Below are 72,089 nucleotides of genomic sequence, written 5' to 3'. Positions count from 1 at the left end.
TTTTCATACACACCATCACAAGGTAATGCTTTAAAATAAAGAACATTATTAAAGAAAGCATTAATCGAACCAACTTCATTATCAAATGAAAAAGTGAAACCTCGTTTATACAATGCATGAAAGGAAATAATATTTCTTGCCATTTCTGGTGAATAACAACATTTATTCAAATCTAAATTAAACCCACTACTCAGCGATAAAGTTTAAACTCCAATCTTGGTGACAGGTAAAGCTTTCCTATTCCACATGATTAAGTTTATTCTTCCTTGCTCCACATTCTCACTTCTTCTTAGTCCCTGCAAATCAGAACAAATATGAATACCACAACTGGTATCAAGGACCCAAGACTTAGAATGGGGTGAGTTATTAGATAAGATAGTGTAAATACCAGCACAGTTGGGTTTAACTTTCCCATCCTTCACATCTTGCTGGTACTTTGGGCAGTTCCGCTTCCAATGTGACCTTTCATGGCAATAGAAGCATTCAACCTCTTTTGGGTCAAAAGAAGGAGTGGCGAAACCTTTCTTAGTTCCACTTGAAGAGGATCCATCAAGATTCCTAGCCTTGGTACCCTTCGAAGAGCTCTTCCTCTTCTTCCCTCGACTTTTCCCGATTGCCAAAACCGGCGCGGAGTTTGGAGTAGGAGTGTTAACAACCGACTTCCCCTTAATACAAGTTTTTGCGGTCTTGAGAAGTCCCTGAAGTTTACTGAGTGTGACCTCTTCCTTATTCATGTGATATGTCATGCGAAATTGATCATAGCACGATGGTAAGGAGTGCAAAATGATATCTATTGCAAGCTCCTCAGGGAAGTTCACATTAAGCTTCAGCAACCGATCCACATACCTTTGCATTTTCTGCATGTGGCTCGTGACAGACTCTTCGTCCTTCATCAAGGTTGTTATCATAGAGCAGATTATTTCATACCTCTCTTGTTGTGCACTTTGATGGTATCTTTCCATCAGATCTTGGTGCATTTCAAAAGGGTAAAAGTCCTCATAGGACTTTTGGAGTTCCGTTGTCATGGTGGCCATCATGATGCATGCTACATTGGTAGCATCCCTTTCATTTTCCTGGAAGTCAGCGATCTCCTGAGGAGTTGCAGTGGTCTCATCAATCTCCTTAAGCTCCTTATCAAGGACATTTTCTTTATCCTCGTAGCGGGTAATCATCCTGATGTTTCTGATCCATTCATTGAAGTTGGATCCATCAAAAGTGACTTTCCCACAAAAGTTCATAAGGGTAAAGGAGCTATTAGGATTAGAGCCAGAAGCAGCGTTGTTTGAAGACATCTGAATGAAGAGGACAAGATTAGTTTAGATATTAAGAGAGTCCTTAATATAACCCCCAAATGTAATATTAAGGCTAGGATTCAATCACAATATATCACAACTTAGAAGAGGTATGCCGTAATCCAAGCTATAACATATTTGAAAGGTAGGTGAATGACGATTCACCAATTTCCACCATGAAAAACGAAATATTGATATTAGGTTTTTAATTGGTTATTAGAAATTCCTAGATTCTTTGAAATTCATTGAACTTTTTAATGGCATGTTTCAATCTCGAGTGTGCCCTCCAGGTTTTGTGATTGTGATACCGAGGATCACAAAACGAGGTGTGAAGTAACCATGCAAATCACTTGGTACCCTTAAAGTTTATCACTCAATCGATGTGCCGGTAAACCACACACGCTCCACCGATACTATCATAAACCTTAAGTAACCCTTTACCTACCTTGTTAAGTCCAAGTTAGTTAGTGTGCTGGTTAACCACACACGCTCCACCAACGACTTAAACAAAGTGTAAAGTGTAATTTCATGGATTAGCACCTTATTCACATTTTTCCTAAAGTAACTAAGATTGGGAATTTAATAAAACATTTAGTTACTTTATAATATTCATCATAATTTTAATGAGAAGTTATAACTCCTTGTCTTACCCGTTCAGCTAACGACCCTTTACCAATAAAGGAAGCGGTGGCTAAGAGTGGACACCCATTAAGTCGCAATTTTACAGGCAACAACCTTATATCCCCCTTATAGACCGGCTTCGTGAATGAGGCTTACTAGCGGTAAGACGACTTGATCTTATATATATATATATATATATATATATATATATATATATATATATATATATATATATATATATATATATATATATATATTATTAACTTATAATATTATAAAGTATAAGGGTTAACTTTTAACTTTTAAAATTCTAAGGGTTGGAACTAAAGTTTTAATTAAGACTTTACTTGTTCCAACACTTGAGGGCAAGTTTTGTAAACTTTCAAAACTTTTCATTTCTTGTAACTTATGAGTTAATACAGTATTAAAAATGAAGACTCTTTATTTTTTTATTACTCATGTGTTCTTTTAATGGCTTTTAACAAAGTGACTTTTGGTTTTCCACAACTTGAGGACAAGCTATGGACTCTATTAAAACACATTATGATCATGAATTAATCTACCACATAGGTTACAAACAATTCCCATGATCATCTAAACATCATAAGAACAAGAACATGAATATGAACATTTTCAAGAATCAAAAAATTACACTTAGAACTTGTAATATTTGATAATTGTCATTGTAAATGGATTAGCATAAACATTACACCATCTAAAACATGTTTTCAAGTACTAAAACAATTTAGGGTAATGTTTCTAGCCCATTTCCAGCAACCAAAATCGAAATTCTGAAAACTGCAGCCTCTACTCGTCGAGTGCAAGAACAAAATCGACGAGTAGCTTGCATTTTATCACGGACTCGTCGAGTCCCCCCATGGACTCGGCGAGTTCATGCGAGCAGAAAGCAGAAAATCGATTTTTTCAAACAGTTTGCACAAATAATAAACAAACAAGCCTAGGCTCTGATACCACTGATGGGTTTTGAGCATTCTAACACTTCCTAAGTGTACATGCAACCCTAATAACCTTGGATCTTTGTTTGTCTAATTATCATGCAAAGTTGAATTCCAAGGTTATATTCCTATCTAGCATACATGAGGAACAATATTTAACTTTAATGGAAGATAGAATAACTTACCTTGTTGTTGCTTGTGATCCTTGAAACCTTGTGAGCCTAGGACCCCAAATGTCACGCCTCTATTCCTTCACACAACACCAAATACAAAGGAGTAAACTTTGAGAGAGTCTTACACTTGCAAAAATCAGCCTAGCCCTCACTTGTACATGTGTAGCCGATTTTGGTGGAGAATATGATCCTTATATAGTGTTGACACATCTAGGGTTACACCATGTAAACCCTAATGTGTCATGACTCTTCATTTCCATGACCTACGGGTTTGTAACTCCCATGGAGCATCCATGGAGCATCCTATGGGTGGAACCCAGCTTGATAATCCATGGAGACTTTTAACCCACTATACAAGTATGGATAATTTACATAATCAACCCATATATTTAATTAGTTATCTTTTGACAACTTAATTAATTCTAAATTAATTCTTGATCAAAGTAATTAAATAATATTATTAATATATTAGAACTTATAATATATTAATAATCCACAAGTGTTATTTCTCTCATTTTGTCTATTCAATTGGATGGTGCCATGCAACCCAAATGGACCATGTCGGGTCGGGTCAAGTACATACTAGAAATAGTTATGGACTTAGACACCTTATCCAACAGGGATTGTGTAAGGTTAAGCATTTGCAGCATTCAAGGCGCATCAGGCTAAAGGGTGAGATTAGTTTTACAGATTAGATAGTTATTTCTGAAACTTGTAAAATGTAAATTGACATTTGATGATTAAATAAAAGTTGTTGTTTATTTATAAGTAAATTGTTGCTATCTTGTGTCAATTATTTACTATTGTTTCAATTTTGCATGCTTTGACTTCCAGAATAATTACTTTATTTAAACTCTCCACAGTCAGTCAAATGGTGGAAGTAGATGTGAATCAAGGCTGTCATGAATTGGGCTTGTAGATGTCTAAGATGTTAGACGTAGCAAAAAGTTGCTACAACATTCATGAGTTCTCATAATTTTTGAGTATTGGATTCAACCTACACCCACTTGTATCACTTCATGGAATTTGTCTCGAGTGATCGTGAGACATTAATATCATATAAGTCTTCAAACCTAGAGATATGACTTGTTGATTATGAGTTGGTTGTGCATTATTTGTATGAAAACGCATCAGTAACTCGATGTTATAAAGCATGATTTTGTGTATAATTCAACAAGTAGTTAATACAAGCATATGGGTGGATGATTATCTATTCCTTCTAGTCCTTGGAGGATTAGAAGCGATATCTAGGCCCCTCTATGATTTTGTTTTGACATATGTACCGGGCCCGGTTAGAACCAAATTGATGTGTTCAGTTTAGTTCTATGTTAAACATATTGGAAATCGGGAAACAAACTACTGGACAATAAGTGCGACATTGTTTCATCTATTTGTCTGGTTATATCTAGAACACATGATTATATGATCACTTATCTTAAGTGGCGCATCATTAGCTTAGTTCCGAGAGACTGTGAAAGAGCTACGATTGTTGGTTGGATCCTGAAGTCATACCTGTAACTATAGTTATTAGACTTATCCAAGTAGGAGACTATTGGATAATTTGTCTAAGTCCATAATTATATTTAGTATGTACTTGACCCGGTTTGGCATGGTTCATTTGGGTTGCATGGCATCTCAACAATTGGATAGACAAAATGAGAAAAAGGACACTTAGGATTTGTTAATATATTACAAGTTATAATATATTAATATGAAATCTTATTATTTAACTAGTATTGATCAAGAATTAATTTGGAATTAATTTTGTGATAAAAAAGAGACTAATTAAAAATGTGAGGATTGATTATGTAAATCTTTCATTCTTGTATGGTGGGAATATAGTTCATGATTCACTAGATTAGGCTAGGACCCATTGGATACTCCATGGAGGTTAAAACCCATGGATCATGGGGAAATGAAAAGCCACGCACAATTTAGGTTTACATGGTGTAACCCTACATGTGACACACTATATAAAGAACCTTGCATGGAGTAAAATCCGCACTAAGACTATAACGGTGAGGGCTAGCCGATTTTGTGAACAAGTGTTCCTCTCTCAAGTTATTCCAAGAGTTGTGGTGTTGTTTGAAACATTTGAGGCATCACATTTGGGGAGCCAGACTCACTAGGTCTTAAGGAATGCAAGGTACAAGAAAGGTATGTCATTCTACTAGTTTTTTATACTACAAGTACCCCATGCCATGCTACTTAGGATGGATACCTTGGAAAACAAATTTGCATGAATATTAGAGAAAACATAGATCCAAGGTTGCTAGGGTTGCATGTACACCATAGGAGTGTTAGTATGCTCAAAACCCATCAAACTTTGCAAATCAAAACTAATATATCAAAAATATTGTTTAAAAAAATAATGGTCTATAATTCAACATCAAGAAGTAACAACAAGTATTTATGTAGTAAATAAATCTTAGCTTGTACCCCCCCCCCCCTAAAAACATGAAAAAGCTTGAAAATGTAGGGGTATTGTTTTGTGGGTTGGTTTGAAGAGGTGTTGAGAAGTGTTCAAGCCTAACCTCATGAATGGAGTTGATGAGCTTCCTTGAGAATAATGATATCCTAAGGGTTTTAGCACATTTAAAGTGTGTAAATGGAATGAACTAAACATAAGAATATATAGGATGCTAAGAAGTCTTGAAGTCACATACCAAAATATAAGAAAATGGTTGGAGGAAAATCCTTGTAGAGTTAGGCTTGATTTTTGAGAGAAATTAGAGTTATTTGGAAGTTGAAATGAAAATAAGGGAATTCCTAAATGGTGATTTCGATTCTAATAGAGAGTGGAAAAGAATGATGGGATATTTACATTGATAATTGTTGGTTTATTTGCTTGGAGTACTGTTGGGTATAAACTTGTCTTGGAAAAGATTAAACTATCAAATCCTTAAGTCAAACCTTATCTTCTCCTTCCCTTAACCGAAATCTCTTTAGGAAGGAGTCAAAGGAAGTGTTTTCGGCCATGTATGACCGAAATCACTTTTTTCTTCAGTGATTTCGGTCATAGTCTTCATTTGAAGTGTTTTCAGTTTGAGTTTCACCCATTAAGGGGGTGATTTCGGTTATATCTCCCTCACACATGGTGTTTTCGAACTTAGTGGGGGTTGTAGAGTGATGTTTTCGACCCTGTGTGGTCCTAAGCAAACCAAAATCTAAAGGGGGTGGGGTACTTAGGCCAAAAGTTATAAAACAATGTTTTAGTTCCATGATTTTATGTTCTAGTTAGTTTACTTGCTAAACTCTTATGTGTTTACTACCAACATTGGTTTTTAAAGTATGCACAACACTTATATATATATATATATATATATATATATATATATATATATATATATATATATATATATATATATATATAATCATATCATGAGTTTTCTTGGTTTTCCAATGATTCTTATTGCATCAAAGTTACATATACATACGTTGTGGGTACACTTATACACAGGACCCCTTAGACTTTGTTTTACCCAAAATTTTCTATTTTTCTCAATTTCAATTATTCCAGTAGTAGTGACCCCTTACCAAGTGACAATGAAGAATAATGAAACTATGGAATTATATGTGATATTTTAGTATCATTAGTTTTGATTATCAGTGTAATAGTTATTCTTTAATTATAAATAAACGTTATTATTTTTGGAGCCATAAAAAGTAATATGAAAATAAAAAACACTCTAGTGGGAAGTTGGGCCATTAACAAATAGTCTAAATTACACACACTAGAGTGCATAGAAATATAAAACCAATACTAGATGAAGAAAGAAATATTATACTAAGAACTATGTGGAATACATTCCAACAAGACCTTTAACAACAACAAACATTGAGAGAACCTCATCAAAATCAATATATATATATATATATATATATATATATATATATATATATATATATATATATATATATATATATATGCAATCAAAATAAAAAGATTACAATATTGAAAAAGAATATATTTTCTTTAATTTTCATCTCTTTTTTCTAAAACATAAAACAAAATTAATAAAAAATACGAAATAGAAAATTAAAGTCATAGAAAAATTCACACTAAAACTTTGTTTCCGATAAAGATTTTGTAATGATTTTAGGTGTAATATTCTATTAGAATATACAGAAGATTGTAACAATATATAGTTTATATTCTCGTAGAATGGTACAAATACATATATATATATATATATATATATATATATATATATATATATTCATAAACGTATGCGTAATATTTTGATAGATTATTTCATGTAATATTAAAAAAGTTAATTCTAATTATATATTAAAATTTACAGACTGAATAGTTCACTATGAGGAGCACATATGAGAGGTTCTTGTGACTCTTAAAAGGGAGAGACTTTTTGAATATTCTCTAAATCTAAGGAAATGGTTCTAAGGAATTATACAAGGATATAAGGGTGTTTAAGGGTGCAAGAGTATACTCCCTTGGAGTTTACGGCCCAAAGGCCACTCCTTGGGAGTTTACGGCCGTAAACCCTAGGGTTTGTGATAGTAAACTCTTATACACCCCATTCCTTGATTTCTAGGCCTTCGGTTAAATTTCTAACAATTTCTAGTAAAGGTTATAAGATTTTTTTAGGGGTTTAAACCCTCATTTGACATGATTTAGGGGATTTTTTGGTCTAAGCATGTGCTTGGGCCGTAAACTCTATTTTATCCCTCAAATGTATGTGTTTAAATGTCCTAAGTCCGGAATGGCAAGTCCCTAAGCCATATCTTAAGTCTAAGGGTGGTTTGGAAGTGTTTTGGGCTTGTTTTACATGGTTAGAGGGTGTTTACGGCCTAAGCATGTGCTTGGGCCGTAAACCCTCTTTTATGCCCTAAAAATTGTTGTTTTGAGGTTCAAACACTTCTAGGTTAAATCTACAACTAGTTTCTAAGCTCAAATGGGAGAAATTTGGGACTTTTGGCATCTTTTTAGGGGTTCACGGCCTAAGGAGGTTCTTAGGCTGTAAACTCCTTTTTGATGGACATTTTTTGTGATTTTTGAGCTATTGCAACAAGAATTGATGTTTAGAACACGTTAGGGTAGAAGATCTTACATTTTGGAGGTGGCAACTTGCGGTTTTGAGGCGAAAACGAGCAAGAGAGAGTAGAGAGAGAGGATGTAGAGTGGTGAAAAGCTTCTATGAAGTGTTCAACTGCCTATATATATGTCTGGGGTGTTGCACCCAGTATACGACTTCCCGATGCTAAAGCTTATCGAGGTTTAAACTATTTACCCGGGTTAAATGGTCGTAATATTAAAATAACATTTTCCAATTGAATGCAAGAGTAAATTACGAGTTTTTATTTATTTTGTAGCGACAATAACAACAAAATAAACATAAATAAATAAACATTCATTTATTTGACGATCCCAAATTAACGGAACTTTTATAAAATGACATATTCTGTTAGCAGAAACGGGTTAATATAACAGAATAAACTTTGGGTTGTCCGAACAACATCTGGATATGTGATCATAGAAGTCTATGTTGATGATTTGAACATCATTGGAACGAATAAATAAATCCTTGAAGTGATTTAACTTTTAAAGAAAGAATTTGAAATGAAAGATCTTGGAAAAACCAAATATTGTCTTGGTTTACAGGTTGAGCATATGCCTAACGGAATACTTGTGCATCAATCAAATTACATAGAAAGAGTCTTGAAACATTTCAATATGAACAATGCAAATCCTTTAAGCACTCCAATGGTTGTTAGATCATTAAATATCGTCAAGGATCCATTTCATCCATGCGAAGAAAATGAAGAAGTCCTTGGTTTAGAAGCACCATATCTAAATGCAATTGGAGCTCTTATGTATCTTACCAATTGTTCTAGACCTTACATTTATTTCGCTGTAAACTTGCTACCAAGATTTAGTTCAGCCTCAACAAAAAGACATTGGAATGGAATCAAACAAATTTTACGATACCTTCGAGGAACTAGTGATTTAGGGTTATTTTACCCTAACAATTCTAAACAATGTTTGAATGGTTATGTTGATGCAGGTTATTTGTCTGATCCTCATAAAACCAGATCTCAAACTGGATACGTATTCATGAATGGATGTACTGCAATTTCCTGACGTTCTCAAAAGAAAACACTTATTGCCACATCCTCAAATCATGTTGAAGTAATTGCACTAAATGAAGCTAGTATAGAATGTACATGGTTAAGATCATTGACACAACTAGTTTTAACTTCATGTGTACTTCAAAAGGATATATGTACAACTTTAATTTATGAAGATAACTCAGCATGTGTCACTCAAATGAAAGAGGGATATATCAAGAGCGATAAGACAAAACATATACCTCCAAAGTTTTTTTAATACACTCAAGAGCTTATAAAGAATCATCAAGTTGCAATCAAATATGTTCAATCCAGTAACAATGCAGCATACCTTTTTACGAAGGCACTTCCTATTGCAATCTTCAGGAAACATGCCCATGGCATCGGAATGCGACATGTGCATATAATATAATGTGATGGGTTTCTAAATAAAAGGGAGTCAACTATACACTGCACTCTTCTTCCCTTCGCTAAAGTTTTTTCCCACTAGGTTTTCTTTAGCAAGGTTTTTAATGAGGTAGTATATCACAGTTGAATGCTAAAATGATGTCATCCAAGGGGGAGTGTTGTAAATAATTGGTGGTCTTATAAATAATTGGTGGATGACATAATAATTGGTGCACGGTAAATTTGTCAACATTTCTAACTAGTTACAATTATATGTTAGTAAATTTATAGTATAAATACCCCTCCATTGTAAAGAATGAGATACACCAAAAACTTATAAGAGATATAAATTACATATTCTCTCTAAATATTCTTTCTTCTAAATTAAAATTATTATCAAAGGTTACTAGTTTGGTTTGGTTTAAAGTTACACTAATTACGCTTAATTCATATATATATATATATATATATATATATATATATATATATATATATATATATATATATATATATAACATGATAAATAGATAGAATTTTGTCTTGTTGTTGATAATTATCTCTAAATCTCTATGGACAAAGCTATAACTTTCAAATTTGGGATAATCTTCTATGATTTATTTCAACTTGGAAATGACCCAAAGAAAAAATTTCTCCAATCAAATTCTTCTTCTCATATAACTTGATAAGTTTTGGTGGGAAAATAGCAGCCATTTTGTGTCTTGATATTTGATAACAGTTAAATAAATAATAAATAATAATTTTAAACATACTAATATACATGCTTTTATAAGTTATAAGTTACATTTTTATCAAGAAGGATAATAAATAGTCTATTCCTCTTGATGTCTTTCCAAACAAACTCAACCCTAACATTTGTCAAATCTTCAACACAAAATGTGAATTCATCTTCTACAAAACTGTTCAATATTATATTAGTATGTAATAACTTACGTATTATTATTTAAATACTTTTATTGATTATACTTTCAAATATGTTATTTTACTTGTACAAAAAAAAACTACTACAAAAATTAAAGTTACCCTTGTAAATGGTTATTCTTTTATAAATTCGTCAAAATCTTAACATACCGTAATAACAAAAAAGGAAAAGAAAAACATCTATAATCTATAATGTATAATAAAGAAAAAGAACAACTTTTATCATGTATACATCTAACACATTTAATGAAAAAAAAGTATAGGAATAGTAATCATATTTACTAATAATTACTCCAACATATAATCATAAGACTTATAATGGTATTTCCATATGTATTAATAATCTAAGGTATCACTATATAAATCATTCTGGTACAACAATATAAGTTCCGATGATTATTGTCTTTCACCCAATATATATAGTTATTGTTGGATTATTGTCTAAGTTCATAACTATTTTGGTATGTACTTGATCCGATGGTGCATGGTCCTTTTGGGTTGCCTTCACCAAAGCAACTTGATAGGATGAATTATGGAGAGACAGAAATAATTATGATTTATTAATATATTATGAGAATACTATATTAAAGGAGAAATAAAATTGGTAAATTAATATTAGTCAATAATTAATTAAGAAGTATTCTTGTGGCTAAAAGACATTAATTAAACTTTAGGGAGTAGAACTGTCAATTGAATGATAGTTGAATATTGGGCTAATGAATCCATATTATAGGGATGGACGATTTCTATGGGAAAACCCATTAGAAATCGTCCAAGGCATCTAAGAAGGGAGTCCTTGGGTTGCTTTGGGCCTAAGCAGTCAAATTAGGGTTTCCTTGTTAGATAACCCTAATAGCCTCACTATTTAAGGATCCCTAGAGCACCAAAAACGTGGCCAAGAGCTTCCTTAGGGTTTCCACACGTTTTTGGGTGCCTCCTCTCTTATCATTCTTCATCCTCTTGCTCTTGGTGTTTGTAAGCCATTAGAGGAGTGACACTTGTGACTCTAAGCTTTCTAAAGTCATTACAAGGAGGATTTGAGATGTTATTACTGTATAACAAACAAAAGGTATGTATTCTAATCTTCTTGGTGAATTTCAAAAATAGTATGACTCATTAGGGTTTTATTATGTGTTCATAATGTTGTGTAACTAATAGTGAAAACATAGATCCAATTCTAAGGTTGCATGCACACATAGGATTGTTTGTCTAAACCCAAACAGTGGTATCAGAGCCAATGGTTTTTGTTTTCAATTAGATTTTATTCAAATGTATGAACTTGACATATTAGGGTTTATGTCACACCCCAAAACCAGGGACGGCGGAAACGTTCTGGGGCGGAGGACGTCATGTATAATATCAACAACAATGTAAAGTAGTAAACAAGCAACAACATCATCCATTGCATTAATAATATAATTATTATACAAATGTGTTCTATCGAATTTTGATAAACACTAAAGCATAAATCAAAATGAAAGATAAGTCTTGAACAAGCTCCATCTTCCTTTCTCCTTGCATCGGTACCTAACTATTTTTATTGTAGTCTTCTACCAAGACCTAACTGTTTTGATTGTAGTCTTCTACCAAGACCTAACGGTTTTGATTGTAGTCTTCTACCAAGACCTAACTGTGTTACTATTATTATCATTATAAGAATTTGTATCCTTTGGTACTAAGATACTTACATATAATTCACCTCATTGGTTATGTGAATGAGTCACAAAATAAAGGTAATAATACAACTAACCTGAATATTACCCTTTGGTACTAGGGTAACTATCATTGTAAACTTTAAGACATCCGTAGATGTACTCTTACCTCTGTTGCTAACAGTTGGGTATAGGACTAGTTAATCCCTTAATCGTATACCTGTAATGGTACCAACCGTTGACATCCGTGGATGTACTTTTACCTCTATAGCTAACAGAGATTTTAGGAATGGTCAATCCCACAACTGTATCCTTGGGTACTAGGATAATAAATCCAATCTATCTCGTCGATTATGTGATTGAAATCACAAAGTAAACGTAAGAATGAGGGTTTTGATAACAGAGTCGATACATATAAAATGTAATACAACTCCTCCTGATATATCTATGTAACATCGCTCTTATAAGTATAATCATGTAAAAGTAAACATGTATATGTACTTATGTAAATGTACTCATGTAAGTGTAATCATGTAAAAGTAAACATGTATATGTACTTATGTAAATGTACTCATGTAAGTGTAATCATGTAAAAGTAAACATGTATATGTACTTATGTAAATGTGCTCATGTAAGTGTAATCATGTAAAAGTAATCATGTATATGTACTTATGTAAAAGTGCTAGCTGTAATGTGTGTTCTCTCTATCTAGCAAGTATAGTAATGTACTGTAATGTTCTTGAAGGTATTGACTCATGAATGAACTGACTCATTTGTATGATATCTCGTTCTAGTAATTGTTCTAGCATCTTCCTGCACTACTCATATGGTAGCTTTCTAGTAATCTAAATGGTACGTATGGACATGGATGTATACCCTTGCTACCCAAGGGCATAGGATGAACTGGAAAGACCTTTTATTACTATATATGTACACATGATATATATAACTAATATTTAAACGACTTTCGGACGAATACCCAATATCCCACCAGACCACATCTCAAGGCGCGAAAAGGAAATAGGGTGGATAGCCTTCCTAAGACTTTTAAACATTTCTTATATAACTATACATATAGAGGCATGCAATTTATAATATAAAAGCATAAATAAGTTTGGTAAGACATTTGAAACATAAATATTATTTTAAGAAAAGATCGACTTGATGTCAATCTGTAAAACAATTTGAAGGCATAAGTTTAATAAAATAGTTTAAGTATAAGGAAACATTTGTTTGAAACACAGTTGTAAATAAGTTTGAAAGGTAATGTACGGAGTAAGCTGTATAGTGTAAAAAGGAGTTTAAAACACATAAAATGTTTATAAAAAGTCATTTGAAGGAAACTGTTTGGTAAAACGGCTAATGAGTAGCCAAATCATTTGAATGTTGTATATTAATCACATGTGATTGATGTAATAAGTAATATAATCCTACTTACTAATCACATGTGATTGACATAATAAGTAGCATGATTCTACTTGTATCCCCCCCCCCCCGACCATAAAACATTTAAAAAGAGTTTAAAACATTAGTTAAGGGGTATGAACTCACCTGTAGTTGGTGATTGGAATGAACTGAACGGTATAGGATGGCTAGGTGTCAAGCGAGGACTTGTGAACGCACTACGATCCTAATGAACATATAATCACACATATACACACTCAATTAGACATAAATGACTAATTGATAATGTTTAAGACATCCTAGAGATAATAAACACTTTATACAAGTGTTTCAAGCCTTAAGGATTGCATCTAAGCTATTGTGGGACTGGGTATTTATGTTTAGGGTTTCCAAAGGACCCTATGTGAGAGTTTACTCTCTATAAACCATCACACATGGAGTTTACGGTTGTAAACTCTTGAGTTTACGGCCGTAAACTCCCAAACATGTGTGTTTGGTGTGTTTTGAAGTCCCAAAGGCTTTCTAGAATTGTTCTAACTTAGTGGTTAAGTCCTTGGAAGGGTTTAGGGTCTAGCAGTACTCCAATTAGGAGTTTACGGCCTCAAGGCCATTCCCCTTAGAGTTTACAGCCGTAAACTCTAAGTAATGTGGGTTTTTGTTGCTTTCAAGCCTCTTGCACTTGTGGGATATGTTCTAGACTTTTATTCCTAGCATATGAAGGCATTAGGCACACCTTAGTGCCCTTTTTAGGAGTTTACGGCCCAAGAACCATTTCTTGGCCATAAACTCACTTGGTTAAGTGATTTTGATGTGGTTTGGTTCTTCATTTTTGTGGGAAACAATTCCATGAAGGGGTCTAGGGCTTTATGTGTCTTGAAGACACCCTTTTGTCCATTTCAATGGAGTTTACGGCCTAAGCTTCTCTTGGGCTGTAAACTCACTTTTAGTTGTGTCATTTGATGTGTTTAAGACCTTGTTCTACTTGGGGAAATAGTCTAGATACAAGCCTTTAAGTCCTAGTGTCCTCAAAACACCATTTGGTGTTAGAATATGGAGTTTACGGCCTAAGAGAGTTCTGGGCCGTAAACTCCCAATCTTGGGTGGATTTTGGCTTGCTTTCTTGTCCCTAACATGCATACATAAACATCTAAGGCCTTATCATAACACAAGTGTCGGTTTTGGCTTCGTTTCGGGAGTTTACCGCTCAAGAACACCTTGGGGTGTAAACTCCTAGATTTCATCTTTTAGCCTTCTAAATCATGTTATAGGCACATATAAAGCTTTCTAACATTACTATAAAGAGTTACTCATGTTTTGGTATAAAAACCCGAAGATCCGTCATAGAGAAAATTGGCTTTTCTCTAGTTGGAAATGTGAATAATGAATAAATTTGGTTCAGAAAACTATTTATAGTCCTGAAATATTTTGGCCGAAAATATTTCTATTCTTGGAATGGATTCTAATGATCTAGGGTAATGGAATTTAAAATTTTGCACAAAATCCTAGTGTAACCACTCTCTAAATACCCCTTTTGGTGTAAAACCCTGAAACTGCCAAACTAATATTCTAAGTCTGAATTTTTACTGTAACTGCTCTACTTCTATTGGATTGAAATGGTTTGATTAGAATGGAAAATTTCAGGTTGTCACATCATCCCCCTGTTAAAGGGAATTTTATCCGGAAATTAGAATTTAGGCAAGGAAGTATGCACCAATGATCGAGTCGTGAGGAGAAAACTTCCTAATCGGTTGGTTCTAGCGCACTTAAGTGAAATCGGGCTCTCGGTTGGCATTCCAACGAACCTTCACTAACTGGCGACGACGTTGCTTCATCCACTTGACCTCTCGGTCGAGGGTCATTACGGTTCTAATACGAAGGCGAGGATCTCGACGAGTGGACTTGCAAGAGTCCTAACGGAAAGGTATGGTTTCTCGATTGAGAAGCGAAGAGTAGAAAGTATGTTACTGAGTTCGCGGAGTAGGTCTAGTTTGTGCGAGGCATAAGACCGATTCTGATAAGAATCCCGGAGGTCCTATCTAACTTGGATTTAGTTTTCCACGCTTTACGAAGCATACTATGCCATTCCCAGAGCGAGTTATTCTAAAGAACTTGATCACTCACTTGGAATCTCAAAAGTTCCTTTTCTTGCGTAGCTTCCCAGTCAAAGGCCACCCCTTGCTGGGTCAAAGTCGTACGAGTTTCTGTTGCTTGCGAGGAGTTCTAAATGAACTAAGGCGGTAGGTCAGTAAGACCTATAATTTGGTAAATGATTGTCGGCGTCTTTGGTTTCGATAAATGCTCAACGGTTTTGACAAATCGAAAGAGTACTCAAAATTTCCCACACTACTAATAGTGGGTCTTAGAAATTTGACTCTTCAATTTCAAAACTCGTGCTTTGAGAACATCGCTAAAAGTTCCTCTGAAGGAAATGTTTTCCCATGGGTACCTTCTTACTACAAGGGTAGATAAGTAAGTCATTTCATGGAGAAATGACGAACTGATCCAGGTAAGAAAGACGTACCCAACTCGTTTAGCTCATAAAAGCTATGGGCGTATTGGTCCTATCCGAAGGGTATCACTACAGACTCGAAGTGTCCGCATCGACTTCAGGAGATAGTCTTCCGGACATCTTTCCCTTACACTCGAATTGGTGATGCTCGGATACCGGATCCATTCCTGGAAGTAGTTTCTTTCTTTGCGTTTGCTCAACCATTTTGTCTACGCGCAGCAGAGATAACGATTTCCAATGAAAAATCTCGACGGAGTCCTCGATAACCGAGGTACATGTAATGAGATCAGTCGATCTCTTGAAGAATATGACCGAGGTTCTCTAGGGTGAGAAACCTAGTCTTCTAATTCTATTTATGTGTAGTTCGCTAAGTTTTCCAAATTGTTCTTGTATCTCCGTGGGCGTTTAAACTATCAGGTGATCTGTTTACGAGAGTCGTACCGGGTTCTATGCTTGTTCTCATGAAGATGTCACTCGTACTTAGGCAGTTCTCCGTCCTGAAGTTCATATTAGAATTCATACCTAGTTTCACAATCACACTTTCGTGTATACGAGTCATATATAATTAAGGTTGAAAATGTAGTCAAATAACTGGTTCTTCTTTAAGTTCGCATCCTATCGGGGAAAAAGAATTTAAAGTGGAATCATCAATTCTAAACCTGTAGAACCTTGATTATATATCACTCTTATGCATACATTCTTCAGTGATAGATCAACCGCATGAATCCCTGGATTAAACTTGGCGAACTGTACGAGTGGTACTTCGGGGATTTCTTCGGAAAGAAATTAACTAATATGTACTCCTGGCATGAGTACTTCGATATTCGGATGTGACGTTTTCGTTGAAAAAGTGATCTAGAAGAAAGAGGTGTACGTATGAAGCTGTTTTCGTGAGGATCAAATTGAATCGAGTCGTATGATAATATCAGAATCATACAGAAACTTAAAGACATTAGATTTGAACATAAAACGTTTACAGACAAAAACAACCGTGCAACCATGAACAGAGTTACAGTACTTTAGATTTACTACCAGACTATTGCTGCGAATAAGTTATACTACAAAAGACAAGTATACGCAGCACGAGAATCCCTATTCAGATAGGGTCTCGCAAAAGGTAAGACTCTAGTTGCACTAGTTTTAAACATGTTTTTGATCATATGAAAACTGACGATTTGGAGAGAACCTATACTATATTAGGGTTCTTAGCCATCTTTTTCTACTCTATGATCAAACTCCATCATGTTTGTTGTTGTCCTTCTCGGCTGGACAGTCCCTCTTGAAGTGTCCCATGACGCCACATAGATGGCATATCTGAGAGGTTTGGACATTGGTGGTTGATGTGATGTGCTGAATCTGAATCCTACAGCAGCTGGTAGTATGTCCATTCCTGTTGCACCTAAAACAGTGTAACGGACGACAACTACCCAGATGATGAAAGCTACACTCATAGCATTTTCGTAGGTTTCCGGCATATTGCTTGGCTGGTGTAGGGACAATCGGGACACCAGAAGGAATGGTGGTAGGAGGTGCAAATGTAGTAGCTGTGAAGGTCGTTACCGGTGGTTGTTTCTTATTCGTCCCTCGAAGCGATTTGTCCTTCTTTTTGGCCCAAAACTTCCGTTTGTTACTCTTGGTCCTGACACTTGGGGTATCATGGTGGTTTGTTTCTCGTTGAGGTACTGGATTGTCACTTGGATTGGCATTGTTGTTAACAGCTCCACTAACATTCGCATCGTTAGCGTGAAGGTGGGTCAGAATAGCTGACACGACAGCCGAGACTGCAGCTTGAAAGGTAGCTACATCAATCTGGAGGGTTGGTGCTTGGTTGATGGGTTGCTCATCCTTCTTTGGTGACATGATTCTGTTTCACGGAAAGAAAATGAATTTGTGAGCAATTCTGGTTGACCCTGATGTACTTAAATTGTTCATGTAAAGAGTAGAAGTAGGTTCTCGAAAGTTTGACCAACATCCCTATGATGCAGTCCTAGTCACGGGTGGAAGTAAGTTCGTAGAATGGTCTCAAGACGTTTGACGTTCGAGCTGAGGTATCGGGGTTGGTGAATAACAAGATCCAACCACTGAAAGAGACTTGGATATGTCTCCGGAGATAAATCACTATATCCTAAATGATTTGACTAAAGCATGATTCAGATAGACTCTTATGAATGAATGACAAGAGTACTTGAATGAAGAATGACACAGAAGTTAGCCGGCTGTCAATATCTGTGATATTCACGATGTAAAGATTCTGGAAAATGACCTTGTAAAGGTCTTACATCATATCCACTAAAGATAGTTCCTGATAGCATAAAGACCTAACTAAAGTACTTACGGTACAAGATAATTTCATAGAAAATGCCACATCGGGCATAGACAGACTAATATGATTCCTCATTATAAGGAAATAAAGTAAAGCGTCTACTACTGGCGACGGTCATCCCTCTGGTGAACTCTCAGTTCAGCTAATTGACGTTCCATGTCAAATGGGTGTCTTTCGAACACCATCTGGCGTACTCGGAGTTCTAAGACTTCGGCTCGTGATTCAGCCAGTGCTTACAGTAGGGTTTCATGGCTTCTCTCTGATCTCTCGTGTGCATCTCCTAGATGAATGGTGTAGAGGGTATGCATTCTAGCATAGGCGACTATTTCTGAAATCTGATGTAGGGCTATCCAGCCTTGAATCTCATTTCGGGTCTCTCTACGGACCAAGATTGGCAAGACTATATTTGTTAAGCCCTCATTGCTCAAGTCGTAAAAGCTTCGGTCGCCATCAAATAGCATAGGCTGATCTTGTCATTGGCTCCATATTTCCAAGCATTCCACTCACTCAGGGTCGGGCCATGAAAAGTCGGACGAGGGTTAGGAATTGGAAAGGGAGCTGTTCGGGGTAGGTTTTCAACCTCTGCTTCGGGGTTAGCATCATACAAAAAGTCTTCATCATGGTGATCATTCAAGGGGAAAAGGATGATCATTCTCTGGTTTTTCTCCAAACCAACTAGCTATGACTTCATTCGGAAGGTTCTGGTTGCCGAGGGGATGGAGTCTAGTTATGTTTTCTATGTGAGAATTTAAGGTAATAGAATAATTATTAGACGAACTATCTAGATAATTATTTAGAAAATATTCATTAGTTACATCGCTATTTGTGAAGTGCATACCAACTATGTGTAATCTAAATAGAATAGACCTTCGAATAAGTGACCTTATTTCCAAATTCACACAGAATAGGGGTAAGGCAAAATTATCACTGATTCTAAGTCTATAACATCCTAATTACATGTAGCCTTAGTGTATCCACTTAGCAACTATCAACATAGTAATGAAGATCCCATTTTAGTTCTCAAGTATAAAGTACTTATAGTAACAACAAATACTCATATAGTATTTTAATTTTAATGTTATGTTCTATTGTTCTCATTGTGGTAGGGTTGGTAAGATTTTTGCATTGTTGCAACCACACACTTAAACTTAGACACATGCTAGTCAACCCTCGGATAATATAGGTGATCAGGCTATATCTTGCCAGTTTTGACCATATGTCTCTAAGCCCACTTGTGTTGCCCAACAATCGTAATTCTTTTTGTACTGTCCTAGTGACCCTGATTTTAGTATGAATGCAGCACGTATACTTACTTAAATATTTTAGTATTTAAAGTATAAACTCTTGGTCAGAGTATTTTTAATCCCTTATGTATTTATAGTTAGTATATCTTTTATGGGTTGATATACTTAATTCACTATAAACAATGCTCTGATACCAATCTGTCACACCCCAAAACCAGGAACGGCGGAAACGTTCTGGGGAGGAGGACGTCATGTATAATATCAACAACAATGTAAAGTAGTAAACAAGCAACAACATCATCCATTGCATTAATAATATAATTATTATACAAATGTGTTCTATCAAATTTTGATAAACACTAAAGCATAAATCAAAATGAAAGATAAGTCTTGAACAAGATCCCTCTTCGTTTCTCCTTGCATCGGTACCTGTCTATAATGACCTGAGGATACGAGTAATTTGAAAGCGAGTATCAGCTTTGAAGCTGGTGAGATCATAAGTATTAATGTGTCTTAATTTGTAAAACTTATAATTTTTAAGATTTGACATTGTTTTGAAAGAAAGCTCGTATAAGTATAAAAATGTTTGTAGAACAACTGTAAATGTTTGAAAAACCCTAGAAATCCCTATGATTCCTATTAGTAACAAAAGGAGTCTTCTACCAAGACTTGACTGTTCTCAATGTAATCTTCTACCAAGACCTAACTATTCTGAATGAAGTCTTCTACCAAGACCTAACTGTTTTGATTGTAGTCTTCTACCAAGAGCTAACTTTTTTGATTGTATTCTTCTACCAAGACCTAACTATTTTTATTGTAGTCTTCTAACAAGACCTAACTGTTTTGATTGTAGTCTTCTACCAAGACCTAACTGTTTTGATTGTAGTCTTCTACCAAGACCTAACTGTGTTACTATTATTATCATTATAAGAATTTGTATCCTTTGGTACTAAGATACTTACATATAATTCACCTCATTGGTTATGTGAATGAGTCACAAAATAAAGGTAATAATACAACCAACCTGAATATTACCCTTTGGTACTAGGGTAACTATCATTGTTAACTTTAAGACATCCGTAGACGTACTCTTACCTCTGTTGCTAACAGCTGGGTATAGGAATAGTTAATCCCTTAATCGTATACATGTAATGGTACCAACCGTTGACATCCGTGGATGTACTTTTACCTCTGTAGCTAACAGAGATTTTAGGAATGGTCAATCCCACAACTGTATCCTTGGGTACTAGGATAATAAATCCAATCTATCTCATCGATTATGTGATTGAAATCACAAAGTAAAGGTAAGAATGAGGGTTTTGATAACAGAGTCGATACATATAAAATGTAATACGACTCCTCCTGATATATCTATGTAACAGTGCTCTTATAAGTATAATCATGTAAAAGTAAACATGTATATGTACTTATGTAGATGTACTCATGTAAGTGTAATCATGTAAAAGTAAACATGTATATGTACTTATGTAAATGTACTCATGTAAGTGTAATCATGTAAAAGTAAACATGTATATGTACTTATGTAAATGTGCTCATGTAAGTGTAATCATGTATATGTAATTATGTAAAAGTGCTAGCTGTAATGTGTGTTCTCTCTATCTAGCAAGTATAGTAATGTACTGTAATGTTCTAGAAGGTTTTGACTCATGAATGAACTGACTCATTTGTATGATATCTGGTTCTAGTAATTGTTCTAGCATCTTCCTGAACTACCCATATGGTAGCTTTCTAGTAATCTAAATGGTACGTATGGACATGGATGTATACCCTTGCTACCCAAGGGCATAGGATGAACTGGAAGGACCTTTTATGACTATATATGTACACATGATATATATAACTAATATTTAAACGACTTTCGGACGAATACCCAATATCCCACCAAACCACATCTCAAGGCGCGAAAAGGAAATAGGGTGGATAGCCTTCCTAAGTCTTTTAAACATTTCTTATATAACTATACATATAGAGGCATGCAATTTATAATATAAAAGCATAAATAAGTTTGGTAAGACATTTGAAACATAAATATTATTTTAAGAAAAGATCGACTTGATGTCAATCTGTAAAACAATTTGAAGGCTTAAGTTTAATAAAACAGTTTAAGTATAAGGAAACATTTGTTTGAAACACAGTTGTAAATAAGTTTGAAAGGTAATGTACGGAGTAAGCTGTACAGTGTAAAAAGGAGTTTTAACATATAAAATGTTTATAAAAAGTCATTTGAAGGAAACTGTTTGGTAAAACGGCTAATGAGTAGCCAAATCATTTGAATGATATATATTAATCACATGTGATTGATGTAATAAGTAATATAATCCTACTTACTAATCACATGTGATTGACATAATAAGTAGCATGATTCTTCTTGTATCCCCCCCCCCCCCATAAAACATTTAAAAAGAGTTTAAAACATTAGTTAAGGGGTATGAACTCACCTGTAGTTGGTGATTGGAATGAACTGAACGGTATAGGATGGCTAGGTGTCAAGCGAGGACTTGTGAACACACTACGATCCTAATGAACATATAATCACACATATACACACTCAATTAGACATAAATGACTAATTGAAAATCTTTAAGACATGCGAGACATAATAAACACTTTATATAAGTGTTTCAAGCCTTAAGGATTGCATCTAAGCTACTGTGGGACAGGGTATTTGTGTTTAGGGTTTCCAAAGGACCCTATGTGAGATTTTACTCTCTATAAACCATCACACATGGATTTTACGGTTGTAAACTCTTGAGTTTACGGCCGTAAACTCCCAAACATGTGTGTTTGGTGTGTTTTGAAGTCCCAAAGGCTTTCTAGAATTGTTCTAACTTAGTGTTTAAGTCCTTGGAAGGGTTTAGGGTCTAGAAGTACTCCAATTAGGAGTTTACGGACTCAAGGCCATTCCCCTTAGAGTTTACGGCCGTAAACTCTAAGTAATGTGGGTTTTTGTTGCTTTCAAGCCTCTTGCACTTGTGGGATATGTTCTAGACTTTTATTCCTAGCATATGAAGGCATTAGGCACACCTTAGTACCCTTTTTAGGAGTTTACGGCCCAAGAACCATGTCTTGGCCGTAAACTCACTTGGTTAAGTGATTTTGATGTGGTTTGGTTCTTCATTTTTGTGGGAAACAATTCCATGAAGGGGTCTAGGGCTTTAGGTGTCTTGAAGACAACCTTTTGTCCATTTCAATGGAGTTTACAGCCTAAGCTTCTCTTGGGCCGTAAACTCACTTTTAGTTGTGTCATTTGATGTGTTTAAGACCTTTTTCTGCTTGGGGAAATAGTCTAGATACAAGCCTTTAAGTCCTAGTGTCCTCAAAACACCATTTGGTGTTAGAATATGGAGTTTACGGCCTATGAGAGTTCTGGGCCGTAAACTCCCAATCTTGGGTGTATTTTGGCTTGCTTTCTTGTCCCTAACATGCATACATAAACATCTAAGGTCTTATTATAACACAAGTGTCGGTTTTGGCTTCGTTTCGGGAGTTTACCGCTCAAGAACACCTTGGGGTGTAAACTCCTAGATTTCATCTTTTAGCCTTCTAAATCATGTTATAGGCACATATAAAGCTTTCTAACATTACTATAAAGAGTTACTCATGTTTTGGTATAAAAACCCGAAGATCCGTCATAGAGAAAATGGCTTTTCTCTAGTTGGAAATGTGAATAATGAATAAATTTGGTTCAGAAAACTATTTATAGTCCTGAAATATTTTGGCAGAAAATATTTCTATTCTTGGAATGGATTCTAATGATCTAGGGTAATGGAATTTAAAGTTTTGCACAAAATCCTAGTGTAACCACTCTCCGAATACCCCTTTTTGGTGTAAAACCCTGAAACTGCCAAACTTATATTCTAAGTCTGAATTTTTACTGTAACTACTCTACTTCTATTAGATTGAAATGGTTTGATTAGAATTGAAAATTTCAGGTTGTCACAATTTATGGCTAATAAACCCTGAAGGCTAGCTAATTTTTGCAATTAGGGTTGCAAAACCCTAGTTGGCGATTTTTCCTAGGGTTTCCCAAACCCTTTCCTTAGCCTCCAAGATTTTGAAATCTAGGGTTATCCAACCCTTGGATTTCGAAATTACCTCCTTCCCCTAGGTTAGATCCTAAATTTTATGGATTTAGATTATCCCATATCTTGTATTTATCCTTTAATAGTTAAATATGGTAATTAAAGATTTTGGGATATCTCATCCTTTATTTTCGAAATCTATGTAGAAGTTTATGGAATTAGGATATCTTAAATGTATAAATGGTAATTATCCTCATGATTTAAATAATCCCTTATGATTTAATAATTAAAATTAATAGTCTAATTCAAGATAATTATTAAATCAAGAGTTTTAATATTTAAAATTTTAATTTAAATGTCTTAAATTCGAAAATTTTAAGTGAGATTAAAACCTAATTGTTTTGAAAAGTTTCAAAACTTGCCCTCAAGTTTTGGAATTTAAATTGTTGATTAAAAGTTAATTTTGAAAGTCTAAATTCCAAAACCCTAATTTTGAAGAGTTTAAATTAAACCCTTATGGTTTTATTAAATTAATTAAGTGTATAATTAAAAGAGAGTTAACAAATCCATAATGATTTTGGTTAATTAAAAGTATAATATAAACCAACTAGTATTTTAAAAGTGTAAAATACACCCTTATACTATGTATAACATTAAAAGTTTAATATTATATATGTATAACTAAAATGCTAGTCTTACCGTTAGTAGGCCTCATTCACGAAGTCGATCTATAAGGGGGGTATAAGGTTATGGCCTATAAAATGGTCGTTTAATGGGTATCCACTCTTACCCACCGCTTCCTTGATTGGTGGAGGGTCGTTAGCCGAACGGGTAGGATAGGGAAAACCCTTTCCATTAAAAGTATAATGAAGTATGAAGTAACTAGAACTTTTAAAAAATTCGCAATATTAGTTACTTTAGGCAAAAGTGAATTGATGCAATTCCATGAAATTACACTTTGTGCCCTAGTGAAGACGTTAGTGGAGCATGTGTGGTTAACCGACACACTAAATGGTTCTAACCAAAGGTAGCAAAGGGTGACTCAATGTTTGTCATAGTTTGGTGGAGCGTGTGTGGTTAACCGGCACATCGAATAGGTGACTGTAACATGTGGGGGCACCATGTAAGTTTGCATGGTTATTCACACCCGCTTTGTGATCCTCAGTATCCCAGTCACAAACTAGAGGGGCATATCGAGATTTAAACATGCCATTGAAAAGTTCAATGAATCTCAAAGGATCTAGGAGTTTTCATATATTGAAAACTTAAATTTCTTTTTTGTTTTTCATGGTGGAAATTGGTAAATCGTCATTTACCTACCTTCAAATATTCTGCCACTAGATTACGGCATCCCTTTTCTAGGTTGTAGCGTATTGTGTTGGGTCCTACCCTTAATATCTCATTTGGGTGATTTATTAAGCACTCAATCAATCAACTAACTTAAATTTAGTTTCTCCCGTTTTGTATATGTCAAAGTACGACAACTATGGTATTCCCAAATCCCGTGGAACAAGCTTTCCACATGAAGATGATATTCCACGAATCGATCGAGGAACAAGAAATCATGCTTCACTTCCTCCACCTCATCCAATTATTCTCCCTAACCCACAAGTTCGAAGGCTTGAAAAGTTCAAGCTCACTCAAGCCCTTTTGGCAAGAAAACATGGGTAACATGAGTGTATACACATCTTAGAGATGAAGTCACACATTGAAAGGTTAAGTGTAACAGCCGGAATTTCAGGTATTGCTTTAAACTATTTTGGGGCATATTTAGGAGGGGACTCGGCGAGTTGGTGCCTGACTCGCCGAGTAGGACCACGGTCTTGGGCACAGATTCGCGACTGGACTCGACGAGTCCATTAGGGACTCGGCGAGTCGACGCTGTTCAGCTGAAACCCTAGCCGTTTTGATTCTGGATCGTATATAATGTCTTTAGGGCCGTCATGTCTCGTCTTTTGGCCGATTGAAGATAACCTAAACGTCTGTGGGCATCTGGAGCAACGGTGAAGGCTAGTGGAAGCTTGAAGAGGTTGTTAGGCAAGAAGAGGCAAGGTTGTGGTCAAAGGAGGATCAAGGGGATTGAGCTCTGAAGGTTGGGGACACAGGGAACACGTTTTCCAGGTAATCCTCGGATCATTTCTGTAGTTTTGGTGTTCTACACGAATCTAGGGTTTAGGAAACCCATTTAATGATTTGATAGATTATAGTGTTGTTACAAGTGTTTAAATCCCAGTAATAGTATGTATAAAGGTCCAGGAAGTCCCATATCTATATATTACGGAACCATGCGAATTACAGGAAACAGTTGATTGACTGCATGGCGTGGACTCGCCGAGTCCAATGATCAGACTCGGCGAGTAGCTTGAAGATTCACTAGGACTCGCCGAGTTGTCCTTCCGACTCGGCGAGTAGCTTGAAGACTTACTGGGACTCGTCGAGTCGTTCTTTAGACTCGGCGAGTGGAGTCAGGGTGGCCCCGCGATTCTTTCACAAGAACCTCGTCGAGTCAAGGGGGGGGGGGTACTCGACGGGTAGAAAGGGGAATAACAGGGAAGTGGGGGAGGACGTTTAGACTCGCCGAGTCGCTTTTGCACTCGACGAGTCCGGTCAAGTTGACGGTTGACCTGTATGTAATTTCGTAGGGTCAGTTGTCTTTTGATAAGATCATTAATAAAGGTATGTGGTATTATAGGGAGCCTGCAGATTAGCGGATCGTGTGCAAGTAGCTCCAAGGGTTCATAGCTTGCATACTACGAGGTGAGTTTCCTCACTATACTTCACCTGGAAGGGTTTGACTGTGTGATCGGAAGGTCGTATGTGATATATGTGATTTATGCTATAACTAGAAAGGTAGATGCTGTACATGTTACGTATGTTTATACGAGCCGGAAGGTGATAGGTTATGTGACAGAAGGAACAGGTATGATGTATGGTATATGTGCTATGTGTGTTATGTTATATGTGTTATGTGTTGTAAATGTTATGGGCCGGAAGGCAATATAATACGGGCCGGAAGGCGATATGTTAAGGGCCGGAAGGCGATTATGTTACGGGCCGGAAGGCAATGTTATGTGGACCGGAAGGTCAGGGCCTGGAAAGGCGTATGTGTGTAAGTTGTATGCTGGGGAACTCACTAAGCATTTATGCTTACAAGTTGTATTTATGTGTTTCAGGTACTAGTGATGACCGTGGGAAGGCGCCGGCGTGACGCGTACACACTGCCATTGTTGGAGATCTTGGGGATTCGTATTTGTATTTTTGAAATGAACTTGGAATAAATACTTTTGTTGAATAATATTGTTCTATTTTAAATGAAAAATTTATTTGAAAATTTGAGCTGTTACAATTGGTATCAAAGCCTTGGTTTGAGGGATTCGGGTGTACTTTCGGGTGCAACTGAACTCAGACCGAGGATTTGAGGAAAAATCTTTTAAAAATAATAAAGACATAAAATTTTATAAATGGTAAAGCGGTAAAACAAGAACGGAGCAGTGTGTACGATCAGCCAGCGCCCGAACGGTAAAGATCCCCAGAATACCTTACAATGTTATGCTATGCACTGAATTATGAATTGTTATGCATGCTAGAAGACTAGGTATACATGATAGGACTAGAACGGCCTGTTTTGTGATGCCTTAGTCTAGGGAGATTGCTTATAAGGGATATTTGGTAGCGTGCGAGTAGATAGTGCATACTAGAGGTAGAGTACTCATTATTCGGGGTTTGGGGAGGAAGATTTGGGACGAATACCGATACGGTGTGGTCGGTAGTATTGGGCCCGTACTACCGAAGACACCGGGTCGGTGGAAGACCCAAGTAAGAATCCCTGGATACCGGAGACTGAGTAGGGTTGCGTTATCGAGTACAAATGTACTTGATGGAGTCTCTGATAATTTTATGTTGTATTTCAGAGACATCATGGTTACGACACGCCACGGAGCGAGTTCGAGCAGTATGAGTGACGAGGAGATTCGTCAAATGATTCAGGAAGAGGTAGCTGCGGCGGTTCGGGCTGAGATCCCGGAGATGTTTGGGTCCATTAAGACCACCCTGATGGAGGAGTTTGAGGAGCGGTACGCCGCACTGACTGAAGCTGCAGTCGCTGCCGCTACCGCAGTAGTAACCGCTGCTAGACCGCAAGGGGGCGATTCGTTGCTATTTCGGGAATTCAGCAACACGAAACCTCCTGAGTTCGATGGGACGCAGGATCCGATTGCTGCGATGAGGTGGATCGCCGATATAGAGGGGTGCTTCTACACTTGTTCATGCCCGGAGCACCTGAAGGTACGGTTCGCTTTGAACCAGCTCCGACTGGGAGCGAAGGATTGGTGGAAGTTCGTGACGGCGAACTTCACTCAGGCGGAGATTTCAGCGGTGACATGGGAGAGGTTTACTGAGATGTTCAGGGACGAGTACGTTCCCCCAGTGGAGAGGGAACGATTGATCCAGGAGTTCTTGACCCTTAAGCAGGGTACTGATTCCGTTGCGGTGGTTACGCGGAAGTTTCATGAGAGGGCGATGTTCTGCCCTGAGCTGGTATCTACGGAGCAGTCACGGATGAGCCGGTATTTGGGCGTTTTGAAGAGGGAGATCCGGGAGTTTGTGTCAAACTCCACCTATCGTACTTTCACCGAGCTTCAGGCGAACGCCAGGAAGCGCGAGATCGAGTTGGAGACTCAGGCGAGGGAGGAGGCCGAGTCTCGGCAGATGGATCGGCGGCCGGCTCAGTTCCAACCGGCAGCCAAGCGGACTAAGTCCGCTGATTCGAGGATGGGAGGTCCGAAGGGCCGTACTTGCGCGAAGTGCGGCAAGAGTCACGAGGGGGTGTGCCGAGCTGGTGGTTGCTACAAGTGTGGCAAGGAGGGACACATTGCCAGGGATTGCCCTAAGGGGTTTATGGTTTGCTTTCACTGCAACCAGACAGACCATCGGAAGGCCGAGTGTCCGCAGCTTCGTCAGGGAGCTACACCTACTACCAGGACTACTGAGACCCGACCGGTGAAGATCGAGGCCCTGAGGGCTCGCGGGAGAGCTTTTCAGCTGACTGCGGAGGAGGTCCGCGCTGCGCCTGATGTTGTGGCAGGTATGTTATCATTCACGTATTTACTTAAAGGTCGAAATGTTATGCTTATGTTAATGTATGTGTAGGTACTTTTCTTGTGAACTCTATGCCTGCTCTAGTGTTATTTGATTCGGGTGCGAGTAGATCTTTTGTATCGTTAGCTTTTAGTCAGCATATCGACATTAGTCGTGAGCCGTTAAGTCGGCCTTTGAGTGTTTCTATTGCGGCCGAGAGGGTGGTTTGTGCTACGGAGGTTCTTCGGGGATGTGTGCTAGAGATCTTCGGGGTCGCGTTTCCGATTGACCTAATTCCTATTGCGATGGGGGATGTCTGTGTCATCGTAGGCGTGGACTGGTTGAGCCGATTTAGCACCGTCATTGACTGCGAGCGTCAGCTGGTGACTATACGAGACCCTAGTGGGGGAGTTCTTACGGTATACGGCGAGGGTACCCGTTCGGGATCAGCTTTTTGTTCGGCCGCTAGGGCGAGGCAATGCCTACAGCATGGATGTAGCGGTTTTGTGGCGTATGTGATGGATACGCGGGAGACTTCCGAGAGACCGAAGATAGTGGAGGAGGTTCCAGTGGTGAGCGAGTTTCCAGATGTTTTTCCTGAGGATTTGCCGGGAGTACCTCCTGCGAGACAAGTAGAGTTTGGTATCGATCTAGTTCCAGGGGCTGCGCCTATTGCGAAGGTGCCTTATCGTCTTGCACCTCCAGAGATGCAAGAGTTGTCCTCGCAACTCCAGGAGTTTTTGGGAAAGGGATTTATTCGGCCGAGTAGCTCGCCGTGGGGAGCACCGATTCTGTTCGTCAAGAAGAAGGATGGTTCACACCGGATGTGTATCGATTACCGGGAGCTGAACAAGGTGACGGTCAAGAACCGCTATCCGTTACCGAGGATCGATGATCTATTCGATCAGTTGCAAGGGGCATCTTGGTTTTCCAAGATCGATTTGAGATCAGGGTACCATCAGGTAAGAGTGCGGGATGAGGACGTCCAGAAGACAGCATTTAGGACGCGGTATGGGCATTACGAGTTCGTGGTGATGCCTTTTGGGCTCACCAATGCCCCAGCAGTGTTCATGGACCTCATGAACAGGGTATGCAGGCCGATGCTGGATCGGTCTGTGATTGTATTTATCGACGACATCCTGGTGTATTCGCGGTCTAGAGAGCAGCATGAGGGACATTTGAGGGAGGTCCTTGAGGTACTGAGGTCGGAGAAGCTATATGCAAAATTCTCCAAATGTGACTTCTGGTTGCGGGAGGTCCAATTTCTGGGACATGTTGTTAATCAGGCAGGGATATTGGTTGATCCGGCCAAGGTGGAAGCAGTGATGAGTTGGGAGGCACCGAAGTCACCTTCTGAGATCAGGAGTTTCCTTGGGTTGGCGGGGTACTATCGGAGGTTTATTAGGGACTTCTCCAAAATCGCGGTACCGCTCACCAGATTGACCCGGAAGGGTGTTACATTTTCATGGGGACCCGAGCAGCAGACTTCCTTCGAGACACTTCGTCAGAGACTGTGCGAAGCCCCGGTATTGGCCCTCCCGGAAGGGATGGAGGACTTTGTCGTATATTGCGACGCATCGATTTCGGGACTGGGTGCAGTGTTGATGCAAAGGGGCCATGTGATAGCTTATGCGTCGAGGCAGCTGAAGCCTCACGAGGCGAGGTATCCCACGCATGACTTAGAGTTGGGGGCAGTAGTGTTCGCTCTCAAAATTTGGCGTCAGTACCTGTACGGGGTTCGTTGTACTATATACACGGACCATAAGAGTTTGAAGTATTTGATGGATCAACCCAACCTAAATATGCGTCAGAGGAGATGGTTAGACGTGGTTAAGGATTATGACTGTGAGATCCTATACCACCCAGGCAAGGCTAATGTGGTAGCCGATGCATTGAGTCGTAGGGCGGAGAGCACTTCATTGCGGGACGTATGTTTGAGATTGACGGTGATGACTCCGGTATTAGATGCTATTCGTGGGGCACAGGCCGAGGTTGTGGAATCTGAGATGCAGAAGAAGGAGCGGGTCGTCGGGTTAATTTCAGAGTTCGTTAAGGATGGACGGGGACTTCTGACGTTTCAGGGTCGGATTTGGGTACCATTCGTGGGCGGTACGCGTGTTACTTTGATGGAGGAGGCTCACAGATCGAAATTCTCGATCCATCCCGGTGCTACGAAGATGTATTTGGATTTGAGAAAGGAGTATTGGTGGCCTTGCATGAAGAGAGACGTCGCTTGGTTCGTTGAAAGGTGTTTGACCTGCCGTAGGGTTAAGGCCGAGCACCAGAGACCGCATGGTAAGTTGCAGCCCTTGGAGATTCCTGAGTGGAAGTGGGAACAGATCACGATGGATTTCATCACCAAATTGCCGAGAACTGCCAGAGGAGTCGATGCAATTTGGGTGATTGTGGATAGGTTGACAAAGAGTGCACACTTCCTTGCCATTAGCGAAAGCTCATCAGCAGAGAAGTTAGCAGAGTTATACGTGAGAGAGATAGTATCTCGGCATGGAGTGTCGATCTCGATTGTTTCGGACCGCGATGTACGTTTCACTTCCAGGTTCTGGAAGAAATTCCATGAGGAGTTGGGTACTAAAATGCATTTTAGTACCGCATACCATCCCCAGACCGACGGTTAGAGCGAGCGGACGATTCAGACATTGGAGGACATGCTTAGAGCGTGTGTGTTAGACTTCGGGGGTAGCTGGGATGCGCATTTGCCTTTGGCTGAGTTTTCCTACAACAACAGCCATCATTCGAGCATTGGTATGCCACCTTTTGAGTTGTTGTATGGTAGGAGGTGTCGGACTCCCATTTGCTGGGGAGAAGTGGGACAGAGAGTGATGGGCAGTACGGAGATCGTACTTCAGACGACCGAACAGATTCAGCAGGTGAGGCAGAGGTTATTGACCGCCCAGAGCCGACAGAAGAGTTACGCGGACAGACGCCGGTCCGAGCTCGAATTCCATGTTGGCGACTTCGTTCTCCTAAAGGTTTCTCCTTGGAAAGGAGTGATTCGGTTCAGAAAGAGGGGCAAATTGGGGCCCCGGTTCATAGGTCCATTTCGTGTAATTGCAAGGGTAGGTCGGGTAGCTTATCGGTTGGAGTTGCCAGCGGAGCTGGGTCAGATTCACAATACCTTTCACGTATCACAGTTGAGGAAGTGTATAGCCGATGAATCGGCAGTGGTTCCGTTAGAGGATATTCAGGTGGATGCGAGCCTGAATTACGCCGAGAGACCAGTAGCTATCAGGGATCGGAAGATCAAGGTTTTGCGGAACAAGGAGATACCTTTGGTGTTGGTTCAGTGGCAACATCGGAAGGGATCGGAGATGACTTGGGAGCCGGAGAGTGAAATCCGGGAGCAACATCCGGAGTTATTCGCAGAGTGAGACTTCGAGGGTGAAGTCTAGTTCTAGTGGGGGAGAGTTGTAACAGCCGGAATTTCAGGTATTGCTTTAAACTATTTTGGGGCATATTTAGGAGGGGACTCGGCGAGTTGGTGCCTGACTCGCCGAGTAGGACCACGGTCTTGGGCACAGATTCGCGACTGGACTCGACGAGTCCATTAGGGACTCGGCGAGTCGACGCTGTTCAGCTGAAACCCTAGCCGTTTTGATTCTGGATCGTATATAATGTCTTTAGGGCCGTCATGTCTCGTCTTTTGGCCGATTGAAGATAACCTAAACGTCTGTGGGCATCTGGAGCAAGGGTGAAGGCTAGTGGAAGCTTGAAGAGGTTGTTAGGCAAGAAGAGGCAAGGTTGTGGTCAAAAGAGGATCAAGGGGATTGAGCTCTGAAGGTTGGGGACACAGGGAACACGTTTTCCAGGTAATCCTCGGATCATTTCTATAGTTTTGGTGTTGTACACGAATCTAGGGTTTAGGAAACCCATTTAATGATTTGATAGATTATAGTGTTGTTACAAGTGTTTAAATCCCAGTAATAGTATGTGTAAAGGTCCAGGAAGTCCCATATCTATATATTACGGAACCATGCGAATTACAGGAAACAGTTGATTGACTGCATGGCGTGGACTCGCCGAGTCCAATGATCAGACTCGGCGAGTAGCTTGAAGATTCACTAGGACTCGCCGAGTTGTCCTTCCGACTCGGCGAGTAGCTTGAAGACTTACTGGGACTCGTCGAGTCGTTCTTTAGACTCGGCGAGTGGAGTCAGGGTGGCCCCGCGATTCTTTCACAAGAACCTCATCGAGTCAAGGGGGGGGGGGTACTCGACGGGTAGAAAGGGGAATAACAGGGAAGTGGGGGAGGACGTTTAGACTCGCCGAGTCGCTTTTGCACTCGACGAGTCCGGTCAAGTTGACCGTTGACCTGTATGTAATTTCGTAGGGTCAGTTGTCTTTTGATAAGATCATTAATAAAGGTATGTGGTATTATAGGGAGCCTGCAGATTAGCGGATCGTGTGCAAGTAGCTCCAAGGGTTCATAGCTTGCATACTACGAGGTGAGTTTCCTCACTATACTTCACCCGGAAGGGTTTGACTGTGTGACCGGAAGGTCGTATGTGATATATGTGATTTATGCTATAACTAGAAAGGTAGATGTTGTACATGTTACGTATGTTTATACGGGCCGGAAGGCGATAGGTTATGTGACAGAAGGAACAGGTATGATGTATGGTATATGTGCTATATGTGTTATGTTATATGTGTTATGTGTTGTAAATGTTATGGGCCGGAAGGCAATATAATACGGGCCGGAAGGCGATATGTTAAGGGCCGGAAGGCGATTATGTTACGGGCCGGAAGGCAATGTTATGTGGACCGGAAGGTCAGGGCCTGGAAAGGCGTATGTGTGTAAGTCGTATGCTGGGGAACTCACTAAGCATTTATGCTTACAAGTTGTATTTATGTGTTTCAGGTACTAGTGATGACCGTGGGAAGGCGCCGGCGTGACGCGTACACACTGCCATTGTTGGAGATCTTGGGGATTCGTATTTGTATTTTTGAAATGAACTTGGAATTAATACTTTTGTTGAATAATATTGTTCTATTTTAAATGAAAATTTTATTTGAAAATTTGAGCTGTTACATTAAGGATGTTGGGTGTCGAGATTTTAGGTAAGTTGGCTGTTGACTGGGTTCTTCAGTCGCTTCCTGAATCATATAGTGAGTTCGTTAGAGAGTATCATATGATGGATCATGATGTGACCCTCATTGATTTGACCTATTTGCTTATAGCTGCTGAATCAGAAATGAATTGGCGAGCTGGTCGAGCAAATTTTTTTGGTAAATCAAACTCCCAAACTTCAATGGATATTGAAAATGGTGACATTGGAGATCCAGAAAAGGTAGGTTCTGAGATTGCCATTCCAAAGGAATCTATTTGCTTTTATTGCCAAGAGAAGGGGCATTAGAGACGAAGCTGCCCTATTTACCTAAGAGATCTAAGAGATGGGAGAGTCAAAACGTATGGCTCTAATTTAGGTAAAATCCATTAACTAACTCTTATAAGTTCCTATTCTAGATTCTTAATACATGGTGTGATAAGATTACATTTGATGTTTTGTAGAATTGAAGAAAAGAGAGGAAGCTTAAGGGAAGAAGTAAGCGGAATCTAATCGTGAAGAAATGGATTTCGAATGCATTACTTGAAGATTAGATTCTTGAGCCACTACTTAGAGTTAGAATAAGAGTGCTAAGAAATATGTATTAGCATAGTTTTCAATGAATTTCATTGTAAGGACAAATTTTTCCACAATAAAATAAAATTTTGATTTTATATTATTTATTTATCCTTGTAATGGCGTGTATGAAAAATTGATGTTTTGAATGTTTCTATTATTAGCAATAATGGATTTGATTCTTAATTATGTGGAAATGTCGAGAATTTACCAAATAAGGAGAGTTTCTCATCACCCAAGTTTCAATTGGACAGAAACTTGGAATCATGCAACTTGGTTGCATGATGAATGGGAAATTTCATATTTGGATATTAGACTAATTCGTTGACAAAGTGTCAAGTGATGGATTAGGATATCGAGTACACAAAGTTGTGTGTTGATCAATTCCACCACAAGAGTAACAAAGATATTCGTCATGATTTACTAAAGGTTCAGTAAATATGATTATACTTATAAGATTAAGTGTGATACTGAATTGATTGAAAGAGTTTAAATCCAAAGCCAAACGAATATGCAGAATCAAGTGGGCAGAAAGATAAAGTTTTCTCTATTCTAAGAAGAAGGGAGAGTAACTTTTATTATGTTTTATGATAGATCTTAATGATTAAGAACCATATCTCAATTGATTCTCTAAGTAAGTCTTAGTACAATTGTATGTCTGAGAAGAGGAATCAAGAATTGAAGAAATGGTTAAATCACGAAGTCAATCATACTTCGTTCCAAAAACAAGTCTTAGAGTTAATATTGTGACATTGAGTGACAATTCTTAAGATGTTTTATAACATTCATGGAAAGTTGTGATGTCTTGGATAAGACAAAGACCAACTAGGACCAATTTTGTGAAGTGTTTTGTCTTGATAAAAGCTACACTAACTCTTGAATATTTGTTTGTCGAGAAATGTTTATTGACAAGAGAATTTTATATGTCAAGGATTCAGTGGGAGTCTTAATGGTCTTAAAAGGTTTCAAGAACAAATCAAGAATAAACCTTACTGATCATCACTAGCACACGACTTGAGGTTTATAACCTATCATGTTGACATAATTTTGTTTCTGTGCCATTCCGGTTTAAGTTGACTATGCAATGTGAGTTCTGTGAGTTCTCATGTGGATTTCATAGAGTCAAGACGCCCTAATCAATGGAAAGTACATTGATAGGAAAGGGTAATCTTATTGACAACTTGGAAGACATGGTGGGCACCCGTGCTGCCATGCGGCAAGAAATTAAAATTAAGTAAGTTCAATCCATAAGAGTTGAATTTTGTTTTGATAAATTCACAAGGATAAGAAAACATGCAGCTGAAAATCTAAGTGTCATAATATTTCTCTCCGTTCGTGAAGAAAATCTTTCACTAAGAAATATTTTAAGAAGATAGTGGTTATGAAGATTGCGTTCTCAAATTCGATTATGATTACGACATCCCTTTTCATAATTCGAATTGTGAGATTTGGCAATTAGTCTGAATTTCTTCGACATACATATGAGATAGCTAAGGCAAAGGTGTATAAGTTTGAGAAGCTTAGATAAAGGATTATTAAAGCATTGGGTATTAGAAATATGAACTTAAGAAATTCAATAGGTATTGTTTTCTGGAAGTTAAGCTGTTTTCTGAATACATGTCAAAGCTAGTGGGAGCATAAGTGTTATGCTTATATGATAGTAATCATCATGATAGTGAGAGCATAAATGTTATGCTTGTATGATTATTATGGCAAGTATTGCAAGTTAGCAATATTAATTATAGAAAACAAGAGTCGTAAAGGGTTGAAAAGTTGTTTTGCTATAATTAAGGGAGAAAATATTGTACTTCGTTTCAAAATCTAAAGCTTAGATTTAGAAATTTGAATAAATTTAGTCAAGGATACATAGTGTGTTCTCAAATTTCGATTATGATTATGGCATCCCTCTTCATAGTTCGAATTGTGAGAACATGACACATTCTTATATATATATATATATATATATATATATATATATATATATATATATATATATATATATATATATTAAAGGAGGATAGTTTTTAGGAATAGTGAACTTATCTGTTATTTGGCAAGAATGGCCCTTGGATATGTTATTTCTGTTTTTTATCTGGGTGTTTTATGAAAATATTTACTTCCTTATGTTCACGTGTTGATCATCGTTTGGTTTATCCGCTTCCGGATCCTTCCCACCGCCTCAAAATATCTTTGGTCAACGTTATCTCTCTTTTCTTCCACAAACCTCTCATCGCTTTTTCGCCCCTGTTGTTTTTGCGTAGACCGATTATTAGTGGCGAGCAACTCGACATCGAGAGGATCGCGGTGCCTAAATAAGCTGTCGTGTTCGCCACCAGTGCAGTCGCCGGTGCCGCCGCGAAGCGCTTCAGAGAGCTGCGTTCACCCACCAGAAAAGCGCTTCAGAGAGCTGCGTTCACCCACCAGAAAAGCGCTTCAGAGAGCTGTGTTTTACTTCAAAGAACCGAGTCGGTGTCTGCTCATCGGATCTACTCGGAGCTTATCTAAGCCAACCTGGGTTAGTCCACCGCCTCAACTACCACCGCTTCTTCCACTCAGACGAACCTTGAATCCACAAAATCCAATATCATCAGAACCTCTTAAAATCTCACCGATGTTCCCTCTTCTTCTTTCAGTCCATCGCATTGCTCTCCCGCCAAAGATCATCTGATCGAGTAGCAACGAAAGATGCTTCTGAAGAGCTGGTGACATCGACGACAAACCTTCTCCTTTTCTACATGGATTGAAGCTTCCATCTTCGATTGGAGAACATTCGACGCCTTCGTTTCAGTTTCAGGTTTGAAAATCCATTCCCCTCCCCCTCCGTCATTTTTGAGTTTTTTCACAGTTCTATAATTTGTTGGAATACTTTGCGGTGATAGTAACTGATAATTGGAAGTAATTTGTTATGTTAATATGAGGGTTAATCCATCCACCGACTCCACCGCCTCTTTACTTCACATATTCAATTTGTTTCTCTCACAACTGATTATTTGTATGTGGAACTGCTCCACCACTTCAATATCTTTTGTGTTTTTTCCCATCACATTTATTTTGTTGTTTTGGTAATTTCCTTGAAATTAGGAATCTTACATCTTATATGATATTCTTTGGAGTGTGATCTAACAGTATTGATATGTGAATCAACGATTTCAGTTGATTATGAACAGAACCCTCCTGATATGTTTTTCTTTGGTAGCAGCCTCGAAGGGAAATGTTGGCGATGAACTATTGTAAAAAAAAGTCACAAAACAAAGGTCTGATGTTTGTTTCCGTTTAACAAGGTAAAAGAGTTACGAGCTTCTTCCTTTAACTAGTCTGTTCTTGGACCATCGTTCCATATGTTAAACTCACTTTTTTTCTTATGGTGCATCCAAAAATCTACAGATACTCTTCTTAATGTGCTATGTAAAACCTTAGATTATGGTGCTTAAAGAGATGGGATTGGATGGATCTATTGTATCCGATAAGGTTCTACTTATTATTATTATTATTATTATTATTATTATTATTATTATTATTATTATTATTATTATTATTTTATGTTTCAAGAGGCATCACAACTATGAATTCCATAAATTAAATTATTTAGAATTATATTTTAATATGATGATCCACATGTTAACTTTATTCAGATTTATAAGAAAGTGGGAGTACTAGCATCAAGCAACAAAGTAAGTGTATGAATGAAGACCCATTCCTGTTGGTCTGCTGTTCTTCCATACAAGTTTCGATTTGAGTTGGGATATCAGCCGTACCATTTCAAAATCAACAAAATCAGACCTTTATGCAAAATGAAATAGAAAACGCATTGATTGGTGATATGAGTTTTGGATATCCCAAGTTTTCAGCCACGGTGAAGCGCTCCCATCTAAAAGAGTGTTTTCAAGCTTCAAACCTGTATGGCAGATTTCCTTCACAACATTTGATGCACAACTTCATAAACTTGAACTCAAATCCAAAGTGAAGCCTAAACCAACAAAAAGTTTTATGAAACCCAAACCGAGTTGGGATATCAGCTGCTTCCATTGCAAAACTAACAGACCGCAATGCTACACTTTCATTACAACTACTACTACAAATGACAAGCGGTTGCTTTTCAGTTGGATCACCGCTGTAATTTCCAGCTCTCGGTTGTCACCCGAAAGATCGGTGGTTGCTGGTGGGTGTGTTTCACTACCGGGCATCTTAACATGACAAGAGATCCAATATGTAAGTGCTTTTATACTAATGATATTGAGTTTCTTTTATTAATTTCTATTATATGGTTAAATCATTCATCTTACTTTAGGGATTTTGTATTGCAGTGTCATGGCTTTTGGAATTCATCTCCCTGAAATCCGTTAGTTTTTTTCGTAATTAAATTGAACATTTACATTTTATTTATTGTTTTTACTTAGATCTCAAAGTGAAATGCCTATTTATATAATAAATTATTTTTTTTTCTCTTAATATAAACAACTAAGTTTATTATGTTGGCACATTGAACTAAAACACAACAATTTTCGTAATTTTGGTTAAATAAACTTAAAATTACTTTGATTTTTTATTGATCTTTAGTTATCACAATGAAATACAAACCTGTTAAATTCTTGAGATTTATGCTAACAAAACACAACACACATGAAATTGTTAATGTTCACAACGTAATGTAAAAACTAATATAAATATTATGCTTCTAACTTCATTTGCAGGTGATCTTATAGGCTTACAACACTATTTCTAGCATCAAAATGTGCTAAGTTTTGCCATCCTGAGGTAGATGCTTTTTGAATTTTTATGGACTTGATTAGCATCATTGTTTTAACAGATTATAAAATCAATTAACAAATGACCTTTTTTTAATCTATACTATGTTATATCAGAAATGGTGGTCCAAACCATGATTGGAAGAATTAAAGAAATTTCCTTTTCACAGGTCTGGTGCCAGGTTAAGAGAAACTAATATTCATTTTCAAAAACTAGACATGGACAAAAGCAAAAGGGCGTTTTCGGAAAACCAAGTTTGGGTTCTCTTTGGAAAATATTTGTGCCAAAAGCTACTAAAGTCAAAATGACTAAGGTATTGGATTATATATAATGAGGGTGTTTTCATCTTATAGTCAAAATTAGGTTAGTTTATTATTTTTTGATATCAAATTGAGGATAAAATCTTCCAATTTCAAACGACAATGCTGAAAAGTGTGTCATTCACTACGTGCATTTTCCTATTTGGGTGTAATGATTTATGTATACATAAGTTTTGTTTCTTCTGTAGAATAAATTGTTTGAGTAAGAGTAAATTTTTAATTTCTAATATTCATTATTTGAGAGGAAAAAAAGAAAATATGTAAAGGGTTATATATTAGCCTATTAAATCATATTTGTTTGGCTGAAACCATATAATCAATTTGTCCGGATTAATCGACAAGGAAATAGCCATTTTTAAATTTTAGTTGTTTATATGAGTATTTTGTTTCCTTCTTTTTCAGGTTGAGCTAAAAAAGGACAATATATCCGCATTTTCCCCACATCAATACCACATCTGGTAGGTTTTTCAAAATTTTCCCTCTGTTTTACTTTCTAAATGTTATGTTGTAGTAGAAAAATAGTTTGATGGATCAATAGCCCGCATTTACACAATCAGAGGGTCTAAGAGGGTCTAACTGAAGGTGTATTAGATGCTTATGTTCATTTATGGGTATTTTGGACAAAATACCCCTGCTTCTTGGTTGTTGGTGTAATCATATTCATTGCAATTTCAATTGATGTTACCCTTGGGATTTTATTTTGGGTCAACCTATTGTCGTATTTTATTATAGAATTTTTTTGAGATAAAACAAAAAATAATAAGTTGTTCACCCAACCACCAGATGTCCTGACGTATACTTTATAATTAAAGAAAAGTCCATCAGACGGTATTATCATAATTGGTTGAACATTATTGTCTTAGCCGAAGGAACTGCACGATTACACCAGGATTAGCAAAAAAATTAGAAAAGCAATTACATCATCTTCTGCCTTCCTCTACATTTAATGCAATTTGTGTTATTGTGTCCCAATACATTGATTTGTAACCCAAGGTTACTTTTTGAGAAGCTATTTTATTATGCTATCTTTTTGTACATTTTCTAGAAAATTGTATATGATTATTTGTCGTTTTGCCTAAAATACCCTTGTGTTGCAGGCAAAATAGATGACTCATACATTTAGGAAAAGAATTGCTCAACCATAAGCAATGGCTCCTGCTGATATGCTTACGTTCCAACCTGAGGTATTATATTATGTAAAATAACCTTAAGGTGTGGATTTGAAGATTGACTGATAAATAAAACCATATTTCTCACCACAAAGAAATGTTGTGTTTTGTTTGGTGAATATATTAACCCTGGACTTTGGTTTTGTGGCTCAAACAAGCTTCAAGTCTTGAACTATATGTACATAGTTAGAATAGTAATAATGCTTTGTAAATTGGATAATACTTGCAACAATACAAATTCACTTTTTACCAAAGGCTTCCAACCCCCGCAAAGTGGGGGCACTTATCTAGTTAAATATTATGGTAGAAGATTGATAAAGTATCGTATCTTTATGTAAGACATTATGTGTCGTGTCCCATACGCTTAGGGTATAGGATCGATTGCAAGTGCTATAATATTTGACCATTCTAAAGTTTTCCAAATGTCTAGTGCATTTAGAGGGAAAAGGACAAGAATCGGTTTCTACTAAGATAATTAAACAACTATCAAAGGACGATCCAAAGCTCGTCGAGGATTGGTCGCCTGTGAGTAGTTGGAAGTATGGTATTGTATGGACCATATTGACATTATTATGAATAGATAAGATTCTATTAAGAATGAGTTGTCATATGGAAAATATGGAAATGTTTCCATATTAGGAGTTGGATATGGAGAATCTATATCTAGATTAGAAACTTTTATGCAAGAAAGGATGTTCAAAGGAATGTACTTTGAGACATCATATCTATAGAATTGTTTCTTATAGAGATTGGCCAAGTCTTGATGATTTTGAGCTATGACTTTACGAAAGAATCATTGCATAAAATGTTACAATCTAGCATAAGTAACAAGAATTTGATATTCTTACACTTGTGATATGGATTGGGAGTTGTGAAATGAGTATGATTGGAAATGTGTTCATTTGATCAATTTCACAAAGTAAGGATGATAGGTAAACATTGTATGCATGCTAAGACCATGGGACATGTAACAGCCCGAAATCAAAGTATCTTTATTTGGCCCTTTATCTTTATTTTGTTCTCATTTAAGGGCTTTTGTGTTGGGCGAGTACGCTGCGTGTACTCGCTCGCTTCATTTAAACGCATCCTCCATTGGGTACGCTGGGCGTAACTGGTCCAGACCCAAAAACCCTAATTTTTGTGGTTGGCTATAAAAGGAATAAGATGGCTTGGTTCCTCAGCCACCATCCCTCAGAAAGAAACCCTAAGAGAGTGTTCCTTCGTTCCTAGCTTATATTGTGAGTGTTCTAAGCTTGGTGGTGTCATTTCAAGGTAGCAAAGGAGAAGAGGATTCCATTGTGGAGGCTAGAAGTTGGTGTTCAAGTGTAGATCTGTGTTTAGCAATGGTTGGAGCTTCATTCTAAGGTAAAAAGTTCGGATCTTGACTTGTAGTTCTTGTGGTATGCTTTATGGACCATTTTCTAGGGTTTTGGTCCCAAAGGTGGAGACTTTATGAGCAAGTAGTCTCCATTAGCTTAGATACATCATATTTCTGGTCCATTTGAGTTGTAGATTCATAAAAATGTAATCTTGGACGTGAATGATTACCCATGCATGAGATCTAGATCTTTTGAGTTGAAATGGAAAGGTGTTAAGGAGTGTAGGAGCCTTTATAGCCATGCTAAGGCTTAAAGGTTTCGACTTTATGAGTAAGGAGGCTTAAAGAAAGCCGGATCTGGAAGTTGAAGAAGTGACTTAACCGATTAAGACCAGAAATGAAGAATGGCTAGATCTGACTATTACACTGGGCATAACTCCCAGTACGTTCAGCGTACTGGGTGGAGACCCCGACTTTTGGGATGGCGATGTACGCCCTGCGTACTGAAGATGTTGACTTTTGTTGACTTTTAGGGTTTTGGTCAACATGTGGACTTTGAGTCAAGGAAGGGTAAAATGATTAGGCGAGGTTGAGTCTTCGTTTGGGATTCTGAGATAGCGAGCATGTGAGATTCTAGACTTTCCACGAGGTGAGTTTTCTCACTATACTGTACCCGGAAGGGTTTTATTGTGTGATCGGAAGGTCGAATATGTTATGAGTGGTATGCATTGTATATGATAAGTTAATCGTTTGTATGTGCTATGTATGCTATGCTTGATATGGGCCCGAAGGCATTATGTTATGAGCCGGAAGGCATATATGTTATGGGTTGGAAGGCGTTGTGATGTGGATCGTAAGGTTAACACGGGTAGGACCGGAAGGTTTACCGAATTGGGACGGAAGTCCCCTGAGACACATGGACCGGAAGGTCAGGGCCTGGAAAGGCGTATGTGCGTAAGTAGTATTTTGGGGAACTGACTAAGCATTTACGCTTATAGTTGTTGTGATATGTGTTTCAGGTACTAGCGAGGACCGTGGGAAGGCGCCGACGTGATCTGTACACACTATTGGAAGAGTTGTTTTATTGTCTTGGGGTGTATTTTGTTACGATGACAATTGTGATGCACATGATTTCCGAATATTAAATGATGATTTATGTTGTTTGAAAAATGAAAAATTGTTTTGAAAATTTACATTGTTACAAGTTGGTATAAGAGCCTTGGTTTGAGGGATTCGGATGCACCTTCGGGCGTAACTGAACTCAAACCGAGGATTTGAGAAAAAATTTCAATTAATAAATTCATAAAAATTTTATAAGAGATTTTGTAATAACCAAAGAAGAAGTAGTGTGTACGGTCAGCCAGCGCCCGAACGGTAAAATCCCAAAAATACCCTTACAATATGTGTTATGAGATATGTTATGCATGATATAGTAGACTAGGTATTCATATTAGGACTAGAGTTGCCTGATTTGTGATACCTTAGTCTAGGGGAACCTGCTGCTATGAGATACTTTGAGAGCGAGTAGGTAGTCAATGCATAACAAGAATAGAGTACTCGTGATCCGGGGTCCAGGGAGGAGGACTTGGGGTGAATGCTGATGCGGTGTAGTCGGTAGTATTGGGCCCATACTACTGAAGACACCGGGTCGGTGGGCAACCCAAGTAAGAATCCTTTGGGTATCGGAGGCCGAGTAGGGTTGCATTATCGAGTGCGAGTATGCTCGATTGAGTCTTTGATATTTTTATGTTGTATTTCAGAGGCATTATGGTTGGGCCACGCCACAGACCTGGGATGAGTGGTGTGAGTGACGAGGAGCTTCATCAAATGATTCATGAAGAGGTGGTTGCGGCGATAAGGGCCGAGATTCCGGAGATGTTTGGGTCTATCAAGACCACACTGATGGAGACTTTCGATGAACGGTACGATGCGGTGACTGAGGCCGCAGCCGCTGCAGCTACCGCAGCTGTGGCTACTGCCAGACCACAGGGAGGTGACTCGTTGCTATTCCAGGAGTTCAACAACACAAAGCCACCCGAGTTTGACGGGACGCAGGATCCGATCGCTGCGATGAGATGGATTGCTTACATTGAGGGATGCTTCTACACATGTTCATGTCCGGAGCATCTGATGGTACGGTTCACTTTGAACCAGCTCCGCCTGGGAGCAAAGGATTAGTGGAAGTTCATGACGACGAACTTCACTCTTGCGGAGATTTTGGTCGTGACTTGGGAGAAATTTACTACTATGTTCAGAGACGAGTATGCTCCCCTGGTGGAGAGGGAATGGTTGTTTCAAGAGTTTTTGACCCTCAAGCAGGGTAATGATTCATTTACTGTGATCACCTGGAAGTTTTATGAGAGGGTGATGTTCTGCCCTGAGCAGGCTCGGATGAGTCGATATTTGGGTGTACTGAGGAGGGACGTTCTGTAACAGCCCGGATCCCCAGGTATCTCCATTTCCTTATATATTTTTGGCATTCTGTGAGGGGACTCGGCGAGTTGGTGGTTGAACTCGTCGAGTCGGGTCGCGGTTTTTAGCGGGGGTTCGCGTCCGGACTCGGCGAGTCCAAGGGATGGACTCGACGAGTCCGTGCTGTTTAATGAAACCCTAATTCCCCGGCCCTAAGCTCTATTTAAAGGACCTTATGGCCCTCATATGCGGCCACCTTGAACCCTAAGAGCCTCCATACGTCTGTAAGCCCTTGTGTGTGTGTTTGAAGGCCTCTTGTTCTTCATTTTGTGTGTTAGTGCAAGGAAAGGAGGGAGAGGAACAAGCTTGAAGTGTTGGGGAGCTTAGATCTGTTGCCATTTCATCAAGGGGGTCTTCTTGAGGTAACTTTCTGAGCCAATCTTCGTGTTTTGTGTTGATGGGCCAAATCTAGGGTTTCTTCTTGCCTTTCTTGGCTTGAATAAGAAGTATGAGAGGTCCCATGGAGACATGGAACCTAGATCTGGACTTTAGCAGGTCCAGGAGACCCCTTATGACAAGCTTTATGCCCATCCATTTGAGTTAGAAGCTATACTTGCCATATTGAAGGTTGTTTCTTCAAAATAAGCCTTGTATGCATTGCATGGCAACCAAGACTGAGACTTTACGTGACAAATAAGCTTGGGAAGGCCAGATCTATGTATTTATGGAACGGATCTGACCGCAAGAGCCAGTTTTAGCTGGTGCATGGCATGGACTCGCCGAGTCTGAAGAACAGACTCGACGAGTCACTTGAAGATTGTCCTTGAGACCATCTTGTGTGTAGACTGGACCGAGTTGTGGGTGACTCAGTGAGTCGCAGAGAGTTGGAAAGGTTTTGACAGGTGGACCGAGTCAGGATGGGACTCGCCGAGTTGGCCTTAGACTCGGCGAGTTGAGTCGCGGTGACCCTGTGATTCAGGCCCAGGTGGGACTCGTCGAGTCAGGGGAGTACTCGACGAGTCAAAGGGAAAATTCTTGAGAGTTGGTAAAAACGCGTAGACTCGCCGAGTCACTATTGTGCACTCGCCGAGTCTAGTCCAAATTAGCTAAAGACTACTGACCGGGTCAACCGGTGCTGACTTGAGTTGAATGGTCCACCTTAGTGGTACAAGTAATATTTATAGATTTATATATATATATCGTAGGAGGATTTCAGCTCGAGGGTTCGAGCCCGAGTGATTCCAGGATTTACGGGTAGCAGCTTAGCAAGGCATACGAGGTGAGTCTTCTTACTAGGATGACCCGGAAGGGTGTTGCGTTTTCATGGGGACCGGAGCAGCAGTCTTCGTTTGAGACGCTTCGTCAGAAATTGTGCGAGGCTCCAGTGCTTGCACTCCCGGAAGGGATGGAGGACTTTGTGGTATATTGTGATGCCTCTATATTGGGTTTGGGGGCGGTACTTATGCAGAGGGGTCATGTGATAGCGTACGCTTCGAGGCAGTTGAACCCTCATGAGTCGAGATATCCCACGCACGACCTGGAATTGGGGGCGGTGGTGTTTGCCCTCAAAATCTGGCGACACTACTTGTACGGGGTTCGGTGTACGATTTACACGGACCATAAGAGCTTGAAATACTTGATGGATCAGCCAAATCTGAATATGCGTCAGAGGAGGTGGTTGGATGTGGTGAAGGATTACGATTGTGATATCCTGTACCACCCGGGCAAGGCTAATGTGGTAGCCGACGCTTTGAGCCGTAGGGCGGATAGCGCCCCGATCCGAGACATTTGTATGAGGTTGACGGTTTTGACCCCGATTCTGGACATTATTCGAGGGGCTCAGATGGAGGCTGCAAAGCCGGAACACCAGAAGAAGGAACGGGTGGTGGGTCAGGTACCAGGATTTGTTACGGATGGTCGGGGGCTTATGACTTTTCAGGGGTGGATTTGGGTGCCGTTTGTGGGCGGTGCGCGCACTATTTTGATGGAGGAGGCACATCGATCGAAATTCTCGATTCATCCTGGTGCTACGAAAATGTATTTGGATCTCAAGAAGGAGTACTGGTGGCCATGTATGAAAAGGGATGTCGCTTGGTTCGTCGAGAGGTGCTTGACTTGTCGGCAGGTCAAGGCCGAACACCAGCGACCGCACGGTAAGCTGCAACCGCTAGAGATTCCCGAATGGAAGTGGGAACAAATCTCTATGGATTTCATTACCAAGTTACCGCGAACGGCGAGAGGAGTCGATGCGATTTGGGTAATTGTGGATCGACTAAGAAAGAGCGCTCATTTCCTAGCTATTAGTGAGAGCTCTTCTGCGGAGAAGTTGGCCGAGTTATATGTGAAGGAAGTAGTATCTCGGCACGGGGTGCCAATCTCGATTATTTCGGACCGCGACGTGCGTTTCACTTCCAGGTTCTGGAAGAAATTCCATGAAGAGTTGGGTACTAGGTTGCATTTCAGTACGGCATATCATCCTCAGACAGACGGCCAGAGTGAGCGGACCATTCAGACGCTCGAGGACATGCTTCGGGCATGTGTGTTGGATTTCGGAGGGTGCTGGGATACCTATCTACCTCTAGCAGAGTTCTCGTATAACAACAGCCATCATTCGAGCATTGGTATGCCGCCCTTTGAGCTGTTGTATGGGCGGAGGTGTCGCACCCCCATCTGTTGGGGTGAGGTGGGACAGCAGGTTATGGGTAGCACGGAGATCGTGCTTCAGACGACCGAGCAAATTCAGATGGTCAGGCAGAGGTTGCTGACCGCTCAGAGCCGGCAGAAAAGTTATACAGACAGGCGACGGTCCGAGCTTGAGTTCCAGGTTGGTGATCTCGTGCTCCTGAAGGTCTCTCCTTGGAAAGGAGTAATTCGATTCAGGAAGAGGGGCAAGTTGGGGCCCCGGTATATTGGTCCTTTTCGTGTGATTGCAAGGGTGGGACGGGTAGCCTACCGTTTAGACTTGCCAGCAGAGTTGGGACAGATTCACGACACTTTCCATGTGTCGCAGCTGCGGAAATGTATAGCCGACGAATCAGCGGTGGTTCCGTTAGGAGATATTCAGGTGGATGCAAGTCTGAATTATGCAGAAAGACCTGTAGCCATCAAAGATCGGAAGATCAAGGTTTTGAGAAACAAGGAGGTACCCCTGGTATTGGTTCAGTGGCAGCATCGGAAGGGATCAGAGATGACTTGGGAGCCGGAGCGGGAGATGCGGGAGCAGCATCCGGAGCTTTTTGACTAAGCGGGACTTCGAGGGCGAAGTCTTATTCTAGTGGGGGAGATTTGTAACAGCCCGGATCCCCAGGTATCTCCATTTCCTTATATATTTTTGGCATTCTGTGAGGGGACTCGGCGAGTTGGTGGTTGAACTCGTCGAGTCGGGTCGCGGTTTTTAGCGGGGGTTCGCGTCCGGACTCGGCGAGTCCAAGGGATGGACTCGACGAGTCCGTGATGTTTAATGAAACCCTAATTCCCCGGCCCTAAGCTCTATTTAAAGGACCTTATGGCCCTCATATGCGGCCACCTTGAACCCTAAGAGCCTCCATACGTCTGTAAGCCCTTGTGTGTGTGTTTGAAGGCCTCTTGTTCTTCATTTTGTGTGTTAGTGCAAGGAAAGGAGGGAGAGGAACAAGCTTGAAGTGTTGGGGAGCTTAGATCTGTTGCCATTTCATCAAGGGGGTCTTCTTGAGGTAACTTTCTGAGCCAATCTTCGTGTTTTGTGTTGATGGGCCAAATCTAGGGTTTCTTCTTGCCTTTCTTGGCTTGAATAAGAAGTATGAGAGGTCCCATGGAGACATGGAACCTAGATCTGGACTTTAGCAGGTCCAGGAGACCCCTTATGACAAGCTTTATGCCCATCCATTTGAGTTAGAAGCTATACTTGCCATATTGAAGGTTGTTTCTTCAAAATAAGCCTTGTATGCATTGCATGGCAACCAAGACTGAGACTTTACGTGACAAATAAGCTTGGGAAGGCCAGATCTATGTATTTATGGAACGGATCTGACCGCAAGAGCCAGTTTTAGCTGGTGCATGGCATGGACTCACCGAGTCTGAAGAACAGACTCGACGAGTCACTTGAAGATTGTCCTTGAGACCATCTTGTGTGTAGACTGGACCGATTTGTGGGCGACTCAGTGAGTCGCAGAGAGTTGGAAAGGTTTTGACAGGTGGACCGAGTCAGGATGGGACTCGCCGAGTTGGCCTTAGACTCGGCGAGTTGAATCGCGGTGACCCTGTGATTCAGGCCCAGGTGGGACTCGTCGAGTCAGGGGAGTACTCGACGAGTCAAAGGGAAAATGCTTGAGAGTTGGTAAAAACGCGTAGACTCGCCGAGTCACTATTGTGCACTCGCCGAGTCTAGTCCAAATTAGCTAAAGACTGCTGACCGGGTCAACCGGTGTTGACTTGAGTTGAATGGTCCACCTTAGTGGTACAAGTAATATTTATAGATTTATATATATATCGTAGGAGGATTTTAGCTCGAGGGTTCGAGCCCGAGTGATTCCAGGATTTACAGGTAGCAGCTTAGCAAGGCATACGAGGTGAGTCTTCTCACTATACTGTACCCGGAAGGGTTTTGACTATGTGACCGGAAGGTCGATTATGATATGGAATATATGCTTTATGTGTGTAAGTTATTTGCTATATGTGACATGTATGATATGGGCCGGAAGGCGTGGTCATATGGACTGTGAAGGTTGATGTGGGTAGGACCGGAAGGTTTACCCAGTCGGGACGGAAGTCCCCTGAAATACATGGACCGGAAGGTCAAGGCCTGGAAAGGCGTATGTGCGTATGTTGTATTTTGGGAACTCACTAAGCTTTATGCTTACAGTTGTTGCTTATGTGTTTCAGGTGCGAGTGAGGACCGTGGGAAGGCGCCAGCGTGATCGTACACACACTCGGGGAAAACTATTTTATCTTTTGTTATGTAATCGTTGGAGACTACGACGTTATTTTGGAAATCTAAATTAATTACTCATGTCTTAATGGTTGTAAAAAAAATGAAACTTTTTGGTTGGAAATTTTATGACGTTACACGTTCGGTAGTTCGTATCGAACTCGTCATACCGGACCTTTGCTAAGCTCCAGAAAAATGCCCAAAAGAGGGAGATCGAGTTGGAGACTCAGGCCAGGGAGGAGGCCGAGTCTCAGTGGGTGGATCGGCGGCCGGCTCAGTCCCAGCTGGCAGCCAAGCGGACCAAGTCCGCCGATTCGAGGACGGGAGGTCAGAAGGGCCGCACTTGCGGAAAGTGCGGCAAGGGTCATGAGGGGGCCTGTGGATCAGGTGCTTGCTACAAGTGTGGCAAGGAGGGGCACATCGGTAGGGATTTCCCCAAGGGATTAATTGTTTGCTTCCATTGCAACCAGACCGGCCATCGGAAGGCCGAGTGTCCTCAGCTTCACCAAGGATCTATGCCTACTGCTAGGGTTACCGAGACTCGGCCGGTGAAAGTCAAGGCTCCGAATGCTCGTGGGAGAGCTTTTCAGTTGACTGTGGAGGAGGTCCGCCCGGTGCCCGATGTCGTGGCTGGTATGTATTATTTCGTGTATTTACTTTTATGCTGAGATATTGTGCTTATATTATGATATGCGTAGGTACTTTTCTTGTGAATTATGTACCTGCTTTGGTATTATTTGACTCGGGTGCGAGTCGGTCTTTTGTATCTTTGGCTTTTAGTTAGCACATCGGTATTGATCGGGAGGTGATGAGTCAACCTCTGAGGGTTTCCATAGCTGATGAGAAAGCGGTATACGCCACTGACGTGATTCGAGGATGTGTGCTCGATATTTTTGGTGTCGAGTTCCCTATAGATTTGGTTCCTATAGCGATGGGAGATGTCTGCGTCATCATGGGCATGGACTGGTTGAGTAAGTTTGGAGCAGTCATTGACTGCGAGAGGCAGCTGGTGATTATACGAGACCCTAGTGGGGGATTGCTTACTGTGTATGGCGAGGGGACCCGGTGTGGGTCAGCGTTTTGTTTGGCTGCCAGGGCGAGACAGAGTTTGCAGCAGGGCTGCAGTGGATTCATAGCCTATGTGATAGACACACGAATGGCCGCGGGGAGGCCAAATTTGGTTGACGAGGTTCCAGTAGTGTGCGAGTTTTCGGATGTGTTTCCCGAGGAACTTACAGGCGTGCCTCCGGAAAGGCAAGTGGAGTTCTGTATCGATCTGGTGTCGGGAGCGGCACCCATCGCCAAGGCACCTTATCACCTCGCTCCACCAGAAATGCAGGAGTTATCCTCGCAGCTTCAGGAGCTGTTGGGAAAGGGGTTTATTCGACAGAGTAGCTCACATTGGGGAGCGCCAATTCTTTTTGTCAAGAAAAAGGATGGTTCACACCGGATGTGTATCGATTACCAAGAGTTGAACAAGTTGACGGTTAAAAACCGGTATCCGTTACCTAGGATCGATGATCTGTTCGATTAGTTGCAGGGGGCATCTTGGTTCTCTAAGATAGACTTGAGGTCAGGTTATCATCAGATGAGGGTTCGGGATGAAGATATCCAGAAGACTGCATTCAGAACTCGTTACGGGCATTACGAGTTTGTGGTGATGCCTTTTGGGCTCACAAATGCCCCGGCTGCATTCATGGATCTTATGAACAGGGTGTGCAAGCCGATGCTGGATCAGTCGGTGATCGTATTCATTGATGATATTTTGGTATATTTGAGGTCTAGGGAGCAACATGAGGAACATTTGAGGGAGACTCTTGGAGTATTGAGATCGGAGAGGCTGTATGCCAAATTCTCCAAGTGTGATTTTTGGTTACGAGAGGTCTAGTTCCTAGGGCACCTTGTTAACCAGAAGGGGATATTGGTAGATCCGGCCAAGATCAAGGCGGTGATGAGATAGGAAGTGTCGAGATCGCCCACTGAGATCAGGAGCTTTCTGAGATTGGCCGGCTATTATCGAAGGTTTATCAGGGATTTCTCCAAGATCGCAGTGCCACTTACCAAGATGACCCAAAAGGGTGTTGCATTTTCATGGGGTCCAAAGCAGCAGTCCTCATTCGAGACCCTTCATCAGAAATTGTGCGAGGCCCCGGTACTCGCACTCCCGGAGGGGATGGAGGATTTTGTGGTATACTGTGATATCCCACCCACGACCTGGAACTGGGGGCTGTGGTGTTTGCCCTCAAGATCTGGCGACACTATCTTTATGGGGTTCGGTGTACCATATACACGGACCACAAGAGTCTGAAGTACTTGATGGATCAGCCAAATCTGAATATGCGCTAGAGGAGATGGTTGGATGTAGTGAAGGATTATGATTGTGAGATCCTGTACCACCCGGGCAATGCTAATGTCGTAGCTGATGCATTGAGCTGTAGGCAGTGAGCGCCCCGATCCGAGACGTCTGTATGAGGTTGACGGTGATGACTTCGATTTTGGACACCATTCGAGGGGCCCAGGCTGAGGCTGCGAGACCAAAAAACCGAAAGAGGGAGTGAGTTGTCGGGCAGGTATCGGAATTCGTTACTGATGGTCGGCGACTTATGACATTTCAAGGTCGGATTTGGGTACTGTTTGTGGGTGGGACGCGTACAATTTTGATGGAAGAAGCGCATGGGTCAAAATTCTCGATCCATCCCGGGGCTACTAAGATGTATTTGGACCTAAAGAAGGAGTATTGGTGGCCCTGTATGAAGAGGGATGTTGCGTGGTTTGTCGAGAGGTGCCTGACTTGTCGTCAGGTTAAGGCCGAGCACCAGCGTCCGCATGGTAAGTTGCAGCCGTTGAAGATTCCCGAGTGGAAGTGGGAACAGATTACCATGGATTTTATCACCAAATTGCCAAGGACTGCGAGAGGGGTCGATGCAATTTGGGTGATTGTGGATAGATTGAAAAAGAGCGCTCATTTTATAGCTATCAGTGAGAGCTCTTCTGCAGAGAAGTTGGCAGAGTTATATGTGAAGGAAGTGGTATCGCGGCACGGGGTTCTGATGTCGATCGTTTCAGATTGGGACGTACGATTTACTTCCAGGTTTTGGAAGAAGTTTCACGAGGATTTGGGTACGAGGATGCATTTCAGTACCGCATACCACCCACAGACGGACGGACAGAGCGAGCGGACGATTCAGATGCTCGAGGATATGCTCCGAGTGTGTTTTTTGGATTTTCAAGGGAGTTGGGACACCTATTTACCCTTAGTAGAGTTTTCGTACAACAACAGCCATCATTCAAGCATTGGTATGCCACCCTTTGAGTTGTTGTATGGGAGGAGGTGTCGCACCCCCATCTGCTGGGGAGAGGTGGGGCAACGGGTAATGGGTAGTATGGAGATTGTGCTTCAGACGACCGAGAAGATACAGCAGGTCAGGCAGAGATTGTTGACCGCTCAGAGTCCCCAGAAGAGTTATGCGGACAGGCGTCGGTCCGAGCTCGAGTTTCAGGTTGGTGACCTTGTGCTCTTAAAGGTCTCTCCTTGGAAAGGAGTGATACGATTCAGGAAGAGTGGCAAGTTGCGACCTCGATATATTGGACCTTTCAGGGTAATCGCTAGGGTTGGCTGGGTAGCCTACTTGTTGGATCTACCTACTGAGTAGGGTCAGATCCACAACATCTTTCATGTGTCGTAGTTAAGGAAATGTATTGCCAACAAGTCGGTAGTGGTACCATTAGATGATATTCAGGTGGATGCAGGCATGAACTATGTTGAGAGATCAGTGGAAATTAGGGATCGAAAGATTAAGGTTTTGAGGCACAAGGAAGTACCCTTAGTGCAAGTGCAGTGGCAACCTCGGAAGGGGTCCGAGCTGACATGGGAGTCCGAGTCTGAGATGCGGGAGCAGTATCCGGAATTGTTTTCGGTGTAAGACTTCGGGGACAAAGTCTGGTTCTAGTGGGGGAGAATTGTAACAGCCCGAAATCCAGGTATCTTTATTTGGCCCTTTATCTTTATTTTGTTGTCATTTAAGGGCTTTTGTGTTGGGCGAGTATGTTGGGCGTACAAGGAGTACGCTGTGCGTACTCGCACACTTCATTTAAACGCATCCTCCCTCGGGTACGTTGGGCGTACCCAAGGTTACATTGGGTGTAACTGGTCCAGACCCAAAAACCCTAATTTTTGTGGTTGGCTATAAAAGGAATGAGATGGCTTGGTTCCTCAGCCACCATCACTCAAAAAGAAACCCTAAGAGAGTGTTCCTTCGTTCCTAGCTTATATTGTGAGTGTTCTAAGCTTGGTGGTGTCATTTCAAGGTAGCAAAGGATATGAGGAGTCCATTGTGGAGGCTAGAAGTTGGTGATCAAGTGTAGATCCGCGTTTAGCAAAGGTTGGAGCTTCATTCTAAGGTAAAAAGTTCGGATCTTGACTTGTAGTTCTTGTGGTATGCTTTATGGACCATTTTCTAGGGTTTTGGTCCCAAAGGTGGAGACTTTATGAGCAAGTAGTCTCCATTAGTTTAGATCCATCATATTTCTGGTTCATTTGAGTTGTAGATTCATAAAAATGTAATCTTGGACGTGAATGATTAGCCATGCATGAGATCTAGATCTTTTGAGTTGAAATGGAAAGGTGTTAAGGAGTGTAGGAACCTTTACAGCCATGCCAAGGCTTAAAGGTTTCGACTTTATGAGTAAGGAGGCTTAAAGAAAGCCGGATCTGGAAGTTGAAGAAGTGACTTAACCGATTAAGACCAGAAATGAAGAATGGCTAGATCGGACTATTACGTTGGGCGTAACTCCCAGTACGTGCAGCGTACTGGGTGGAGACCCCGACTTTTGGGTTGGCGATGTACTCCCCACGTACATCAGTCTGTACACCCCGCGTACTGAAGATGTTGACTTTTGTTGACTTTTAGGGTTTTGGTTAACATGTGGACTTTGAGTCAAGGAAGGGTAAAATGGTCTTTTAACCCTCTGAGGAATGTTAATAAGGGGTAAAGTCTAGTTGTGGAAGTCTATATTAATTAAAATGATATTCGTGATGATTAGGCGAGGTTGAGTCTTCGTTTGGGATTCGGAGATAGCGAGCACGTGAGATTTTAGACTTTCCACGAGGTGAGTTTTCTCACTATACTGTACCCAGAAGGGTTTTATTGTGTGATCGGAAGGTCGAATATGTTATGAGTGGTATGCATTGTGTATGATAAGTTAATCGTTTGTATGTGCTATGTATGCTATGCTTGATATGGGCCGGAAGGCATTATGTTATGGGCCGGAAGGCGTTTTGATGTGGACCGTAAGGTTGACACGGGTAGGACCGGAAGTTTTACCGAGTCGGGACGAAAGTCCCTTGAGACACATGGACCGGAAGGTCAGGGCCTGGAAAGGTGTATGTGCGTAAGTAGTATTTTGGGGAACTCACTAAGCATTTCTGCTTACAGTTGTTGTGATATGTGTTTCATGTACTAGCGAGGACCGTGGGAAGGTGCCGGCGTGATCTGTACACACTGTTGGAAGAGTTATTTTATGATCTTGGGGTGTATTTTGTTACGATGACAATTGTTATGCATATGATTTTCGAATATTAAATGATGATTTATGTTGTTTGAAAAATGAAAAATTGTTTTGAAAATTTACGTTGTTGCAGGACAAGTGTAGTAATAATTAAAGAAAGAAGTTGATTACCCGAAACAACAAATAATCAGTAATCAATATGGTGATTAAATAAAATGTTTTATTTATACCCAGAGTTTGGTGCCGTATGGGATTAGTATTATTCTTGTGTTTCACTTTGCATGTTTTGACTTCCTGAATAATTAAATTGGTTTAGAACAATCAAATTATTCGAACGGATCACAGTCGTTCATATGTTGGAAGTATGTATGAATGAAGACTGTCATGAATTGGTTTGTAGATTGTCTAAAGTGTATTAGACATAGCAAGGGTTTGCTGCAATGTTCATGAGTGCTTACGAATATGATTTTGAGCATTCGATTAAACCCATGCTCACTTGGATCACTTCATGGATTTTATCACGAGTGATTGGTGAGATGATAATATGTTATATTCTTGAAACTGAGATATGTGAGTTGTATCTTGCGAGTCGGTTACACATTCATAATATGTAAACGCACCAATAACTTGGTGTCATAAAACATATTGTTGTGTGTGATTCGGTGAGTGAGTGAAAGCAAGCATTGAATCAAATTTTATCCATTCCTTTTATCCAAAGTGGGATGAAAGCGATATATGTGGGCCCCTCAATGATTTAGTGATGACACCTAAGCGCTTGGCCAATCTGGTACTAATTTGATGTGTTCAATTGTAGTTTGTTGTCAGTCGTCGTAAATCGAAAATCAGGAAACAACACATAGATAGAGAGAATGATTTAAATCCATGTCTCAGTTTATACCATATCTAGAATGGAGGAATATATGATCCCTTATCTAAAGGATGCGTATCTGATAAGATTAGAGTTGACAGCGGCTTTTGAAAGCTATGATTGCGGATCAGGATCTGAAGTCATATGCATAATAGTTATTACACTTATCCAAGTGGGAGACTGTTGGATTAGTGTCTAAGTTCATAACTATTTTGGTATGAACTTGACCCGATAGTGCATGGTCCTTTTGGGTTGCCTTCACCAAAGCAACTTGATATGATGAATTATGGAGAGAGAGAAATAATTATGATTTATTAATATATTATGAGAATAATATATTAAAGGAGAAATCATATTGGTTAATTAATATTAGTCAATAATTAATTAAGAATTAATTTTGTGCCTAAAAGACATTAATTAAACTTTAGGGACTAGAATTGTCAATTGTATGATAGTTGAATATTGGGCTAATGACTCCATATTAGAGGGATGGACGATTTCTATGGGAAACCCGATTAGAAATCGTCCAAGGCATCTAAGAAGGGAGTCCTTGGGTTGCTTAGGGCCTAAGCAGTCAAATTAGGGTTTCCTTGTTAGATAACCCTAATAGCCTCACTATTTAAGGATCCCTAGAGCACCAAAAACGTGGTCAATAGTTTCCCTAGGGTTTCCACACGTTTTTGGGTGCCTCCTCTCTTATCATTCTTCATCCTCTTGCTCTTGGTGTTTGTGAGCCATTAGAGGAGTGACACTTGTGACTCTATGCTTTCTAAAGTCATTACAGGGAGGATTTGAGTTGTTATTACTATATAACAACAAAAGGTATGTATTCTAATCTTCTTGGTGAATTTCGAAAATAGTATGACTCATTAGGGTTTTATTATGTGTTCATAATGTTGTGTAACTAACAGTGAAAACATAGATCCAATTCTAGGGTTGCATGCACACATAGGATTGTTTGTATAAAACCCAACAGTTATGATAGCCTACTTTAAAGCATTGATTTTAAAAAAATTACAAAATATGAATAAAATCATAACCCAAATAAGATAGTGCAAAAGAAAGTATAGATTTTGTAAGTTACCTAATATGTTATGAGAGTTGTTGAGTATGTGTGTTGAAAAGAAATGAAGAAGTGAAGGGGGTGATAGTTAGAATGAAGAGGACTCCACGGAAGGGATGATGAAGGAACAATGAAGAAGACTCAATAAAGGGTTACTTCCATATATTCGTCATTTTTGATAGCTTTTTTGACTGCTTTTAGAGTTTTCAGTATCCTTGTTTCCATCTTCAGCTTCGAAAACGATGGTGTTACATAAAGTCTTGAGATTTCCTTCTTGTAGTTGTGTGATGTGACCTTGATGTATTGTTGTCTTGTAATTAGCCTTAATTACGTGTGATGATGCTAATTACCCTTACTTTGGTGAAATTATATCACACTTAATGTCATTACATATAGTATGTTGGTAAAAAAGAATCTTAAAATTGTTAACAATTATTGTATATTTGTCCACTAAAAACACAAGGACCACATGTTCTTAAATGTTTTAATTACATGTCATTACTCTTCACTATTTAATTACATATACTACGTTGCTAAATAGCTTTAAAAATTCTTAACAATAATTGTTTATGGGAAGTGATTTGTACTCAACAATTTTTATCCATGCACAATAATATATGTTTTATGGACTTGTACAATACAACACTTTAATGCAAAAATCATTATGTATGGGAAAATTTTGTTGTGTACGAATCAGTTCCCATTGTCTATTTGTCCACTAAGAACACAAGGACCACATGATACTTCATATAATTACATGCACGTACGTTGAAAACTACTATTATTAACGGGCGACCAAAGCATGATAATAGTTAATACCATTGTCAAACCAAACAAAATAACATCAAACAGAAAACTAAAAGTCAAACCAAACAACTACAACTCATTGTTAAACCATTGTTAACCATAACCACATGACACCATAAATTACTCCCTCCTCATTAACGTCTATTGGGTTTGCACTAGTTTCTCCTTTCCAATCCTCGGTCTTAACCTTCTTTGCAAGTTTCATTTTTATGATTATCTCTTATTTTTTTTTTACCACCAACTTTTGGTCGTTTATCTCATTCATTAACTAACTTTGGTCCACAACTTCCTTCACCATCTTCACCCTTGGCCTTTTTCCCTTTTGGTGACCATAAGTTTCATGGGGCCTTTGAACCCTTACCCTTTTTACCTATGGCCTTTCAACTTCTGGAAAAGTAACCTTGTTATCCCCACTTGTTTACACACACTTCATAATATTATTTTCCATGCCTTAGACACAGTATGTCTTGGAAGCTTTTCTGATGCATCCATTCTTCTATTTACCTTTGGTCTACCTGGATTTATTCTATTCATTGGTGGTAAGGTGGCATGAACTCAGTAGGTGGCCATATGTTGCTACCATTCATCCCATGTATTTGGTATTTGTAAGTTTTCTTGTACAAGGCACCATAGAACATTGGATCCACATAAGTGGCAACATCATTATTTAGATATGATATAGTAGCTACTGAATGCACATGTCCATACCCATTAATTTGCCACACTTTAGATCTACAAGTCTTATTGTCCAGGTCAACAGTATATGACTCTGCCAGGTTTATGGTTTCAAATTGGCTTAGACAACTTGGTAAAACCTGTCAATACCTATTTGAGCTACTACTTAAGTTAGTATGTAAGTTAGATTAAGAGTGTAAAGATTGGAATGTACTTTTGTGTTCTTTTCAATTAATTTAATAGGAGTGTAATTGATGGGAAAGGTTTGTAATCAATCCATGAACTACCTTTCATATTAAATTTTATAGCCTCTCCAAAACATATAATCTAATCTCTTCTAACATGGTGATTATTGACATTTTCATTGTGTCCCTAATGAAATTCTTAAAGCTCTCAGATAATCCATTCTCCACCACATTACACATCCTTCCTTCTTGAAAGAATGCTCTACTCTAAGATTTTAGGTTTGTATCCATAAGGTATTCATAGGCTGCAAGGTTAAGAACTTGAATCTCCTTCATTTCAACATTGAATAAAGTCTTAGTAGATGCTGTGCTTGCCTTCCAAAACATGGTCTCATAGTATATACCACTTAATCTTTTCCTAAAGTTGGCAATAATATACCTTGCACACTGCCTATGCTTAGCAACATGAAGCACTTCTTTGACAGCCTCTAACAACCCCTATCAAACAATTGTGATATGTTAGACATAATGTAACCTATATGTAAAATATATAAAAGTTTATAGTAGAGGACATACCTTATGCTGATCCGAAATCAATGTTATACCAAAACCATTATCTAGATTAAGGTCATCTTTTAGATTTTTCAAGAACCATTTCCAATTTGCTTTGTTTTATACACATACAATTGCCCATGCAATAGGTAATATTTTACTATTAGCATCCCTTCCTACAACACATAGTAGCTCTCTTGAACATAAACCCTTTAAGAAACAACCATCCAAATTTATCACTCTTCTGTAGCTTCCTCTCCACCCTTGCTTTGGGCCATCAAAACAAATGTAAAACTTGTGAAAATAAGTCTTACCATCTAGCATAGTATTGACATCGATTTTGACTGTTGATCTAGGATTTGATCTTCTTATCCCCTCCCCATGTAACCATAGCTTTGCATAGTGCTCCACTAGTGTTCCCACAATCAATTCAATTGCATACTTATTTGCTCTTCTACACTGTCCCATTCTTACATCTATCCAAAATTTCTCTTTAACCTCATCTCGAAGGAGCCTCACACTAACTTTTTGTTTATGTAAGAATTGGGTTCTATAATGGATACCTATCTAGGCATAGTTCACAAATGAACCTAATTTGAAGCTTCTTGCAAAGTTATGCTCATTTATGAGAATCTTAATTCGGAAAGATTTTTCCTCACTCATCCAAGAAGCCCACATTCCAAACTTACAAGCACCAGAACAACATTTCACTAAAAGTCTCCTACAATCATTTTTCTTACAGCATAACTGATAATCATTTGCAACAACATAGTTACACATCATGTGTTTCAGTTATATAGGACTCATAAATCTCATATGTAATACAAGCTTCTATTTTTTCCAATAAACATTCTCATTGTAAATAGCTTGTTCATCAAATATTACATCATCCTCATGTAGCTGATCATATGGCTTTTCATGAGGTGGATTGATAGGGGTAACTTGGTCCTTTGGGCACAACTTGCTCAAAAACTCATCATATTTTGTCTCGTTCATAGGAATAAACTCATTAGGTTTATTGTCAACTTCCATGTCAATGCCATCATCTTCCTCACCTTATAAATCCTCCCTAGTACCTTGCAAATCTTTAGTATCAAATTGCAAATTATGACCTAGCAAATCCTCAATGTTAATTCCATCATTCCCATCCATACCACCTTGCAATTCTTAATGATCATTTCTAGCAGACAATTCGTCTAATAAAGATCATATTTTGGCTTGCTTGTCAAGTATCCATTGAGGTACATTAACACCAAGATGGTCGATGTATACATGAGTTACACAATTAGAAGCATATCATACTTCCATTAACTCCTGGTAGTCCATATCAGTAACTATTATCCTCAATCCATCATGGAACACAATATCATACTTGAAATAATTATGTTGCCTGGTTCGAGCGAGGAGGAGTTTAAGAAACGGATTTGTGTGAAGAACGGTTTGAGAAAAGGATACGGATGAAAAGGTAGTAAAATTCTACCTAACAAATGAATGTTTTTTGCCTCATGTTATTACCTAATTCAATATGTCACATGACATTTTTTTTAATTTTTAATTTCTTTTATATCCACTTCGCAAATTGTGATTTTTATGGTTTTGTTGTTAAATTATAAAAAAATCTAATCTAAAAATATAATAAACAAAATAAGGAAACTTAAATGTCTCCATAAATTTGATGCAATTTGCCAATTAATATATTAAATTCAATTAAAATTAAAATCAACATTCCTAATTGAGAAACATAATTTTGGGTCGATCGCTTTTGAATGCACGATAATTTGCAAAAACTTTGAAAAAAATTGGTTCATTTACAGCTAATATTGATATTCTTTCAAAATTGTAAATTATTAAACATATAATGTTTAGCAAAGGATATTAATGAAAAAAAAAAAAACTTGTGACCGGTTGCACCATTCAAAAGTTAAAATGTGATTTTTTAAACCATAAAATAATAAGTACAAGCCCTTTATATATATATATATATATATATATATATATATATATATATATATATATATATATATATATTAGTTGTGAGATCGATGTATTAAATGTGTTAAGTAAAAAAAAAAAAAAAAAAAAAAAAGCTACAAAAGTCAATATGTTTGACAACTTTAAATTTAGAATAAAACAAGAAAAATAATGAATTATTATAACGAAAATATTTTTTATCTTTTAAATTTAAATAAAAAGAACTAATGAGGTTTAATTTTAAGAATTTTGAAATTAAAAGGTAAGTTCATTAATGAAATTGATATACATTTATTATTACATTTATTGCACTTTTTACATTAAATTATCATGTGAAATTTAATAAAATAAAAAAACTCATAAAATGATACCTGGAAAAAAACAATTTAAAATAACCATAAAATGACATTGGATAATTTCAATGATGGTATGAAAAGTAGCAAAAAATATCTTAATTTATTAAAGACGATATATATATATATATATATATATATATATATATATATATATATATATATATATATATATATATATATATATATATATATATATATATATATATATATATATATATATATATATATATATATTTGGGATATCCCAAGAGAATGCGAGCCTCATGCATTCATGGAATATATAATCTTTTCTTTTATTGGTACTATTGTATCCATTTTATCGCTAATATTTTTTCCTATACTGTCACACCATCACATATATGTTTTTTATTCGTCAACAAATTTGCAAACCCTCAAATAAATGTCAATGTGTGGGTTAGGACATACAACCAAATGTATATCTAGGTTTATGCCAATTATGTTTGAAACAGAAAGTTAAAAACATTATATATATATATATATATATATATATATATATATATATATATATATATATATATGTATGTATAATGTTTTTAACTTTCTGTTTCAAACATAATTGGCATAAACCTAGATATACATTTGGTTGTATGTCCTAACCCACACATTGACATTTATTTGAGGGTTTGCAAATTTGTTGACGAATAAAAAACATATATGTGATGGTGTGACAGTATAGGAAAAAATATTAGCAATAAAATGGATACAATAGTACCAATAAAAGAAAAGATTATGTATTCCATGAATGCATGAGGCTCGCATTCTCTTGGGATATCCCATATATATATATATATATATATATATATATATATATATATATATATATATATATATATATATATATATATATATAACCAACAACGGTGTGAATGTATGACAATATAGGAAGAAAACATTTGATTACCGACTATTAAGATAAAATGGATACAATAGTAACAATAAAAGATTACTAATTCCATGTATGCATGGGACTCGCCTCCTCCGGGGATATCCCATCGTTAGAATAATAAAAACCATCCTCCCTAATCAACCAATAACATCTATTCATCTTGAACAAACTTATTCCACAAAGATTTCTAATTTTTTCTTCGAAAACATTGAACGATGCCTGCTTTAAACCACTCGCGCCTTTTGGAAGCCATGCGAACCAACAATTATATGTAGTATCCGACATAAAATCATCTCGAAATTTCCATGTAACAGTCTCGCCAGGTTGGAGTAGATTTTGTCCCGGGGCATTACACTGAAACATAATTATGTCGGGGACATTTTGATTAGTTATATAGATTCTGTATGGTTCAAGCCATTTGCTTGCCGGAGGAGTTTTAATTTTCAAAGAATTATCAAAACTATTTACAAATATCGAGAGATGTAACAAAAGATAGATAGCAAATGAACATTTTGTTGTAAAACTCATGATTTAAGTTGATATGTTGACATCCCATGTTTTACACATATATATATAGGGGATCATAGCTACTTATGTTAAGATGCCGATATCAAATTCATCATTTTAAAAAAGTAATGCAGTATTTTATTTATTCATTTGATAGGAGGAAAACTTTATTTAGAAAAAAGTTTAATGAGTTTTTCTATAGAAAATTTAATAAGTTTTCTCTTATGTAATGTAACCAAAGCTTCCCCTTCGAGCATTTAAAATTTATATTAAAATGTTGCATAATATATTAGTTATAAATGATAGCATTTAATGTCCATGATATAATACAATTTTTACATTTAATATAATTATATTAGAGTTTTTTTTAAACGATAAATCTAATCTATTTCTAACGGAATTTCAATCATCGATCTTAAAAGGAATACAATGCTTATACCACTACGCTAGATATTACTCAAACAAATATAGTCTGAAAATTTATAACATTATTACTTAATCTATAATTTATAATAGTTAAATACATGTACGATACACATGTTGAAATTATATAGTTATAATTTAAGAAAAACGTTGTTGATATTGATTTTTTCATGACATTAACTACTAAAAATATAATTATCACAGTTGAAAATTGAAACTACTTAAAATAATATTATTCAATGAATATTATTTGTTACCCACACATTAATAAAATTAAATATAATTTTGAATTTAATGTTATTAGAAATATTGTTAGGAATGACTACTATCATAATTAATTATTTGACCAAGATTTAATGTTACTTTAGAAATTGTTATGACTGACTACTTTCAAAATTAATTATTGACCATATCTATTAATAAAATTAAATATAATTCAATATTTAATGTTACTTTCAACCATTCTTATTTATAAATAATTTTAAAATTAACTCTATGACCATATTTAATTTCTATCATCCTTATTTGTAAATATTAACATTTGGTTATAATCTAAAGTTATGTAATATATATTTTTACGATATATTAGTACTTACCGTTATTGTTAGTCAATTTAAGCCTCTTATAATTATTAAAAAGTTATAAAATATTTTACAATGTACTTATTACTGTTAAAATTGTTAAAAGAATCATAGACACCAGAATGCTCATATTGAAATGATAATAAATAAATAATTTTAATATATTAATTTTTTTTTAAAGTTAAAAAGCAGAGAGTTTCAAATATATATATATATATATATATATATATATATATATATATATATATATATATATATATATATATATATATATATATATATATATACACACACACACACACACCGAGAGTGAGAGAGATGTAACTTTTATTAAGAAACTAAAAAAATATTGATATGGAATTATTCTTAGACGATTATTTATTTTTGCCGCGAAAACGTCTATTATACTGGTGGAAAAAAGAATGCAATACACATATGTTAATCATTAGCTTAATATACCAAAAAAAAAAATTTAAAAATTAACAAGCTATTTTTATTATAAATTGGTTTTAAACATATGAAAATTTATAATATTTTTATTCTCTATAAATAGACATCCACATTGATATAGATTTATTAAAAAATAAAAAAAATACTTTTTTATAGTTTTAGTTCTCTTTATTCATAAGCGATGAAAAGTATATCTGATTTTTATTAGATTACATTCGTTATTTAGTTATGAATAAAATATATGCAGTTTAGTTATCATTCATATATAAATATAACAATTAATAAAGTTTTTTTTACTATATTTTTATTTATGTGTAAATAACACATGTATTAGAATTTTATTAACATACTACACATTTATATTTTAATAAAAATGAACTACAACAAAAATATATTAAATGTTTTATTCATATATGAATATAATATATAATGAGAGCTAACACATGTTTTCTTCATATATTAATATAAACTATGATAAAAGGTAATGTAAAAAAAAAACAAAAAACAAAAAACAAAATGTTAAAAAAAAATTATTGCTTGTTATATTCATATACGAATGATACTAGAATAAAAAAAAAAATTAAGTATACATTTTATTCATAAGTGAATAACGAATGTAGTGTGATATACATTTATTCACTTATGAATAGCGAAAGCTAAACCTATAAAAAATTATTTTATCTTAAAACAAGATCAATATGTATATCTATTTATAAAGAATAAAAAATTATGAATTTTGATATATTTGAAATAGTTTTTTTGATAAAAATAGCTTCTTAAAATCTCAAACAAAAAAAGATTTTGTTTTTCTATTTTCTATGACAATGATTAAGGAAAAATATTTTTTTTTTTAAAAACAAACGTGTATAGTCTGGTCCATTTATGCCAGTGCGACCAAGTGTTTTGCGGCAAAATAAATGTATGACTTAGGTTGATTCCCCATTCTTAACTTTTTTTCTCAATTGAGTTTGGGAAGTAAATGTAACACCAGCAAAAATTAGGTCAAAAATAAATTTGTTCGATAACCATAATTGAGTATACTAAATGGTAGGTATCGTAACAAGGTTTCCAAAACTATAAACAACACTAAAATTCGAATTATAACGAACAAGTTATGACCAATCGAAGATCCGCGACAATACCGGTAAAACACTGTTAAGCAGAAAACGCAAAATTTAAATAAAATGCTTTTTAACCTTACGTATCTAAATGAAAGTCGTAGATATCCCAAAACCATAAACATACATAAAAATAACGCCTAAACCTGACTTCATATTAGGAAGTTATAATTTTTCAAAGGTCGGACATATCGGTAGACAGCTAAAAACTCGAAATAGAGATCGAGCGACTTTTAGCCAACACGACCTAAACGAGAATCGAAGATCTCGTCAATGGTAATACAACGGTAAAAAGACTGACGAAAACGGGCATTGGAAAAAGAAGTTATGAATTTTTGACGAACTTTTCCAGTCCCGGCCTGTTAAAAATATATTATTAAAAATAAATCAGAATTAGCCGACAGAGTCTAAACGAGAGTTGTAGAGCATTTTGTCACCTACGCGTGGATATAAAGAACGTCGAAATTGGAGCTCGTACACGAACGTTAAGGATTTTACAAGTTCGGGGCACAAAATCTGAGGTTGGTCTAGGAAGGAACGCCCTGCGTTCCCTAAAGAAACGCCCTACATTCTGCGACCAGAACCATCCCATCGTCCATTAGAGGAAAATACATAAGCACTTACCTCACAGGGGGAACACGTTACGTTCCCTAAAGGAAGGCTATGCATTCATGAGAGCCCCTAGCACTATAAAAAGGAGGCTAGGGCTTCGGGTTTTGTTGCTTCTCTCTCAACTCATTCACCCTTAAACGCCTCTCTAGCCCCTCTAACCTACCTTAATGCCCCGATATTACCGCTAGCTCACGTGTGACAACCCGAAGTTCGTTCCATTATTTGTAACCCGTTTTCATTAATAAAGTCGTCAGTTTCAAAATTTTCCGTTAACTTTGTTTTTAATAAATTATTGCGACTTCTATTAATGTTTTAAAAGTGTTGGAATACATTTTAAAAACATTAAAATATTTTCTATTTCATTTAAAAAAATATTTACTTTTTATTTAAGTCGTAAATATAACAACTTTATCGGGTGCAACCAAAAGCACCGTCTAACGGCAGTATCGAGTAGAATTCCACCGGGCCACAAACTCAACCCCTATATAAGGGATTGAGTGACATCATTTTGAGGCTTTTACTCTCTCTCTCCAAAAACTTTCTCTCACTACTCTCTCTCTCTCTCTCTAAAATCCAAAACTTAGCCAAAATCATCCAAAACAAGCCCCAAATCACTAAGGTAACTTCCCTAACTCATGAATTAGCATCTTAGACCTTCAAATTCAGAATTTTTATGAGAAATGAGACCATAAACAAGTGTTTACGGTCTAGGAACCTCCTTAGGCCGTGAACACCTCATATGAGGGTTTTGAAGCCTCAAAACCCCTCCAAGACACTTCTAGGGCTTAGATGCGGCCTAGAAACTTGTATGCATGAGCTTAGGACCCCAAATTCGTATCATATGATGTATGGACATGAGTTTACAGACCAAGCATGTTCCTGGAATGTAAACCCTCATTCATGGACCATAAACTCATGTTAATGAGTCAAAATGCCCTTAAACACCTTCAAATGCTTCCATTGGAGTGTAGAACCTCATAAACCTTCATGTGATGCACCAAATCATCATCAAATGGGATAAACTTGAGTTTACGGCCCAAGAACATTCTTGGACCATAAATCCACCTCCTTAGGTCGTAAATAGCCCAAAAAAGGGTGTTTCTACCTTTAACCCCTTGAATAGCTTGGTTTTGGACCATAAACTCATGAGTTTAAGGTAGTCAACTCCCCAAGAGCATCTCCTTAGACCTTAAACTCATTTCCCAAGGCCATTTAAAGTCCGGATCACTTCCTAAGCCATGGAATCGACCCTAGAACTTTCCCGTGTGCATTGTATGACCATTTGGCATCCAAGAACCCACCACCCATGAGTTTACGGCCATAAACTCATGGGGATATGGTCAATAGGCCGTAAACTCCTCAAGGAGTTTATTTTTGAAGAGTAAACTTCATATTTAGGCCCTACACACCCTTATATGCTACCCGGATCACTCCTAACACTTGAATTAAAGTGTTTTCACGTCTTGGAGTGCAAATTCATTTCTAATTAGTGGTTCAAAGTCTAATTAGATACAATTGCATATCATTTCATATTACATAGGAACCTCGCGCGTAATCAATCCCCGAACCGTCACATAGCATCCAAACCATCGCGTTTTCTCGTCTGGTGAGTTCATACCCCTACCCATTTTCACTGTTTTCAGGGGGAATACAAGCAAAGTACAAGTGATACTTGTACTCAAAACTTGTTTTATATACATTGTGTTTCATATTATATATGCTTTTAACACTGACATTCGTAACAAACAACCGTTTGAACTTACACGACACATTATCATGTTATTTGTGAATTACATTATAAATTGTTGTATTTATATTTTCACAAATGTTTTCCCACAATATAACAATTAAAAGCATAACATTTGAACATGGTTTTGTCTTCGGTAACACTTCATAGAGATACGCAAGTGGAGGATAGTCATTTGATCTTTCAGTATTATTACTAGTAAATTTGTTAATCCTATAATTGGAGACAAGTCCTCGGTGAACACTCCACAGAGATACGCGAGTGAAGGACCGCCCCTGTAACCAGAATCTCTTAAATAGGGAGCGTGACTTGAGTGTATAGATCTATACGGGGCTGATTACCGTGCACCTGGCTGCTAGCTACAGCCGAACCAAAAGGTTCAAGGGTGACGAAAGTCATATAGGGTGATGGACTATTTATTGCCCTAATTAGTCTATTGTATGGTTATGGAACTCGCAATTTAGATAAAAGAGATTTACATAATAGTAATAATGGGTTAAGTAATTAGTTTACTTGGTATATGTTATTTTTATAAACATGTTAAACTAATACATTTTCAGAGTACATATTTTACATTACATTTTGGGTTGGTGAACTAACACACACACACACACACATTACAAGGATAACCAGGTTGTCAGTATACATCTTTCACATTAGGAAAATATGGGATTTTCCTGGGATAACAGTTAAACATAACCAGAACCGTGTAACCTAATAGTTAATCAAACATTACTTTTAAGAAGATATGGGGTTTTCTTGGTTTCTAACATTTTCAGAAACCCAAAGGGAACTCGTACATTTTCACAAAACAAAACCGCTTATGAACTCACCAGCTTTATGCTGATTTTTAAAATGCTTGTATTCTCAGGTCTGCATTAGACAGGTACCCTATGATTCCTTTTTGGCGAAGACGGAGTGTGTTGAAGACACATCTTGCTTTTGTTTATATATATATATATATATATATATATATATATATATATATATATATATAACACTGTACAACTTTACTTTTGATCAAATGTAAATTTCTATATGTAATGTAATGGTTGTTTACTTTACTTACTATGTGCATTGGATTTGATACTCAACGTGGAGTCCGCCCCGGAAATGTTCCGCCTTGGTTTTCGGGGTGTGACAGATTGGTATCAGAGCCCTTGTTTATAGTGAATGAAGTATACCAAACCTTACATGGTATAAAAATATAAACACTAAGGGGCCTAAGTGCTCTGAACTAAAAGTATCCTTCAAAATATAAGTATTTTCAAAATTATACAAGTATACCTAACCATCGAGATCCGTAACTACAAGTAGAACAAAACATAAGTAAATGGGTTTTGTGTACTGTGGTTAAACCAGGGCAGTTATGTAGTTGTGTCTAGGATCAATATAGCCTGGCCAACTATATTCATTCGAGACACGGCCAACATGTGCTTGGGTGTGATTGTGGTGTTCAGCATGCCTAAAACTTACCCTAATATCCCAAACATCGAACCATGGTCGTAGTGAATCATGAAATACTATGGGAGTATTTCTCGAACCAATCCTGTGTAGAGATCCTCATTCAAGCGTTATTCCCTGATCATTCCTTTAGCGATAATTTATCTGTTTTCATAACTCATTCCTGCTTTATCGCTTATTCGGAATATATAACTATCATATCTCTTGATTAAATTCGGAGGACTTATCATCCTCTCTTTCCTGAACTTATTAGATCAAGATGCCTCCAAGAAAGAGACCCAGCTCAAAGACCAACAACCCTCCACCACCACCTTCTCCTCAAATTGACCTCGCAACACTTCAAACAGCCATTACTGCTGCAGTGATAGTCGTCGTGTCACAAATGAACCCCATAAATTCAGGAGGTGGTCCCCAACCCCAAAACCTAGAAGATAGTCAAGGACACCGAAAAGGGGGTTCTTATAAAGATTTTATGAGCACAAAACCCACTTCCTTTGATGGCACTGGAGGTGTCATTTCCCTCACTCGATGGTTCAAGAAAATCGAATCCATCTTCAAAATCTATGCTTGTTCGGAGTCCGATAAAATAAAGTTCGCAGCCTGTACCTTCAGTGACAAAGCCCTGACTTGGTGGAACGGCCGAGTCAAATCCCTGACCCTACCTGTAGCCAATGTTATGGGCTGGGAAGCCATGAAAGAACTCCTTCTGGCTGAGTACTGCCCTCGGGGCGAAATACAGAAGTTAGAGCACGAGCTCTGGAACCTAAAGATGAAGGGTTTCGATCTTGCAGCGTACACCTCGAGGTTCGATGACCTGACACTACTCTATCTGAGAATGGTTACCCCGGAGAGTAAGAAAATAGAAAGATTTATTTGGGGGCTGACCCAGCCAACCAAGGGACACGTCTTATCTGCACGGCCGAATACTTATGCTAGTGCCAAAAGTTTAGCCTAGATCCTGATTGATCACAACAATGAAGTTGAGGAAACAACCGCCACTCCTAAACCGACCAAAACTAGTAGTGAAAAGAGAAAGTTCTGGAAGAAGAAGAAAGGCCAACCTTCCCAAGGATCCTCAAAGAAACAGCACACTGTAGCAGTCCACATTGCTACTACCCCCGTTGTTGTTGCTTCTGTTGTCGGATCTACAGCTCAGACCCCTATCAGTAGATATGCTGGTAACATCTCTCTGTGTGAAAAATGCAAGTACCACCATAACCCTGACCCCTATCGTGAACTGTCGTGCACCAACTGTGGGAAAAAGTGGCACACGGTCCGATTTTGCAAGGCCCCAACCCAATCTGCAAATCAATCTTCTAAAGCAGGTGTTGGTCAAACCTGCTATAATTGTGGAGAATTTGGGCATTACAAGAGGAACTGCCCTAAGAAGGCGACAGCTGATAATACCGGGAGAGTCCTAGCCATGGGACGGGAGGAGGTAGTCGCCGATTCCACTGTTGTTTCGGGTATATTCCTTCTCGACAACTCTTATGCTAGTATTCTTTTCGATTCGGGTGCTGAAAGAAGTTTTGTTAGTCATTCGTTCAAACATAATCTAATACCTAATCCCCAACCATTAACCGAAACGTTTACCGTCGAGATGGCTAACGGTGAGAAAGAAAGCACTAGTGATGTATTCATAGGTTGTACCCTTACCCTAAACGATCATTCATTTCCCATCGATCTTATGCCAATCTCCATTAAGAGCTTTGATGTTATCATTGGCATGGATTGGTTGAGTCCCAATCATGCTGATATCCTTTGCTACGAAAAATCCATCCGTCTCAATCTTCCTACGGGTCAAACTCTCATAATTTATGGTGATAAACTCAGCTCCAACCTTCGCATCATTTCCTGCATCAAAGCTCAGAAACTCTTGCGAAAGGAATGCCATGCATTCCTAGCCCATGTCATTAACAAGAAACAGGAAGTTAAAGAGCTCGCGAGCATCCCCGAAGTCTGTAACTTTCCTGATGTCTTTCCGGAAGAGCTCCCAAGAATTCCTCCCGAACGTCAGGTCGAATTTCGCATTAACCTAATTCCTGGAGCTACCCCCATATCCAAGTCTCCATATCGTTTAGCTCCAGCAGAAATGCAGGAGTTATCTAGCCAACTCAACGAGTTACTCAATAAAGGGTTCATCAGACCGAGTTCCTCAGCTTGGGGAGGTCCGGATTTGTTTGTGAAGAAGAGAGATGGATCCTTTCGGATGTGTATCGACTACCGCGAGCTGAACAAGTTGACCATCAAGAACCGATATCCCCTTCCGCGAATAGATGACCTCTTCGATCAACTCCAGGGAGCCAGCTACTTCTCAAAGATAGACCTTCGGTCAGGGTACCATCAGTTACGAGTTCAGGAGAGTGATGTTTCCAAAATAGCTTTCAGGACTCGGTATGGACACTACGAGTTTGTAGTGATGCCCTTCGGTCTAACCAATGCACCGGCAGTGTTCATGGACCCGATGAACTGGGTGTGTCGTTCTTTCTTAGAAAAATTTGTCATCGTGTTCTTTGATGACATCCTTGTCTACTCCAGAAGTGAAGAAGACCACAAGCAACACTTGAGGTTAGTGTTGGAAACCCTTAGATCCGAGAAGCTGTACGCGAAATTTTCCAAGTGTGAATTCTGGATCTGGAAGGTAACATTCCTCGGTCATGTGGTAAGCGAGGAAGGTATTCATGTGGATCCTTCCATGATTAAAGAGATAGAGAATTGGTCGGCACCGAAGACACCCACAGAAATCCGTCAATTCTTGGGTCTCGTCGGCTATTATCGGAGATTCATCCAGAATTTTTCCAAAATCACCAATCCCCTAACCACTCTAACACAGAAAGGTGTACCCTTTTGTTGGAGTGAAAAACAAGAATCCGCATTCCAGACGTTAAAGCAAGCCTTGTGTAGCGCACCTGTTTTGTCCCTACCTGAAGGGACAGAAGACTTCGTTGTCTATTGTGATGTGTCTAATCAGGGCTTAGGCTGTGTGCTTATGCAAAGGGGAAAGGTAATTGCTTATGCCTCGAGACAGCTAAAAGCACACGAGGTCAACTATACCACACATGACTTGGAGTTA

At 38.4% G+C, this 72,089-nt stretch overlaps 1 long non-coding RNA gene across 3 annotated transcripts; it reads left to right on the top strand.

The window, feature by feature from the left end:
• Positions 1-36,567: 36,567 nt before the first annotated feature.
• Positions 36,568-41,006, top strand: LOC145037774 (uncharacterized). Of its 3 annotated transcripts, XR_013678968.1 has the most exons (10): positions 36,568-36,866; positions 36,985-37,145; positions 37,551-37,632; positions 37,736-37,819; positions 37,984-38,560; positions 38,656-38,690; positions 39,043-39,106; positions 39,267-39,410; positions 39,820-39,875; positions 40,515-41,006. It is a non-coding gene; the product is annotated as an uncharacterized LOC145037774 (long non-coding RNA). The 3 variants fall into 3 exon arrangements; XR_013678969.1 differs by having other exon boundaries at positions 36,569-37,145; positions 37,548-37,632; positions 40,515-41,004; XR_013678967.1 differs by having other exon boundaries at positions 36,569-37,145; positions 40,515-41,003.
• Positions 41,007-72,089: the final 31,083 nt, after the last annotated feature.

The sequence above is a fragment of the Lactuca saligna genome, chromosome 3 (genome assembly GCF_052625555.1).
Source record: "Lactuca saligna cultivar CGN05327 chromosome 3, ASM5262555v1, whole genome shotgun sequence".
Lineage (NCBI taxonomy): Eukaryota > Viridiplantae > Streptophyta > Magnoliopsida > Asterales > Asteraceae > Lactuca > Lactuca saligna.
The sequence above is the reverse complement of the archived record's forward strand: the minus strand, read 5'-3'. Positions and strand labels throughout refer to the sequence as shown.